Source organism: Dendropsophus ebraccatus, chromosome 6 (genome assembly GCF_027789765.1).
Source record: "Dendropsophus ebraccatus isolate aDenEbr1 chromosome 6, aDenEbr1.pat, whole genome shotgun sequence".
Lineage (NCBI taxonomy): Eukaryota > Metazoa > Chordata > Amphibia > Anura > Hylidae > Dendropsophus > Dendropsophus ebraccatus.
In genome coordinates this window covers 88,449,103-88,517,985 of record NC_091459.1, presented here as the reverse complement: position 1 = coordinate 88,517,985, position 68,883 = coordinate 88,449,103, and the positions used below count along the sequence as shown (strand labels likewise).

General features: G+C 43.7%; 1 protein-coding gene and 1 pseudogene across 3 annotated transcripts; both read left to right on the top strand.

Moving 5' to 3' along the window:
- The first annotated feature begins 3,211 nt into the window (after positions 1–3,211).
- On the top strand, positions 3,212–3,338 carry LOC138796093 (U2 spliceosomal RNA; annotated as a pseudogene).
- Positions 3,339–10,252: 6,914 nt separating this feature from the next.
- ACSL3 (acyl-CoA synthetase long chain family member 3) lies at positions 10,253–62,092 on the top strand. Of its 3 annotated transcripts, none has more exons than XM_069975349.1 (15): positions 10,253–10,333; positions 29,761–30,153; positions 32,804–32,981; positions 43,900–44,009; positions 49,280–49,412; positions 50,989–51,139; positions 51,345–51,468; positions 52,149–52,220; positions 52,977–53,116; positions 54,686–54,858; positions 55,190–55,264; positions 56,605–56,796; positions 58,856–58,970; positions 61,219–61,376; positions 61,896–62,092. In XM_069975349.1, exons 2-15 carry the CDS (start codon positions 29,803–29,805, stop codon positions 62,051–62,053), a joined length of 2,130 nt encoding a protein of 709 aa, XP_069831450.1. In that variant the 5' UTR covers positions 10,253–10,333; positions 29,761–29,802; the 3' UTR covers positions 62,054–62,092. The 3 variants fall into 3 exon arrangements, with proteins under 3 accessions (XP_069831450.1, XP_069831449.1, XP_069831451.1); XM_069975348.1 differs by lacking the exon at positions 10,253–10,333 and adding an exon at positions 10,732–10,879; XM_069975350.1 differs by lacking the exon at positions 10,253–10,333 and adding an exon at positions 10,916–10,963.
- The last annotated feature ends 6,791 nt before the right edge of the window (positions 62,093–68,883 follow it).

Below are 68,883 nucleotides of genomic sequence, written 5' to 3'. Positions count from 1 at the left end.
GCTTTACCTGTCCAGTCATGATGGGATTTGTAGTTTTGTAACAACTGGAGGGACAGAGTTTGACAACTGTGCTCTATTGTCTGTGTTCTTATACCTGAGATAGATAAATAGATAGATAGATAGGAGATAGGCAGGTAGATAGATATCAAGTAGGAAATAGCTATCTAGCAGCTCATTATGTATCTTCGATTACACATGAGATCACGACCAGCTGACACATTTTAATAATGAGAACCTTCTATGGGGATGATTCTGGTACTTGTACAGTGGATGTTAGTTAGTAATGGCAGTGGTGAAGGGGTTGTGATATTTGTTTCTTTCATACTGGTATTATTGGTCTGGGTATACTGGATCTCAATTATGGTTTGGTGGTATTAGTTAGTATAGGGTGGTAATGGTTGTGGTCACAGTGATAATATATGTTTCTTATATACTGGTGTATTTGATTTGGTCAGTAACGGTATATAACGGTATCAGTTCTGTTCCTGGGGTCTCATCCACATACTGAGCCCCCACAGAACTATGTATTCTGATCTCCCACAAAGCCTCCAGTAAACAATACACCAAGAATCCTCCAAGTACAACAGCTGCAAACACTACAACTTCCAGCATTTACTTACAGTCTGCAGCCCTCAGGATATGCTGGAAGTTGTAGTACCTCATCTGATAACAGCTGGTGCTGTAGAGATTCAGGGCTGATGGTTGTAACATGATAAGAGAACCAGAAGGGCAATGTAAATGATTACAGCACTGATAACAGGGTCACCAGGAACACAGCATGGTACCTTCAGGGTGCATTCACACAGACAGATTTAGCTGACAGATTTTTGAAGCCAAAGCCAGGAATGGAGTTGAAAAGAGGAGAAATCTCAGTTTTTCCTTTATTACCTGTTCTCTGCTTATAGTCTGTTCCTGGCTTTGGCTTCAAACATCTGTCAGATAAATCTCTCTGTGTAAAGGCTCCCTAAGGTACTATGCTGTGCACCTGAGCTAGGTTCCCTTTAATCCAATAGATATATATCCTGGGATAGCTCTCATTACATACTATATAGCATGTGAGAGACCACTAGGGTTAAAGAAGTACTCAGGGGCTTGAGACATTTCATCCGGAGGTAAGACAATAACAAGGGCTTTTCGTGGCTGGGAACACCGGCCACAATACTATAATTCTGTGGCGCATGTGGTATCTTCCTTTCCCGCACTTATTTGGGGAGAGTAATACCAGGTAAGGGCCAGAGTGGTCCTTGAAGGATGGGCCGCTAGCCTGACACTCAAGGGACAGTGCCGTGTTCTTGCCCCCCAGGCTAAAATCTGCCAGCCAGCCCCTGAACTTAGGGTCCTATTCCACGGGACGATTATTGTTCAGATTATCGTTAAACGTTCGAATCTAAATGATAATCGTTTGTTTGAATAGCAGTTAACGATTAACAACCGAACGAGAAATCGTTGATCGTTTAATAAGACCTGGAATTTATTTTGCTCGTTTGCAAATTGTTCGCATTGAATAACATGTTGTTCGGTTGTTCGCAGTAGTGACGAACGCAATAGCGACAACAAGACGACCACAAGAACGATCATAAGTAACGACTATCGTTCCATGTAAATGGGTGAACGTTTTCAGATCCTTTATTGTTAACGATTATGCGAACGATAATCGTCCCGTGGAATAGGGCCCTTACCCTCCAGTCTTCTCCCAGTCTTTACTGATTCAATCAGGGGCTAAAGAGGGACCTAGCTGCATCTGCTGACTGGCTGAGCAGAACCTTGTGAAGCCTCAGTTCAGCCAGTTAGCGGTTGCAGCGATGCCCAACCTCAGACGCTGATTGGCTGATCAGAGATTTGATGAGCCAGAGCCCACCACACTTCAAGCTCATTCTACTTGGCTCTGGTAAAGAGAGAAGACGTCGTAGGGGAGTTTGGTTGCTCCCCCCGCACCACACCCAACAAGGAAGAGGGGCACTTAATCCCCTTACTTGCTGCTATGGGTGCAGTGTGAGATCAGTTTGGCCCCCAAAGGGTTAAGTGGGGATGCAATGCCCTTGTGTGCCAGACTGTAAGCAGCTATCTGTAAAGATGCCACATCCTGTAAGAAGCAGAACACCTGTCAAAATGATGGTGTTCTGCTCCTGCCTTTTTTGTGTCCTTGTTTTTCAGATATCGGTATCCAGTGTCGGATTTGCTGGACTATGTTGGTGACCAGCTTTTTTTTTTTTTTTTGTTATAAAATGTTATTTTTGGAATAAAAATTTTTCAATGGTGTCGTCTTTAAATTATTTAATTTGAAAAAGAAGCATTGGTGTGGGAGAAGGTAGAGACAGCCCACGGACCACATGGAAAACATTGATACAGCCTACGGATCTCCACCAGACGGCAGGATTCAAACACCAATACTTCGGACTAATTTAAGCGAATCACGCTTTGCTCTAGGCCTTGACCAGTAGCTCAGGGCTTGTGAGCCCCTGCTGTTTGCTTCATCATAATATTTCTAAGCTCTGACTATATGCATTGGAAATGTATATGCTCACTGATGTATCCTGACAAATAATGACAATTACTATTAATATAATAATTGCATTTCATATTTTGGAGAGTACAATGATAAACTAAAAACTAGAGATGAGCGAATTTACAGTAATAACGAACTGACACGCCTTTTTATCTCTGAAATCTGCTCATCAGCCTGCTGCCTTCTTAGGGCCAGTTCACACGGAGTAAAACTGGCAGAATTCCGCTGTGGAGAATCCCGCCAGCCTCCGTCATACTGGCAGTGCATGGGGGGCTCGCATGCCTCCTCTCTCCGCACGCAAGAATGGACATGTCTATTCTTCTGAGCGGACAGAGGAGGCGCGCAAGCCCCCCATAGACTGCCAGTAGGACACAGAGGCTGCTGGAATTCCTCTAGTTTTACTCTGTGTGAACTCAGCCCAACTGACTGCTGCTCCTCCCCGGGTACTGGGAAAAGCTGTATGCAGTCCTGGGAAACTGGAGGAATTGTGTATAAGCTGCTGGGGCCTCTTGTCCATGAAATAGGTGTAGGTCCCACTGCTGTGACCTGCACCAATCAAAAACATTTGAGAAGGATATACCCCAAAACTTTCCCATGCATTCCAGGAGCCTAATGTTTTATTTTTATGTTGAAGTAGCCATATGAAGGCCAGATTTATTGCAGAAGGGATCATATATATATATATATATATATATATATATATATATCGCTTCTCAGCCTTTGGCTAAGATCAAGTGTAGTATCTGTTCGTATAGGAACCAATCACTTAAAAAATGCATGTAAAGCTATGGGAATGTGCTGTAGCAGCACCCAGCACACTTCCCAAACATGCTTTTATACCCCCATCCCTGCAATGTACAAGCCAAAAACGTACTTTATAAACTCGGCGCCCTGTATGTAAATTACCCCCAAGTAGTCCTCTGGGCGGGGAGCTGCGGGCAAGTAGTCACGGTCCCTGGGCGTTCTGCAGTGCTAATCACGCCCCTCTGGGCGTGATTAGCCTGCATAATTGTGGCGGCGTCATCGGAGGCGCGCTGTCTCTAACGTTAGCACGCCTACGTTCTTGCTCATGCGCAATACAGCGGGTCCGGTCTGAGCCATACTGCGCACGTGCAGAAAGCCTCAAACTCATTGCTGGAGATCCGGCAATGAGTTCGAGGCTATTTTGCACCTGCGCAGTACAGCGCAGACCGGACCCGCTATACTGCGCATGAGCGGCACAGCAAGAACGTAGGCGTGCTAACGTTAGAGACAGCGCGCCTCCGATGACACCGCCACAATTATGCAGGCTAATCACGCCCAGAGGGGCGTGATTAGCACTGCAGAACGCCCAGGGACCGTGACTACTTGCCCGCAGCTCCCCGCCCAGAGGACTACTTGGGGGTAATTTACATACAGGGCGCCGAGTTTATAAAGTACGTTTTTAGCTTGTACATTGCAGGGACGGGGGTATAAAAGCATGTTTGGGAAGTGTGCTGGGTGCTGCTACAGCACATTCCCATAGCTTTACATGCGTTTTTTAAGTGATTGGTTCCCTTTAATATCTGATACATCCCCTATCTGGCGACCATATATTAAATAGCTTGCTCTGTCCTCTCCAGGCATTGATCTGGTATTGCAGTGCTTCCAGGTTCAGTTCACCAAAAGAAAACAAAAGGGATCATATAACTTTTCTAAATGTTTTTTTTTTCTGCAGCTCATTACAATGATACATTTTTTATATACTTTTATGAGAGTTTGTGTTTTGCAGGTTTTTTTTTTTTAATCTTGGGCTTTTTTTTCTTTCCAAATTTAGTTTAAAATAGTGTTCAAGGGTACATTCACGTTTTTTTGCTATGAATTTTCACCTTTTTATTTATATTAAATCAGCAGTGGATGAAGTTCATGTAAACATATCTTTAAGCTGTTAAGATGGCTATACAGCTTTAATAGATTTTTCCCTAAGGGTCCATTTACACAGAAAGATTATCTGACAGATTATCTGTCAAAGATTTGAAGCCAAAGCCAGAAACAGACTATAAACCGAGATCAGGTCATAAAGGAAAGCCTGAGATTTTTCCTCTTTTCAGATCCATTCCTGGCTTTGGCTTCAAATCTTTCTGTGTAAATGGACATTTGGCCCCCATACTCCCTATATTCATGTATGTCTGTTTTGGACAAGTGTGCATGTGTTCTCAATGCAGAGAGGGGAATAAGCCACCGCCAAAGTTTAGCTCATTTTAAAAAGATTTAAGAAAGGGTTAAAAAGGTCAGAGATCTGTAGTTTAATTATGTTTCTTGTCCTCCCACCCACTGACTTATCTTGTTCATCAGCTTCTAGTTGGCAGGCGGGTGTCACAGGCAGGGACGGCACAGGTTTCTCAATTTACTTTGTCTGCATTATACCTCTGTATAAATTATAGGGCCCTGATCACACAATGCCAACTATACACATACTCACCCTGAGCAAATAGACATAGGAAAGGTAACTAAAGATCCCAGGGCTACAGAATAGAAACATTTGGTGACACTGCAAGCCCAAAGTCTAATACATAGATAAATACATTCTGTGTATCTTCTTTCAAATGGATCTTGTAAAGACCCTGATAAGACTACAAATATTTCTCAAATGGTGAATAAACCGCCAAGAAAAATAAGTCCATGTTTATCTAAGTGTTTAAGACAAGAGATGGAATGTGCATGGAGCGACATTGGGCTGTGATGAAAGGATAACTGTATTTTACTGGGAAAAAAGGCCACAACCATGTGATGCAAAGAGCTTTATGGTGCAGTTTATGCCTGTGTTACATCCATGCTTCACTCTGATTGGCTGCTGGGCAGTTCTGCTCCCTACATGGACCATGAGCAGCCATAGAGAAGCTCATGTACTGCTGCAGTGGATGGGGGAGGGGAGGATGCCTAGCAGGGAAAAGGAATAGAAGTCTATGACTGCACAAAGAGAGTGTAGGGGAGGTGATCTGTGCTGATGACATGTCCCTTTAAAGCCTCACACTGCACCTTCTGCAAAAACAAAATGTGGATGTGCATGAGGCCTTTGGTCCTTATGCAAGGGTATGTTCACACTGAGGAATCCGCAAGGAATTGTAGAGGAAAGTTTTCTGTTTGAAATTCCTCACCTATTCAGCCCACTCAGAATAGGAGCAGAATTTGGGCGGGTTCAGACTATGGAATTCGCACGGATAAAATCCCCATCGCCCCTTTGACTTCTATAGGGTTGCCCTAGCGGAATCCGCCCAAAGAATTGACATGTCAGTTCTTGAGGTGAAACACGGATCTGCCACGGAATGAGGACAAATGAGTGGAAAGCCCATTATACACAATGGAAAATAGAAATGTTAATATTTTACTGGGGAATTTCATGTGGATTCTGCATGCATATTGACGCAGAATCTGCTTAAGATTAGATTCCATTCCTCAGTGTGAACATAGCCACTGAGATTGGGGGAAGGGGGTTACATGATAGGATGTGTCAGTTTTTTAAATAAATCCAACGGAGGGTATTTGAGACACCACCTCTAGTGGACAAGTGATTTTTATTCACAACTGCATGAGACGTTTTGAGACATCAGAGCCTTTCTTTAATTTTTGGGTCCAGTGATCAGTTCTGTTGCCTGCTGTCTGCATTGTATAAGCCCAGAAATAAGGTCTCACAGACCCAGAAAGCAGTGGCGGCTAAATCTTGGAGCAGGAGGGTGTGTCTCCTCTAAGGATATATGCACACTACGGAAATCACACAGATAACTTCCAGCGGATTCCATGCGTGCTCCCGCTTGTTCCGCCAGTCCCATAGGTACCATTCTATGTTCAGGCAGATTCTGCCGTCCACCCAAAGAATTGACATGACAATTCTTTGGGCGGAATCTGACTGCGCATAGAATGGAGCCTATGGTACGGGCGGAAATTAAAGTGGAAGTGCTGGAAGTTATCCGCATGATTTCCGTAGTGTGCATATACTCTAAGGATCCATAGTGGAGTATGATGTGACTCTCTTGTTGACTTCTTTAATAATTTTATCATGAGGGTATGTCCACACTGAGGAATAGGTGGGGAATTTCAAGCTGAATCCGTGCATATATTCTACTTGAAATTCCATCTATAAAATATGTACAGAACAATGTCCTATCATTTTCAATGGGATGTTCGCTCTATTGTTCACACGCGCAATTTATGTGCAGAACACTCCGCCCGAATTGACATCTCAATTCTTTGGGTGGATTCTGCTAGAGAAATCTCTTAGAAGTCCTTGGGGACTTGAATTTCCGCTTTTTGCTCAAATTGTGCACTAATTCCGCCAGTGCTAAAAAAGAGGAAATTTGAAGTAGAAAACTTTCCTCTTCAAGCCCACTCATGGCAGTGGACTTGGAGGGTCCCCTGTAGGGAATCAGTGCATGAAGTACCATCACAGGAAACATAAAGTCATTACCGGATCCGCAGCTGATTTTCATGCAGCGCGTTTGCAGCTGCGGATCCTTTAACCCCTGCGCCGCTGCCGCCGGCCGGCCGCAGCTTACAGCCCCAGCCCCCTTAAACCCCTGCATGCCGCCCCGGCCCCCCCGATCACCGCCCCGGCCACCCTGCACGCCCGATCGCAGCCCCGGCCCCGAGCATACATCACCTGCTCGGGCCGTGGCTGTGTGATGCTCCCGGCTCCCCTCGCTGCCCATCAGCAGGGGAGCCGGGAGCATCACACAGCCACGGCCCGAGCAGGTGATGTATGCTCGGGGCCGGGGCTGCGATCGGGCGTGCGGGGGGGCCGGGCCTGCGATCGGGCGTGTGGGGGGACCGGGGTGGCAATCGGGCGTGCGGGTGGTGCGGGGGTTTAAGGGGGCCGGGGGTGTAAGCTACGGGCGGCCGGCGGCGCAGGGGTTAAAGGGGCCGGGTCCCATGCAGGCAGCGGATCCGCTACGTGTATAGGACCCATTGAGATTCACAGTAGAGGATCCACAGCTGATTTCGCTGCAAACTCGCAGCATGAAAATCAGCTGCGGATCCGGTAGGTGTGAACGCACCCTTAAAGAACAAATAGTGACATCACAGGCGTGGGCATGGCACACAGTGATGTCACAAGGAGAACTAAACTGAACTGCTAGAGGCCTGGTGCTTCCACTTTAAGGCTATGTTCACACTACGTAAAAAACACGGCCTTATTTTAATAACAACGGCCGTGTTACAAAATACGGCTGTTTTTTATGTAGTGTAAACATAGCCTAAGGCTCCATTAGTGGGAAATTAAATCAATATATAATAACGGAGCACTTCTACTTATCCCCCCACCCTTCACCAGATTATACCACCGGTGACACAGTCAGGCTTTTTTAATATCGATACAATAAAACAGTTTGTGGTTTGCATAGAATTGATTCTGAAATATTTATAGAGACACCCACAAAGCAAATAGGAAACAATAACTAACAGAAAAAACGTTTGTAAATTGAGAGGAGTGTCCCTTATTCATGGGATGCATACAGGATCACAGCTCAGTCCTATTCTATTCCATTCAACTGCTGGCCAGTGGCTGCAGCCGTGTCACTTATTACTCTTATACTCCGGCTGCCTTTAATCTCTGTCCCACTCCACCCTGGGTGCCTGAAAAAGCTGAGTCCAGTCCTGGGAGAAGTTTCCTCGGACTAGATCCAGCTTTTCCCAGCCCCCAGGGAGGAGCATCATGGAGACCAAAGGCAGCCGGAGTAAATAGTGAAAAGTAGAGATGAGCGAACCGGGTTCGGGTTTGAGTCCATCCGAACCTGAATGATCGGCATTTGATTAGCGGTGGCTGCTGAACCCAAGTTAAAGCTCTAAGGTTGTCTGGAAAACATGGATACAGCCAATGACTATATCCATGTTTTCCACATAGCCTTAGGGCTTTATCCAACTTCAGCAGCCACCGCTAATCAAATGCCGAAAGTTTGGGTTCGGATGGACTCGAGCATGCTCAAGGTTTGCTCATCTCTAGTGCCAAGCAAATGAAGCACTTCCCTATGTTTGTAACAGGGCTTTAAAAAAAATCTTAACAATTAACAAAAAAAATTAAGAACTGAGTTTGATATAAATTTTGCTCATCAATATATTTTATGAGCAACATTCTAATAGGACACTGGCCCTATTAGATAAGGGGGGGTCGGGGAGAGGTTGGTGGTCACTATTTGGCAGTTTGTTTCTAAGCTAAAACGGTCCATTGTGTGGGGGGAGATATGTGCTGTTCTCTTTCTGGATGCTGGATGACTGTATATGAGCAGCAGTGTTACTATGAAGATATCATGTGTAATAGAGAGAAGACATAAGTGGTGTAGCAGTAACCTCTGTCCTCAGTGTGGTATTTTCTCTCTGGGAGAAGATTGTGTGTTTTTCTTTATGAGTGTTCTATGGCTGCAGCTGTGTGAGTGTGTATGTGTGCTATGGATGCAGCAGGCTGTGTGTGTGTGTATGCTATGGCTGCAGCAGGATGTGTGTGTGTGCGCTATGGCTGCAACATTCTGTGTGTGTGTGTGTGTGTGTGTGTATGCTATGGCTGCAGCAGCCTGTGTGTGTGTGTGTGTGTGTGTGTGTGTGCGCTATGGCTGCAACATTCTGTGTGTGTGTGTGTATGCTATGGCTGCAGCAGCCTGTGTGTGTGTGTGTGCGCGCTATGGCTGTAACATTCTGTGTGTGTGTATGCTATGGCTGCAGCAGCCTGTGTGTGTGTGTGTGTGTGTGTGCGCTATGGCTGCAACATTCTGTGTGTGTGTATGCTATGGCTGCAGCAGCCTGTGTGTGTGTGTGTGTGTGTGCGTGCTATGGATGCAGCAGGCTGTGTGTGTGCGCTATGGCTGCAACATTCTGTGTGTGTGTATGCTATGGCTGCAGCAGCCTGTGTGTGTATGCTGTGGATGCAACAGGCTGTGTGAGTGTATCACTATGTGTGACCTCTCTATATTACTATGGCTGACCTCTCTATATTACTATGTGTGACCCCTCTATATCACGTCTGATCCTTCTATATCACTATGTGTGACCCCCCTCTATATCACTATGTGTGACCCCTCTCTATATTACTATGTGTGACCCCTCTCTATATCACTACGGCTGACCTCTATATTACAGGGATCTGGCATTGTTAGCAGTGTTTCTGTGTGTGTGGTGAATAGTTAAAAACATAGAAGATTGTCAGCAGGAAAAGATCACCTGCTGCATCTAGTCTAGTTGTGAGTAGTTCAGGACATGGAGGCTGGAGACTGGCTGCATCCACTGCACACACAGGAGAAGCTGCTTTATGTTTCCTTATTCCCTCAGAAGTGGCCCAGGATGATGTAGGACATTAGGGAGAAGCTACTGAGCCAGTGTGATAATAACTCCCCTGGTATATGACCGGCCATTTATGAAGGCGCAGGAGTCGGGAGTCGGGTCAGTCCTGATAAAATCCAGGAGTGGAGCTGGTTTGTGATGTACGTTCGCTCCTCTCCAATAGTGATCCCTCATATCGGGGACATCTGGTACTAGGGAATCTTATAAAGGCCAGGGACACCTGGGAACTTATTATTTAGCTTTGTACTTGGAAACTATTTAGAAAGTGAACTTGGATAAGATTTGCTCTCTCTATAAATGTGCTTCTCTAATAACACAGGGGTCCGCAGGCTCCAGTGTGGCCAATGCATCTACTGTCTCCAGGATGACAGGCTGGTATGACGTAGGCATGACTGGCGGCTAGGTGTGACGTCACGGCTTGGTGAGCATTAACCAGCATACAAGAGTTTCCTGAGACCAGCGCCACTCCTGTCCATGGTTGTGTATGGTATTGCAGTTGCAGTGATCCTAATGTGTTTATAGGAAAGCCTCGGTGGCTGGTGGCCGGTAAGCATGGCGCAGTGTCTGGTGGGAAGCAGCTATACATACAGCTCGTGCTAGTTTTATCAGCCAGTACAGACAGTTAATAATTCCCTGTAACGTGGTCATGTGACAGCCCGAGCCTCTGGCACCTATGGTACAGGAAGGTGTAGCACCCCGATCACACCCTCCCTAGTCTCAGGATAACGTGGATGATCGTTACACATTTACATATTACTTCACATTCCGGCTCCATTCTGACCTCTAATAACCTCCGCCCCGCGTGACGTCACATCTCCAGGCCCCCACAACGCGCCACTTTCTCACAGCCAATCAGCGCATGGCTTTCAGTGTCCTCAATGGTACTAAAGGAAGGATGTGAGGGGGCGGGGCATTACGTATGGGGCGCACCCCCGGCCGCTGATTGGCTGCTGGAGACGTGGTTGCGGCGGCGCTGGCTTGCTGTGCGTGTTCACGGCGGGGACACCGGCTGCGGCGAGCACCTTGTACGTGTGTCGTTTACGTACAGCAGCGTCCATCAGCGGCCGGCAGGGCCGGTGCTCCATCACCGGGGTGAGTTACTATCTCCCTACCCTCTCCTCCTCATTACCACAGCGCTTGTTACCAAGGAAACCAATTACACATGGCGCTCGCGAGGTAACTGGCGGTCACTGCTGCTCGGCGGCGGAGACGTCTGATCCCATTCTGCATTATTCATGCGGCGGCCGCTCGCCATTGTTCCTGCCGCTTCTCAATGACAGCGCCGTGTATCTTATGTCTATGGGAGATTCTATATTCTACAGCTACGTAGCCTTAGGAGGATATAGAAGTGTGTGTGGAGAGATCTATTTCTATACACGCAGTAGTATGATTTCTTAGCAGAAGTCTTGTCATTTCCCTGTGCGGTTATCACTGAGCTGTCATGTCCTCCTCCTCTCTGCTATACAGGCAGTGTGGTGCTGGGTACACGGAGCGGACATCCCTGCCTGATCGCCTCTGTGAGGTCACACCTGCTCTCTTCTTCTCCTGTGAGGTCACCCCCTCGCTCTCTTCTTCTCCTGTGAGGTCACCCCCTCGCTCTCTTCCTCCTCTTCCTCTGTGAGGTCACCCCCTCGCTCTCTTCCTCTGTGAGGTCATCCCAGCTTCCAGCAGCAGGTGAACAGCAATAGGGACTGTGCTTGTGATCTCTGTAAGAGCTCCAGTATTTCCTATCAGTGTATAGCACATCTGACCTATGCCCCCATTACTGCTAGGGGTTTTCTAATATGGAAGGACTGGGTGATCCCTATTATGAGACCTGTAAGACTTGCTTGTGAATTCTCCATATGTAACACAGATTTGCTCTGCGACAGACATTGACGTACTGCAGATTTAGGGTACAAACCCACACACCGTATACGCAGCAGATACGCAACAAATACGCAGCAGATTTGATGGTTTAGATTTGATGCTGTGTTCAGTTATTTAGATCTAATCTGCTGCGTATTTGTTGCGTATTTGCTGCGTATTTGCTGCGTATCGCAGCAGTAAATACGCTGCATATACGGTGTGTGGGTTTATACCCTAAAAGATCATCATATGGGTGTAAATTGTACAATCTCTTCCATTCACTGTATATTCTGCTGTGTATTTTCGGGCCTATTCACATCCTATCTGTCACAAAATGTAATTGTATGTCAGAAGGGTATTCCGGTGTATACCGCAGCGAGATCATTGCGTTTAATGGAGCGGACGTACCCTATTAGTGACATACTGTTTTGTTGTCGAAATTGAAAGCGCAGCAGAGCAGAAACAGTATACCGGCCCTTGTAGTGTATTGGGGACAATGCTGCATCTCTCCATAGGGTCACCTTACAGCTTTGCTACATTATAGTCAGGAATGTTCAGGTCATTGTATTGGTAACGGTAGAAAATTGTTTTTAAGGGACATAGACTCCTTCATAAGGTTGTATTCACATGTAGGGTGTATTTACTAAGCGTTACCTTGCTTCATCATCTCCCTATATAGGGTCACTGTCATCACTAACCCGTCCTTCATGGGCCTCACAATATATGGCCATCTGTATAGATATCAACCCTGCCCCACTATGAACTCTCACTTCTACAATAGGACTCAGTTTATTTGTATCTCTTCAGATGCAAATACAGTCAATATCCTATGTCTGTGGCATGGTGGGCTTCACTGTAATAGGAAGGGGCTGATATTTGCAGCAGAAGTCTGACTTCATCATAGAGAATAGCCTGAATGTCCTTGTGCATAGTCACCATGGACACCACAGTGGGGCCACCACCCGGCCTTCTCTGTTACTGAGGTCTCTATAAGTTAGTGCTGTATCTGTTATCAGGAAACATAAGAGTCATATGATGATCGGAGAGGACAAGGCTCTATGCCTCACCTATAAATAGAAGCCTGTGCACATGGCAGATGAGATGGAAACATGGATGTATATAGCAGTTATCTCCAGATGCCTTTTGTGTATCTGTAATATCACACCTGGTATTATTGCATTGATAGTTAGCAGTAAGGATGAAATTACACATGTGACTTTATTCCCTCAGCAAGGTACATGTAATGTAATCCCCCCCCCCCCCCCCCACACCATCAGTCGCCGCCTGCAGTGGGATCCGCTATCTCGTGTAATGATGGAGAAAACTGCCTTTTGTATATATCCCACCTATCTGTAGATTCTCCAAGAAAGGAAGCACCCAAACCCACACAAGTCCAAAGAGAACGTCCAACCTGGCCGGATGAACACAGGACCAATTGCAGCTCCGCTTTCATTTCTCAAAATGAGTTGTGAGTGGCTATCGGAGACAGAATTTTGAAGCCAAAGCCAGGAATGGCCGGTGTGACTATATCCCCTCTGATTCTAATGAAGCTGCGTCACAGAGAGGAGGATATTTCAACACACTTGGGGCCAGTGGCCCCGCCTCAAGTGCTCCAGCATCCCCACGCCAGTGTTGGTCTGTTAATGTAAAAAGCCCAAAGTGATGTACCTGGTGGTACATCACAACATGACAACGGTGTGTTGTCACCTTGGAGCATTGCTATTAGAGATATATATGATACATTACAGGCACCCTATAGGATGGCATTGCATATGCTTTTGGAGTTGCAGTAGTTGTAATTTATTAGGGTACGTTTACATGTATAGGATCTGCAGCAGATTTGATGCTGTGTTCAGTTATTTAGTTACATTGATATCTGCTGCGGATCCTCTACATGTGAATGCACCCTAACAGATAAAGGCGCTGCTATGTTAGTCACATAACGTAATGCTTTTATTAGCGGTATCATTGTGTAGTCTTCTGTGTGCAGGCCGCATGTATTATGCTCGCTCCCCACCCCCATTCTTCTGTCTGATGAGCTGCTTCTTCAGAATCCTGGAGCTATTTGTCTGCTTAGCATCTCATCTAAGGGACTTTTTGTTTAGACTGCATTCACACAGTCAGGCTATCACAATGGGGGGCAGTTTTTTGCTGTTGTAATAACAGGGAGACAATTGATGGTATCACCTTTCATTGTTAAAGAGAATATACTGATCCTAAAACCCATGAGCAGTCACAAGGCAAGCCACCTCTGTGACATTCTGTGTACCCCTTTACTGTGATATGCTCAGACATGATGGACTCCATTACACCTCTGAAGCCAAACTGTACTTTTAAAAAGATTTTATTTTTACATATTAACAGGCTATTCATACCTTTCCATGCTCCCCCAGTGTTCTTGTACATCCTATTCCATTCTCTGGCTGAATGATCCTGTTTCATCTTGGCAGTGACAGCCCGCTCAGCCAATCACTGACTGAGGCCCCATTCACACGTCCATGTCAGTTTTTACTGTCAGGAAATCCTGATCAGGAGACCTCAAATGTCATCAGGAAAGTATCAGGATTTCCTGACAGTAATCCGTTTTTACCATCAGGAAACCATCAGGAAAAACCTTCAGGATTTCCTGATGAGATAATATGGTCTAGTATGCCAACATAAATCACAGGTACCCACACAGCCCCTAGTGTACCTGGATGGCCACAGGCTGCAGAACTACAACTCCCATCATAGCCTGTCAGCAAGGCATGATGGGAGTTATACTTCTGCAACCTGGATGGCCATAGGCTGCAGAACTACAACTCCCATCATGGCCTACCAGCAGAGCCATGATGGGAGTTGTACTTCTGCAACCTGGATGGCCACAGGCTGCAGAACTACAACTCCCATCATGGCCTGTCAGCAGAGCCATGATGGGAGTTGTACTTCTGCAACCTGTATGGCCACAGGCTGCAGAACTACAACTCCCATCATGGCCTGCCAGCAGAGCCATGATGGGAGTTGTACTTCTGCAACCTGTATGGCCACAGGCTGCAGAACTACAACTCCCATCATGGCCTGTCAGCAAGGCATGATGGGAGTTATACTTCTGCAACCTGGATGGCCACAGGCTGCAGAACTACAACTCCCATCATGACCTGCCAGCAGAGCCATGATGGGAGTTCTACTTCTGCAACCTGGATGGCCACAGGCTGCAGAACTACAACTCCCATCATGGCCTGTCAGCAAGGCATGATGGGAGTTATACTTCTACAACCTGGATGGCCATATGCTGCAGAACTACAACTCCCATCATGGCCTGCCAGCAGAGCCATGATGGGAGTTGTACTTCTGCAACCTGGATGGCCATAGGCTGCAGAACTACAACTCCCATCATGGCCTACCAGCAGAACGTGGTGGGAGTAGTAGTCCTAAGGGGTAATCTCACCTGTCCTGGAGGTCCGGGTCCGGGTCAGCCCTGTGGTGAAGTACGGGCAGAGTGCTGTGCAGAGGTCTGGGCGGTGGTCGGAGGTGCGGAGCATGCGGCGGGCGGCCCGGTCGGTGAGTTCCCGTGGGGGGGGGGATGATGCAGGGCGGCAGAGGGTCCGATGATGGAGAGAAGGTGGGGGCCAGTAGTGAGTTCCGGGGGGGGGCGGGGGGGTGGGCGGCTGCACTGCACTGCACTCTGGCCGGCCAGCCCTGTAGTACCGGGCACAGTGTGCTGTGCAGCGGCCCGGGAGGGGGGGGGGGGGGGGGGGTAGTGCGGTTGATCGGCCGGCGCCTAGTCCCCTGGTGAGGTCCGGGCTCCGGCCAGAGTGCAGGTACGGGTCCGGGGCTGGCTCTCTATCCGGAATCGCGGGCACTTTCCTGATATACATCAGGAAAATGCCCGTGATTCCGGCGCTCCCATAGGCTTCTATGGGGGCGTCTGTGCCGGATTTCCGGACGAAAATAGGACAGGATCTAAAAAATCCGGTCCTATTTTCCGGAACGGACACCCTTCCGGAAAAATCCGGAAGGGTGTCCGGGTCTAATGTTAGCCTGTGAGTCCGGAAATCCGTCCGGATTTCCTGATAGGAAATCCGGACAGATTTTCCGGACGTGTGAAGGGGGCCTGAGATGGGACAGTGCTGCGGACAGTGATTGGCTGAGCGGGCTGTCACCCCTAAAATGAGGACCCAAAGAGAATGCAAGATCACACTGGAGGATCACAGAAAGGTAAGAATACCTGATTATTATGTTCTGCACCAAACGTTTAATTTCATCACAATACCCCTTTAATAATTAAAGGGAACCATTCACCCCGTGGCCCCCGTTAGAAACAGACATACAGTGACATAAAGGTCAATATACTTACCATATCGCTCCCGGTCCCGTCCCGGATCCCGTTGTTGACACGGAGAAATCGCCGATTCTTCTTCTCGCGCCCATTATGGTAATGAGCGCCGCCGGCCCGAAGTCCTGCCTTCTCCCCGCCTCCGACACTTGATTGACGCCGGATCTTCTTCCTCCTCGTCTTCTATCTTCTCGCCGGATCCCGCGCAGGCGCCGTGACAGTCGTTTTCGGCGCATGCGCAGTTCACAATTGAAGCCGCTCCGCAGCTTCACTGTTTACTGCGCGTGCGCCGATTGGCTCGAACACGTATCCTGTTTACCGCGCAGGCGCAGAAGAGGTGACGAGACCATCGCAACGGCGCCTGCGCGGGAATTCGGCAGAAGACTGAAGACTGAAGACGTCAATCAAGTTCCAGGAGGCGTGGATGGGCGGCGACGAGAAGAGGACCTCATGAATAAGTTGGACTCGTCCGTCGTTTCCTATGGACGTTGGACTCATCTCAGCTCATTACCATAATGGGCGGGAGAAGAAGAATCGGCGATTTCTCCGTGTCAACAACGGGATCCGGGACGGGACCGGGAGCGATGTGGTAAGTATATTGACCTTTATGTCACTGTATGTCTGTTTCTAACGGGGGCCACGGGGTGAATGGTTCCCTTTAAAAATAAAAAGCTTGAAAGCACTATGGAGATTAAAAATGAAATATTGTGGATGAGAAGCCCTAGTCGTGGGCTGGTCAGGTCCCCTTTGTTGCTGGATGTGCTGAGTATAGTCAGATACATCAGATTTCAGCCCTTTGGATAACATGTATCACACATTATGAGCACATCATCTCCTATAATTCACAATTCATAACAGAGCAACAAGCTGGATATGTGGAAGCTGCCAAGTTTCCAAACCCCTCTTGTGCTGTATTAGTCAGGGTCATGTGTTAGCTGTACACGTACTACCAGGAATAACTCTGCCTGTTTGGGCAGTGTATTGTAAATGGATGAATACTCTCAGATTAAAGAGGTAATGGATGCCTTGAAAAACATGGCTGCTTTCTTTCAGAAACAGTGCCACCCCTGTCCTCAGTTTGGGTGTGGTTTTGCAGTTTAATTAAATTGAAGTGAATGGAGCTGAATTGTAATACTACACACAACCTGGAGGTTTACTGTAAAGGAACATGTATAGTGTAACAGTTTATAAGCATTCAGGAAGATTTATCACACTGATAGGAAGATTATTTTTTGTAAACCATAGCGACCAATCAGATCATTTTTCATTTTACCATATCAATATGAGAAATAAAAGGTGATCTTTGATTGGTTGCTTTAAGCGGCACAATGACCTTTACTATAAAACAGCTTGATGAATCCCTCCTATTGTTTGTAAAGCTGAGTGGATAGATGTTACAGGTTCTTTCAGCCTATGACCCTATAGTGTTGATCCAGAGGAAGGGAAAAAAATAACCCCTATGAGGTGGAAGCCAGTGTTCCTCATTTTAGGAGAAATAAATCCTTCCAGACAAGTCGAAGACTGAATCAATGACCCTTCTCCATGATCTAGTGACTATAGCTTGAAATATTAATATACTCCAGAAATTAAAGTAGAACTCCATCGAAAACCAAAAATACTGTGCAGGAACATTATAAAGAATGTCCCTGTGGCCCGGCAGCGCTGCCTCAGCTGGTCACTGACAGCCGCCAGACATTGTTTTCTCCCTCCTTCCTGGTTCGTATCCTACTGACTGGCTGAACTGGCATTCCATCAGCTGGGGATGTGACATTGCAGGAGGCCGGTGGGGGCACGGGGACGGGTAAGTATACATTCTTTATTATGTTCCCAGATCCCCATGACTGCACTGTATTTTTTTTGTGTGTGTTCACTGGAGCTTTCCTTTAATTGAAATCCAAGCAAAGAATCCCTTCTGTTTATGTAGGGATGAGAGAATTTACAGTGCTAGTGTAGCACTTTGCTAGGCTCAGCGGTCAGCTTGTCAGCCGGCTGCCTTAGAATTTGGTGCTGCTCCTTTCTGGGTCCAGGGAAAATTCGGGTCCAGTCCTGGGGAAACTTGGAGAAGTTTCCCAGGACTGGATCCAGTTTTCCAGGCACATGGAGCCGCATGGACTTCAAAGGCAGCCGGCTGACAAGCTGACCGCTGGGCCTAGCAAAGTGCTACGCTAGCACTGTAAATTTGCTCATCCCTATTCATATGACAAAAGAAAAAGTTTTAATCCCAACAGTGTACCTGTAATTTTAATTTGTAGAAAGCTTCAATAATAGGTTATTTAACCAGAGATTCTCTATTTACTCCTGACTACCTTACTAATAGGGAAAGCTGTGCCGAGCCTGAATTGTAGGATTACATGGCAGCTATTTAACTGAATGGCCATCTATGTAAGGCTGGTTCACCTCTGCATTGGGGGCTCCTTTCAGGGCCTCAGTTGCAGAATATATTGAGTGGTAGATGTTGCCGAATAGTCCATTGCACAATAGACACAGGGGGAGATTTATCAAGCTGGTGTAATGCAGAATTATCTTAGTTGCCCCTAGCAACCAATCAGATTCCACTTTTCATTCCTCACAGATTCTTATAAAAATGAAAGGTGGAATCTGATTGGTTTCTAGGGGCAACTAAGACAATTCTACTTTACACCAGTTTGATAAATCTCCCACACAGTGTTTATTGGGTATCCAACTGGTGCCCGTGATCTTGCTGGATTCTAACTGGCTAAAAAACACAGCATGCTCCATTGCTTTCTTTGGTTAGTTCAGCGGCTTCTATAAGGCCCTAATCTAATAGATGGTTGGCTCGTAGAAGGGGGCCCTGAGCAGAGAATCCCCTGTATAACATCTGTATGCCCTAATAGTGTATATACAGGGTTATTTTTTTTATTCCTGAGACCTCTGTGACTTATTATTCTTCTGGGGGCGAGTTCTGATACTGTTGTATCCTCTAAGGTACTAAGCATCAGAGATTTCTGACAATACCATAGAAATTATATGAACGATCATTTATAAGTAATACCACACCCAACCTGAGGCCAGTTGCTGTGCTGTTTTTAGAAGAGGGCAGCCATCCTGCATAACAGCTAACATGCTTCAGGTCTGCTCTGCTGGATCTGTATGTATATAAGAGGCCTCAGTGACTGATATAATAGTAGCACTCCATATAGAAGCACAGGTGAGTGGGTCTGGTGGGAGTCCTGGCTTCATGATGAATGTTGCATGAATGCTTTTGTTTCCTGTATGGAGAAGGCTTGATACAGCGATATCTACTCTCGCAGACAGCCATCTGCTGTGGACGATGAATTCTTGGCCTCGCCACAGTACAAATTCAATTTTCCAGATTCACATGGAAGGTTAGTGTATTACTGTGTGCTACGTTTCCAGATTCTTCCAGGCTGCAGTCAGGATTTGGATGCTGTAACTATTCTAGGCCTGGGAGAAGTCTGCTCTGGTGCAAGAATGAATATATATTATACAGTATGGTAATAGTGTGTGTACAGACTCCTAAAGAGAGTATACTGTAACATCGAGAAAACAGGGCAACTACAGCAAAACATTTTGTTGCAGTAAAGTGAGTACTTATACTGTATTCATTTCTGGCTTTGGCCCAAAATTGCATCAAACAGTGCGGTAGCTTTTTTGCTTCCCTAAAATATGTCCATACGACCCCCAGCAGTACTCTGGATAGGGAACAACAAGAAGCGCATACGGCTTTTTGATTAATAAGTAAACTATGGAAAAGTACAAAATATTTTTTAGGTAAATATTATTCATGAACCAAAACACCTTAAGGGTCCAGTTACACATGCTATTCTCTGCTGCCTGATTTTATTTATTTTTTTTGCCTTTTTTTTTGAGTCTGCAGCCTGGAAACAAGCAGATGCTATAACCATACAGCTGAAATACTAGACTGTCTTCCGCTCCCTTGAAAACCCCTTGTAAATAGAATGTGAAAGTGAAATCACCCTTAGATCTCATGAGTTTTTGTAAGCTAAAAAGCCAGGAGTGGGTTTAAAGCACAGAAGAGGTGCAAGTCTTCTTGTGATACTTTTCCTCCTCCTTTTCCACCCTGTTTGGCTTACATTACTGGTGAATCAGTGTGAGTGGAGAACAGGTATGAGAGGTGTATCTGCAACGTCCTGGTATAACGTCATTTGGAGCCAGCCTTAGGCACAACCATTAAAGAGGGCGCTGCCACTAGGCCTGACTGAGGTTTACAAAGCACTAATAGAATACTGTAAAACAATAGTGGCAGCTGTATTTCATACCGACACTATCCTATCAATGACACTTTAGTATGTGTGCAATTGGCTTCTAGTCTAGTCTTATTTGCTGTAGTGGTACCTCTATAGGGTATATATAAGAGGTGTTTCATCCTGCCATAAGAACTGTACATGTCTCATTGGCTCGCCTGCAGCACACTGGTCACATGACTATTAGCCGGCAAATATCTGTCTACATTTTGTGCTTGTTTTAGGATGATTAAATGGGGTTTAAGTTGCCATCTGGCCCAAATTTGAGCCTGCTTGTACATGGCATGGATTAATAGCAGCTAAAAATAATGCCTGCTTGTCTTCACACAATTGCTTACTTTCAGTTTTACTAGTCTTCAGTATTCCCTTCCTATAGATTATAAGGGTATTATACTGCAGGAGGGTTTATCCCCCAGACCTAATACTTTCTTGGATCTGCTTGTATTGGGTCCTCAGTATGTTCATGTGTTTCCCACAATCCTTTACCTTCACTGAGTCGCTGCTGGCACTGTTCTTGGTGCCAGACTCAGCCCCTGGTAAGATATTGGCGTGTTCTTGTAGGATATCGGTCTTGATGCGCCTCATATCTGTACCAGTATCTGTACCATAGATGTGTGTAGTACATGGCTCTCTATGGCTGCAGTTATTAGGAGACATAATAAAGGGACTCTGTCACCTCCAACTCAACCTCCTCAAAACCCTAAACTAAAGTCATCTGTATGTAGGATAAAGGATGCTGATCTCAATCTGTAATTTGTAGCTTTCTACTCCCTTGTATTTCCCCGCTGTAAGCCTACACACTGGGCATGCTGATGCATAGAGAGGACTACTTAGCTGGAGAATATAATGGACAGGACTTCATTTGTGGCTTATAGCAAAAGAATGCAAGAACATGGACAGATAAAAATTGCAGATAAAGAGTCCCTTTAAGCGGTCCCACAGTATGACTGTCCTTTGTTGCCCATAGTAACCAATCACAGCTTGGCTTTCTTTTTGCCAGGGCTAATGCATGAATATGTGAGTGCTGAGCTGTGATTGGTTACTATGGACTACAAATGACATTGTTACTACAGTAGTGATTGATAACACTCCCCCATTGTTCTTGCGGCACTTGAGGAGCAGGGCTTGCGGCCTTCAGGCTGGTCTTGGTTGAGATCACTGTTAGATCCCAGTGAGCATGTCATTAAAGAACTCACATGGGTTGTGCAGAGAAATATTTGAGCTATTACATAATGATTCTGATGTCAGACACTCCCTTTTCCTATTCCCTGACTTGGATGTAATGGATCCTTAGAGATCTGTCACATGGATGGGGTTTGGGAGAATTACAGAGGTTGGGTAAAAGTGCATAATGCGAGTTGTCTTATGCTGCGTTTACACGAAACGATAATTGGCCCGATCGTACGATTAACGATGTCTGAGTAACGATTTTTTTTCATAACAATCAGTGTTTAGACGGTACGATATATCATACGGAAAATTCGTTTTGCGATCGTGTTGCGATTGCTTAAGCCTATCTCACACATTGGTTAAATCAACAAACGACTGTTCACACGAAACGATTGCGAATTTTTTGCGAACAATCAACAATGATTTAAGAACATGTTCAAAGATCAAAAAAAACGATTTCTCGCTCGTCGTTTGATCGTTCGCTGCGTTTACACGTGCGATTATCGTTCAAATTCATTCGTTATCACGCAAATTTGCACAATAATCGTACCGTGTAAACGCAGCATTAGCAGTATGTGATACCTTATAAATGATTACATCAGTTGTTGCACATAGCTGGTAATACATGGAGTGGCTGAATGCAGTGTCCAGAACTTTGGGACAAGTTCTATACCCGGTGGACCACCACGCTACAACAGTAGCCTCTTTAGGGCATTAATTACTGTGCATAAGCTTTAGGCTACTACTGTAGTCATATACCTTCATAATGTGTTGCCAATTGGCTTCACATATATAGTGACTCACACATAGAGGAGGGTATGAAGACAAGGCACACATAGAGGAGAGAGTATGAAGACGTGACACGTAGAGGTGGGTAAGAAGATGTGGCACACACAGGAGGGTATGAAGACTTGGCACACACAGAGGAGGGTATGAAGTACATTGTGTGGTACTAAAATCTTTCTTCCTAGAAGATGCGATGCAATAGGGATTTCCAGGGGAAGGTTGGTGTCAGTCATCTGTTCTTGGCTCTGGATTCACAAGCTGCATAAAACCTGGTGAGGGTGAGAACGCGCCCTTACACAGGGGTCATACTGTCTCCACTCCCATACATGTGTCATGTGGGCAGGGGCAGGCATATACCTGTCAAGGACATTATACCTGCTCTATGCATAATTTACAGAGGTGAGGAGAATATGAGCCCATGGTGTATGAGTTGCTAGGATTGTACTGTGGCAGTCTACTGTACTGTATATCAGGGATCAGTGACATTGACTGATATGTCATGTTGTATACCCGAGGCAGTAAACCTCACTTATACTGGAGCGGAACGGAACATGCAAGACATGTAAATAAAACTACTCACTCTTACCAGTTCCTGTTAGTTTTTCTGTCATTTAGACTAAGGCAGGGTTGTGTCCTCTGTAATAGATACGTTGGCAAAGTGTCAAAATGCCATGCTGTATCGGAGCATGACCCTGGTTGATTCCAGCGGCCTAGACATGGTTAGTGCACAGGTTCAGGTGATTTGCTGAGCATGTATGAGCTTTGCCTTGTACCCAACCATGAGTAAAGCTCATACATGCTTGGAAGAATGACTGGACCATCTCAGGGACCTGTGTCCATGGTCTGATACATTGGCATCACATTTTCCCATTCCTCTGTGGTATCCATGCCGCTGAGGTGAGGAAAGAGCCCTTATAGTTTATGGCCCTTATGATGGAGAGCAGAGGGCCTTGGCTGTCAGACATTGATTTCCCTTCCCAATAAATGAATCTTTCATGGCTGTACAGACTCCTTCCTATTTTTAGATACAAGCGGCGCATTTCCTGCTGATGTCTGCTTGATTTACAAGGAACGTGATGCCAGAATCATCCATATTCATGTCCTCCACATCTGAAGGGGACTCACACCGAGCAGACTGTGACAGAACACCACTGATGAAGTATCACCACTGATGGAAGCGTCACACGTTTTAACATTTCTTGCTCTAATACGTTCTAAAGGCCTCCTCCACATAGAATAAGAAATAAAGCAATCTCCGTGTGTTTCTGGTGATGCTCAACTGCTGTAGAGAAGCCTATGGGAAAAAACCAATGTACCCGGTGCACCTTTTGTTAAAAATAATTGTTGTTCGTGTAGACATTTAATACAAAAGCTGTAGATCTTACAGTGACTTCTGGCTGCAAATAGAGAAATATTCTATTAAAAATCTAAATGTAAGACTGCATTATGAATTAGGGATTATGGCCCTATCTATCAGAATCCTAGCAGTGCCAGTCACAATAAATTTACAATATCCTGTTGGCCATATTCTGACATTGCGGCTAACAAACTCCCCCCCCCCCCCCCCAATTGTTACAGTGACACCCCCTTTAATTTACATATTTTTATCAACAACAAAAATAGGTTGTGAGAATGCCACCAGTAATGATGCTGTAAGGGGGAGGGGCACTCTCATTGGGGGTCTATATGAGTTTATGTATGTTGGTGCAGTCCCTGTAAGCAGCAGTAAAGGCCGTCACTGTGGCTGACGTGTGGATGGTGCGGTGTCTGGCAGTCCGCAGGGAGCAGCACATACGGCCTATAATAAGTCAGTGTGTAATCTGCTCAGGGTCATATCAGGCCGCTGCTCTGCACCTTACTGTATTTAGAGGGTCATCCAGGAAAGCGTTCTGGGGGTGGGGCGACTGTGTAAGCCCTGTGTGGCTGCTTTGCTGTGAAATCCTGTGCACATTAGTGTTCTATAAATCTCCTCAGTAGGACAGCTCAGCTACCAGCTCTTTTATTTCTTCCTGTTTATTAGGTGATGATGTTGGCCTGACGCCAGCCATATGAGTGCCCTTCATACTTATGTAAATAGAGGTGGTTATGCCTCATTCATAGCTCAGCGTCTAATATGCATCTATAGCTGGCTGATGGACAGACTGTTTTATATTGCACGTCACATAAGAGCTATGTATTGTAAAACATGTAGAATTACGGTGTTCTTATGGGGATCCTTTCAGCTTTCTGAAGACGCTCCTTCACTACCACAGAGAGGCCTTTAGGCTCTGCATACATGTGTACTGTGCAGGTCTCTTCAGGACTTTTGACAGCCAAAATAGCGTACACCGCAGGACTGTACATGTAGTCAATAATTTCTAACCTCTTTGCCACTAACCTTGGTTTTATAGGCAATATTGTGTATTGCTCACCAGTGCTGTGTATCCCTGTAAAAGTGTCAGCGATCACAAGCAGGTGCCAATCGGCATTCACTTGCATCCTTGCACAGCCCCATATTGGCCTCTGTAAAAGGACCCTTAGTGGTCCTCATACACGTGCTGATCTTTGGTCTGCTGCAGCCTTTGCAGGGCACGATTGATCTTGCGGCCAGGCTGCATGAACATTCCCTGCATTGTTCATGCAGCCATTTAAATACATTACTATCGACCACACATCTCCTGTGTATGCTAGTGATAATTTTTTTTTTAGCGCCACACAAAAGATGCCATCAGCTAATGAGCAGCTGTTTCCCTGTTCCTCGGCTGATCTCTGTTGCCTTTACACAGGCCGATTATTGGTAAAATGAGCGTCTCTCTGCTGATAATCCGCCAGTGTAAAAGGCTACAGTAGTATAGGTCCCTTGACAGTGAGATAATCACAAGGACTGTCCAAATCACAAAACTGCCATGAGCTGTTGGCCGCGGGTCTGATGAACTGAGCTGAGCGCATTACACTAGAGCAGTGCTTCTCAAACCCTATCTACTGCAGCCTCACCAGACTGACCAAGAGGTTACCTGGGCCTCACCATCTGTGGTGGAAGTAGATTTAAAAGCTGAAAATAATGCCAGGGCTAGCTTTCACCCATCTCCCAAGTACAAAATAAATTAATATTGTTGCTAAAATGGAGTTTTTTGCAAACAGCAAAAGGACTGTGCAGATCATAGTCACTTTTATGAATACTGCCTCCCACCAACAATTGGGCCTCCCCAACAATTAGGGGGCGCCTCACAGTTTGAGAAGCACTGCACTAGAGTAATCTATGTCGGTTAGAACCACGGTCAGGCCAGGCCTTGTGGATGTAAAAGTGGGAAATGTATGAATCCGGTTGAGCTGGGAACACCGCCTGTTACCGTGAGGATCTGTGATCTGGAGATCATTTCTCTGTTATTCACCAGAACTAGGAAGAAATCCCAACAAAGGGGAGAAGATAACTTTTCCTGAACATTCCCCAGTGATGTTTCCCCTATGGTAGCCTCGACATAAGGGTAAAATCCCTCTGTCTTCCCATATTTACACGACTCTACCTCAGACTTGGTTTCACATTTATTGTGCTTGCATTTCCATAAATGCAATGCTCGTAAAATCCAGGATTACCACATGGCCTTGCTGACTGGGAACCACATCACTGCTGGTTGTAATCCAGTCTCTGTAACCCAACTCCTTGTGACATGGAGGGAATTGAACACCATCATTGCTCAGTCCACTTTGTGGATTAATAGTCTGCCACGTATGCAGCACTGCAGAGCGTCTCCCTGATACATGTACAGTGCTTCTGTCTGCTATAGGAGGAGCGAGGCCATGTTATGAAGTCATTGCCTGTATACAGAGACCTATCAGGATCTATACACAGAGGCTGCGGCTTCCTGTGTGGACGCTCACGCTCATTGTGCTGCAGTGACAGATCGCTTCCTCATCTCTATGATAATACCAGCTTGGGTAGTCTGAGATTTCTGCTATGGTTGGATGGTATCTAATACATCCCATATAAGACATTGTACTCTATACTGTAACATATATGTACTACGAATGTTCTACTACTCAGAAATGACCTCCTGAAATTCCCCCCATTGACTATGTTTGGAGCTATGTCCGATACATGAAAATACTTTTAACATCATACATTTGCATGATTCACTTTTAGTCAAAAACTTGACTATGCTTTCCAATACAGTAAAAAGAGGAAAAAAAAATCTCCCTTACTGATATGTGAAGTCTGCCCTTTTAGATTATGCATAACTGCATCCCCCAACCTGTGTCTCTCACAACTGTTGCAAAACTACAACTCCCATCATGCCTCATCAGCCTGCCTGTATACACACAGCGGTGTAGTAGAAAAAGATGCCCATATTCAATCTCATTAAATTTAGTTTCCTGGTTCACTCTTGGTATCTTTTGCTCTACTGCCACCTGATGGTTGATTTTCAGAATGCATCAAAGGAAACATTTCAGATGATTTGGAAACATTGCGTAAAGACGGTTTTTCCATTAAAGGAAAGCATCCACCAGTAAATTTTAGGAGGGGGGGGGGGGTTACTAAGACTGGCCTCATTCACCAGTGTACGATCTTCCAGAATTTTCTAGAGACATGTACCTCTCAATAATCTGGGTCCCCCTGCACCCAGAAGCTAGCGTAGAAACCAGTTACAACGTACCCTAGTTCTGTGGTGTACATTGTAATAAATCTAGTGGGCAGCTATGCTTCCTATAATTCCGATCTTCGCCTACTTTTCAAAAAAGAACAGTGGCTGGCATAAAAAAAGGAAAAAGTCTTCATTTTTGGTACAAAACGGGTTTGTTAAAAAAAAAATGCCAAAAAGAGGTGCAAGGAATTTTTCTCTCAGCTATGGGACATTGGCATCTGCCTCATTAGCGTTTCTTTCCTTCCTCTGGATCAACATTGCAGGCATATAGGAGGAGCATTAAAGGGAATGTACCACCAGGCCCGGGCTGAAGCACTGGAGGCAGGCCGACCCACCCCCAGTGGAAGGAATCCCCGCCCCTCTATGATGCAGCTCCATTGGGGGTGGGTCGGCCTGCCTTCAGTGCTTCAGCCCGGGCCTGATGGTACATTCTCTTTAACTATGTACTTGATAATTCCCCTATAGAGCCTTTAGGTGGTCCTCTTTCAGGATATTTTAAAGGGGTTTTCTCACCTGGTGTAATTATCCCCTAGCTATGTAATCACAGGAGAGCTGGCTGCTGGAACCCTCTGCAATAGCGAGAACTGGAACCCAAGTCTCTCAATAGAAAGGAACCACCTCTGCTCTATTCTTTATGGGAGCTGCTGGAGATCGCACAGTAGTGTTCTGTCCTGTGGGTAGGGAATGATTGTGCCAGGGAAACCCCTTTAACATTTCTGGTCAGTCCTTTATATCTGTGGTAAACTTGTTTCTGAATTTTTAGCAACTTCCTCTGGATGGGTCTTGCAGAATCCATACATGTGCAGCACATGCAGCCCAATTCTAGTTTTCATTTGCATAAATTTATGCAACAAAATTTGAGTATTCCGCCAAAGAACTAAAAGATTAAATGCCACCAAACCTTATTCACCAAGTCCCCCTGAGTATTTTGAGCCCCCCCCCCCCGTCATTCTAGCTGCTGTCGTTCCTGAATTACAAGTTTTTCTAAAAGGTAATCAATATCCAAGATGGCGCCAGCCAGGAAACTACATTCTCTCCGATTGGACCCTTCACCTTAGTTTTCTTTGCTGCCTGCTGCTGGTCATTACTACCTTAAGTAATAGTAAGGGCCCTATTCCACGGGCCGATCAATAATGTAAACGAGCCCCGATCTGCTAGATTGGCGCTCGTTTACTGGGCCTTTTCCATGGCCCGATGATCATTTAGCGAGAGATGCAGGGACATTGTTACTGATGTCCTTGCAGCATACATTACCTAGCAGGGCGCGTGGGACCGAGATAAAGACTGAGCGGAGGAGAAGCCCTGCTAGGTAATGGATGCTGCTTAAATCGTCGGTCGCCCGCCGCGCAACGCTATTCCACGCAGCGATGCTCGGTGGTTTGGGCCCAAATAAACGATCAGCCGATGACATGATCATCGGCTGATCGTTTTCTCTGTTCCACCGAGCATTAATCGGCTGAATTGGGCTGATTCGGCCGATTATCGCTCCGTGGAATAGGCCCCTAACACAGGACTGTTTTCTGTGCAACTGAAGTAGAGCAGCCCAATCCCTGACAATAGTAATTGGTGACATCATTATAATACACAGTACTATGTTCCTTCAAACACCTCCTGGCATTATACTGCCGCAATACCTCTGGGCATTATTAATTTTTTACAGTTCATACATAGTGGGCTTGTAATTACTATTGACCAAGCTCACTATAATAAAAATTGGTAATGATTGGTGCTTTACCAGGGAGGGGGAATGGGTGCTTTGGCTCACTGCTAAGTGTGGTGGGGGTGAGAGATCACTGCTGAGTGATGGAGAAAGAAAATAAAGATCCACAGAAACCTAACCTGCCCAATACTTTTGCCACTTTGGTGGAGAGCATGATAAGGCTGTGTGCATACTGTGTTCAGGCAATACTTGGTCACAGCTGCAGGACTGTACGCTGCTCTTACTAAGCTACAAGGTAACCTGAATCTCTGGGCAGCTTACAGGAATGATGGGTGAAGAGAGGTGAGTCACTCAGTCAGCGCGGGAGACAGACAGACGCTGAGGTGGACACTATGATGCAGCTGGGGAGGCGGGGCATCAGGCAGGGCTGGATCGGGGCCTGCACAGAAGAGGGGCACTGTGATGCAGCTGGGGAGACAGGGGCATCAGGCAGGGCTGGATCGTTGCCTGCACAGGAGGGAGCCAGCGGCTTAGGGAATACTCTGTGATGCAGTGATGGCGGCAAGAAGAGGCTGCGGCATTGATGTGTAGAGGTCTGGGGGGCTGCCCCCTAAGGTGACTGGGGCATCAGGCGGGCTGCAGGGTCTTCTGTACATCAGGATGGAAGGAGCGTGTCAGAGTGGACTCTGTTTAGCTCATTGCTTGTATATAGAAGGGGTGAGTTGGGCAAAATAACCCCAAAGGACTCAGAACAGGTAATTACTTGCTTTGAGCAAAACATGGAGCTATGTGAGGGCTATTTAACAATACAAAAAAAGATTTGGGGTGAAATACCTCTTTATCGAATGGTGCCCAGTATGGCTAGTATTGCTCACTTGGGGACAGCCACCTTTACAGATGGCTGAAAACCCATATAGTGACATGGCAGAATAGACCGCTTTACACCAAGGTCACTGACAACTGGGTTGACAGCCCTGGTAGCAGCATGGATATCTTACTCTATTACCCTATTGCAGTCAGCTCTGTAAAGCTGAATTATACTCAGATGGGGATGGAAGCCATTGTAGTTGTCTTTTATAGAAACTGTGTTTTATGGATATATGCTGAATTTTATCATATAAAAGTTTGATTTTTATCTGGGAGAGAAACCAGTCCCAGCTGGGCTTTCCTTCACAGTGAGCTGTCATTGGTTACAGACACATGTATAAATCTGGACCATTGTGTTGGATCTTGTATAGGTTTGGTCTCTGGGATCCTGTGCCTTGTCTTCCAGTGTTTGCCATGTATCATTTACTTTACACTTCTAATTATATGTATGTGTTTTGCAGGTAAATTTCTTCTGTTCTGAGGTTCCCCTCCATCTATTTAAAATGCACATAAAAGAGGACATAAATCCTGTGTTGCGGTACATCCTCCATTTCTTTATGTGGTTATATGGCGTGATCACATTTGTGCCGTGGTTCTTACTTTCTGGTGCTCGGGAGAGGCAAAGTAGAGCAGAACGGGTAAAAGCAAAGCCTGTGAGTGATGATCCAGGCAGCCCATACCGATCAGTGGACAGCTTCAGCAGCCTGGCATCTACCCTGTACCCGGGCTGTGATACCCTGGACAAAGTCTTCAGACATGCCACAGAGCTGTTCAAGACCAAGGGATGCCTTGGAACTAGAGAGGTGCTAAGTGAGGAAGATGAGATCCAGCCCAACGGCAAGGTCTTCAAAAAGGTCAGTATACATTGTTTGATTGGTTTGTTTAAATTGATACTGAAGTATCTTTTTTAATGTGTTGCTGTCATTTAAAAAAAAATGACTTGCTTAGAGACATGTTAAATGTTAAATCTGCAGCATGCCATTTGTGGAAATGGCAAGAATTTCACCACAGATTTTGCAAAGCATTGAGTGAGATTTGTGGCAAAATTCTGCACCAAAATCAATGACAATATGTGACCCATACAGATGTCGTGGTAATATTTTTAATGATCCCACAACCCCGGGATTTCACCATATTGTCTGTTTGGTTTCCCATTCTTGAATACCCTTCTGGAGGGTAAGGGTTAATCTAGCCAGAAAGACAGACACATGGCTCCTTTCAGCATGTGAAGGTCCTCTCTCTATGACCTCCCAAATCAGCTTTATTTATAGGTCGGAGCTCTAGAAAGTGTCTTTACATTTAAAGTTACAAATCATCCAGTAGGGTTCAGCCTTTAGGATATTGCTTCCAATCAGAGCTGCCCATTGTATATGACGTACACCTACATTAACATAGGTAATATGAGGACACAAAGAAAGTACAAGTAATATGGAAACAAACTTTAAAATACGAGGGAAAACACAGATAGGGTCATGTGCAAATGTATGCAACCCCCCCATAGGGGATGAGACCATCTGGTACCCATTAGCTGCTGGACAGGGGAAGAGAAATTATGCTTAACCATAGATAGATAGATAGATACGCCTATATAAAAATGTATACACATACACACATAATTTTAAAATTGCCACCTCACAGATATCATTGCTGGTTTTGGTTTCAAATGTTTAGGCCCATTGTCATTTTTACTTGGTCTATGAACAAAGCCTAATCGTAGATAAATGTTGCGTGACTGTCAATGTCATCTAAAGCCAGAAAAAGGTGTGCCATTCTAGTGCCTGCAGTACTGTTCTAGTAGCTTTACCAGTGATTGCCAGCAGAGGGCAGGATCACTCTATATATACAGTGTCGCATAGCTCAGCTGTGGATTGTGACACATTATTGGGCTTTGTGCATACAGTGGCCCAGAGTTATCAGTTCTTGTTGTATATAGGGGTCATATTACTGTGTGCACATTGTGTGTAGGTAAGCATTGCACTTTCATGGCTCTTGAGTTGTGTGTCTGTACATTTAGGCCCAGATTTATCAAAGGGTGTAAACTGTCCACAGCAACCAATCGAAGCTCAGCTTTTATTTTACCAGAGCTGAAGGCTGAGCTGTGATTGGTTGCTGTGGACAGTTTACACCAGTGTATATTTTCACAGCCTTTGATAAATCTCTTGTGTTAGGATAAAGTGAAGGCGTTTTAGGTGTTTCCCCCTTTGGTAGGCCACAATATCTAGTGATAACGTTTTATCTCTCCCTGATCATTCTACATAGTAAATTGAGCTCGGCGTAAGCCCAACTTTATCACCCAGTAGTCCCCATTGGTGGGCAGGGTCTTCATTGTGCATTTTATTAAGCATGCTGCAATGATGCCTACATTACAGTATATATATATCAATAAAAATGTGCTGTAAACCTGACAAGCATGAAGTATTATGCCCATGGCTGGCTAGCAAGCCTCATGTCGCTAAGTAACGCTGTAATTAAAAACATTTGGTGCACAGCTGTCCTTTACACCCAGCATAAAGCAACCATCCACAGGCTTTTGAGGCATGCTGAGAGCTGTAGTTCTGCAGCAGCTGGAGAGTCAGAGCTTTCAGACCACTTTTGCGCAGTTGCTATTTTAGCTTCACAGACGGCTCAGCCACGTGACCACCACTGACGTGCAGTGAGACAACTCCTCAGAGAATAGACAGCGCTGGAGACTGAGCTCATCCACTTCTCCGGTCTTTGGGGAACCTCCCTTTATGTGAGTTACAGAGGGACAGTCGTGTTCACTGAATAAATAATCGTACATGAGGAATTCTGTGCACGTGCTGCTTACTTACACCACCAGCGTCACAGCTTGTTACTGTGCACATGGAAAGGCTCTTGGAAAGGTTACTTAAAGGAAATGTCGCCTAGATTTCTTTTTTTTCTGATTAGATACTGAATCATGTTTATTTTTTCCCATTGTAATTGTTTTATTTAGTTTTTCTTTTCTTGGGGGCAGCCATATTGGCTCAGCTTTCTTCACAGCATACACATAGGAACAGTAGACTGGAGCTTCAGTGGGGGAGTTTACTAGGCATGCTCTGTGACCTGTGCAGAGGTCAGGGAGTGAATGGCCTCCTCCCTAAAACTGAGAGCTGCTCTCCCTGACTTGTTACTGCAAACAGTCTCCATAGACTTGTTATAAAATCTTCTTCTGCAGGGAGGGGTGAGCTGGGGTAGAAGATTGTAATGTAAAGTATTCTCAGAAAGATTATTCGTCCTTCGCACAATGTCCTTTGTGATGTGTGGGCAATTTTAACAACTTTAATGGCCAATATGGACTAAAATATTTATGGCTTTGTCTACAAAAAGCATGATTGGTTGTTCAGCCTACTTTTATCTTGTGTATGGCCCCCTTACCCCTACTAGTATAGGTGACAGGAGACCCTTTAAGTGCTCTTTATATAGCACAGGTAGGTGAGTGTCTACTTCGCTTGACTTCTCTACTAATACTGTACATGCTTTGTCATTTTCTGTCATTACCAGGTAATCTTGGGAAAGTACAACTGGATGTCATATGAGGAGACCTGTTTGGCAGCATCTAACTTTGGAGCTGGGCTTTCTGCACTAGGCCAAAAACCCAGGTCTAATATCGCCATATTTTGTGAGACCCGAGCGGAGTGGATCATTTCGGCACAGGCCTGCTTCATGTACAATTTCCCACGTGAGTAATACTCTGCACTCTTGGGGGAATAGATTGCTTGTCTGGGAATGTAATCCTTGTCCTGTAATATGGACAAACTGCACCAGGAACTTACTTGTGATGCTGCCAGAAGCTTTTCCATGCTGGAATATGTTGTCCTCTGCCTTCAGTACATCTTCTCTATGTTATAGTCTTGTCTCTATACTGGACAATATGTAATGCTACAGATTGGACACAGATCTCTCCCCACCCCATACAGCAGCATTCCCTATACACTCCCTATAAATGGAGCAGGTAATTCATGACTTTTTACAAGTAGAAAATTCATTTACATTCAATCCTATGAAGCAGCATGGGTCTATCCAGGGCTGTATTTTAGTTTGACACTCCTAGTACAGTAATACCTCTGTTCTCGAACTTAATTGGTTCCGGAAGGCAGTTTGAGAACCGAGCAGTGTCTTTCCATAGGAAATAATGTAAATGTGTTTAATTGGTTCCAGCACCCACCAATAATTACTACAGTACCCATATATTACATTGAAAAGTGCCTAGTTTAATCACTATAGTACAGAACAGCACTATACTGTACATTTTAAACAAAAAACATTCAACAGAACCAGAAATTATAGTACAGTAGTCTCTAACGCCTCACTCATCCTTTACTGTATAACTGCACAGTAACGGATGGGAGATGGTGCTCTGACTGTACTACTACTGCACTGTGTATGCACTCCAGCAGTCTTATACAGTACAGGATGGGAGATGGTGGTGCACTGACTGTACTACTACTGTACTGTATATGCACTCCAGCAATCTTATACAGTACTGTACAGGATGCGAGATGGTGGTGCACTGACTGTACTACTACTGCACTGTATATGCACTCCAGCAGTCTTATACAGTACAGGATGGGAGATGGTGGTGCACTGACTGTACTACTACTGTACTGTATATGCACTCCAGCAATTTTATACAGTACTGTACAGGATGGGAGATGGTGGTGCACTGACTGTACTACTACTGTACTGTGTATGCACTCCAGCAATCTTATACAGTACTGTACAGGATGGGAGATGGTGGTGTACTGACTGTACTACTACTGTACTGTATATGCACTCCAGCAATTTTATACAGTACTGTACAGGATGGGAGATGGTGGTGCACTGACTGTACTACTACTGTACTGTGTATGCACTCCAGCAATCTTATACAGTACTGTACAGGATGGGAGATGGTGGTGTACTGACTGTACTACTACTGTACTGTATATGCACTCCAGCAATTTTATACAGTACTGTACTGTATGTGAAGCCTCACCAGTGCTAAACTCACCAGGTACAACCCACCATCCACGCTCACAAATCTTAGTTCAGATACCAAGGAAAGTTTGAATTCTGAACGTTACTTCCAAGTAAATTTTTGTATGAATACCGCGGTATTACTGTACTTCAAGAATGGGTGTCCGAAAATGGTTTGAGAACCAAAGCAAACTTTCCTTGAAAATACTGATTAAGGTCCGAGCAGTTTGAGAACCGAAGCACCACTGTATAGACTCTCAGCATTAGATTAGTGGGTTACTGGCTGGCTCTCTGCCCCCTTCATTATTCACCATACTTCTAGCTGTGCCTGGTTTTACAACTCACTAAAGCATTATCCTATTAAAATGAATGGAGCTGATCTGTAATACACAGCTGTAAATCGAGGGGATGCCGCACTCGCTTGAGAAACGCGGCCTCTTTAAACAGCTCACTGACAGGGTTACTACAGATCTAATAATAATAGTCTGGGGAAAACCCCTTTATTGCTCAGCAATTTAGTGGGGATGTAGCAGAGACCTATTAAGAGTTGACCAGCTGTCATTTTTCAAGGGCTAATTTATTTTTATTGGAATCTACAATATGATTGGTCACTATTAACAACAGATCTATTTTTCCTTTGCACACATTAAATTATTTGCTATTATTGGCTGTCATCATTCATAACACACAAGCAGATGGAGGTGTACTCTAAGGAGCTGCTCAGTGATTCATTTTCAGGGTGCCGTGGACAGGTCTGCCATGCCACACCGGCCTCCATCTACCCATCCTCACATATTTTGGGTAGAGGCGTGCATCGGGGGGACAGTGCCGTACAAGATCATTACCTCTATAACCAGGAGCTTTATAAATGCTGAATATTGGATCTGTATTATTACAACATGCAGTCACAGTCCGCGTGTGACCTCCAGCGGCTTTCCATGCTCTATTGTTACCCATATCTACCTAAACAAAACACAACAGAGCCAAGGCATACCAACTCCTAATGATATAGTAACGTAAGCGGCTCCCATTGTCTACGTCAGTCATTTAGATGTTGACAGAATAATAATACAATATGTCACTGACATTGTGCAAACGTGGCAGGTCTGTTATAGTTTAAACCTCAGGGTTTCCAAGCTGGTACCTTCTATAGACTTATAGCAAGTGCTTGGATCAGGCTCTGGCTGTCAGGTGGTTTCTGTCACTGTTCACATGGTACATAACACAATACTTTGTTTTGCATGCAGGTTCTCATTGTTATTATTAAGACAATGCTAAGATAAGAATTCATTTTTTCCATGCCGCCGTCATTTACAGTAAGCTGTGAAGTAAGCTGTTCATGGAGTTTCCGATCCCTTTTATGATTTTCCACAAATCAATGTCATAGAATTTTTTTGTAATAACATTTTTGTAGGCAGTTATCTCTTACCATAGCGCTGTTGGGAAAGCGCTTATCTGAAGCCTCTGCCATTTATTTGCACAATGTTTTATAGTTCCCAACTCCTTTTCCCTGAATCCATGCAATTCAGTACTTTCCCTCGATGTTCATGACATATACACTAAGCAGACTTGTGGAGGATGATGTGCTGTCACATCCAGTGGATGTCATCTATCTTCCCCTTATCATGGATCCTTGTACAGTTTCCTACCTTCTGCTTTCAGTGTCTTAATAATCACTATACTACTCAAGTCATCTTAAAGAAACCCGGACTATCCCATCATCCACCCCCCTATGACATATGCACTTCATATAACGTAAATAACCTTAGCCCCCTTGTCACCCCAGCTCAAGCTTTCCCACCATGTTGGACAGGATTACAAGGGCCTTGCAGCAGGATGTGAGGGGGAGAGCGCTGTGCTCAGGGTCTGTAAGCCAGGACTGAGTTCATGGAACGTGCTCTCTCTCACTCCTGGCTTCTTCCCCTAACACGGCAGCTGTCTGTGTATAAAACATGGTTGAGGCTGTGATATTATAGCGTGTCAGTAAAGTTTCTGAGGTAAGCTTGTGAGTGCAGTGGTTACAGTAATCAACTAAAATCTGAGTATTAAAATATATACAATGTTTCATCAAAGCAATATTTCCAGCTAAAATGGAAGAGAAAAGCTCTAGAACATTCTTAAAGGGGTTTTCTGGGTAAAATGACCAATGAGCGGATTATTTTGCCCAAAGAAAACCATAAGGCTGGGGCTACATTGAGATTTAGCTACAACAGATGTGGCAGTGACCGAGACCAATCGCTGAGACCTGGCAGTCTCAAGAAATACAACTGAAATGGGTTTCATGAGACTGCTGAGTTGTGGCCCCTTGTGGGTTGCAGTGCACTGATGCAGCACGATCCACGCAGTGCGCAACTGCTGTGGTGGCCAAAATGGCCGTATAGCTCCATCCTTACTGTCTTTCTATTGGTTTCATGTGGTGTACTCCATTTGTATACTTGGCTTCTTTAATACCTTCTTTGACTACCCCCATAAATGCTAAGAATGGAGTTCAATTATCTTCCAAATCAATGGAACAGCTCGGTTTATTCTCCTTGGGGTCCGAACATTGCCACACTCAGTGCTGTGGTGTGTTCACACTCTACAGCATTGTAGTGTTTGATGCGTTTTTGCTGCGGTTTTCATGGCAAAAATTGTGCTATTTTAATGCAGTTGCGCAATTAGAAATGCCATGTGTGAACACAACCTTAAGATCCAGCTGGTGTATGGAGTCTTACAGGCAAGGCTTTCTAGCAAAAAGTGTTCCACTTTGTTCTCTTGCAGAAGGAAGTAAACTGTCTCTGAAGCATAGAATTTACAAAGTATGTTTTTGGGCCTAGATGTAATTGCTCCATAGCCTTTACTTACATGCCTGGACCCAGTGCTAGGGGCCATATAGGAAGGTGTTTATAGCTTTATATTGGTTTCCCTTGAATGTTCCCACCATGGTATTGATCCTGAGGCAGGAGAGAGGGTTGTAGTACCAAATCCTCCATTGAACCCATACCAATGGTGCAGCCTGCTCCTCCATGGTAGATACACCACTGCGGACCATGGTTATTTAGAGATGCTTTTGGATGTCTCATTATGTTTTTAATAAAATTATAATGTAATGATAATTGTTTGGAAAGTTTACTAACCTCACACAAATTCTACATTGTATACTACGTGTCAGAATGTGAAGCCGCACATGTGCCATTGTGGCATGTATTACTTCCTGCAGGGCAAGAAGACCATGTTCTCTTCTGAGTAATCCAGAATTACTTGACATTGTTATGAGTATATAGCAAAGTGCTGTTATCTGTGTATCACAGTCTCCATGAACTCCAGCAGGACTGTCAGCCTCGAGTGCATGAAAGCTCTCCGCACTTGGACGGAGAAGTGAAGGCTCTACAGAGTGCAGCTCTGGCTTCTTCCAGCTGCTTCCTCTTCCCCCTTGTGACGTCAGTGTGGGGTTTTGGCAAGTCTACAGGATTCTCATATGATTTAACCTCACCGGGCCAGGGCAGGCTTCTCTAATCAGTCAGAAGTACTTCTCTTGGCCATTGTTAAGGTTTGGAGCTTCAGTTCTCTAAGTATTTATATAATGATACATCTTTCAGGCGTGTTTCTAGTCATGAAATCTTCAGGCGGTCACATGCTGTCTACCATTTAACATGTCATAGTACTCTGGAGAAGAAAATAATTGTTTTCAAATAAGCTGGTGTTATTAAAAAACTTAAAGGGGTTATCCAGCGCTACAAAAACATGGCCACTTTTCCCCCTACTGTTGTCTCCAGTTCAGGTGTGGTTTGCAATTAAGCTCCATTTACTTCAATGGAACTGACTTTAAAAACCCCACCCAAACTGGAGACAACAGTAGTGGGAAAGGGCCATGTTTTTGTAGCGCTGGATAACCCCTTTAAGTCTTCCAGTACTTTAAGTGGCTGTATGTCCTGCAGGAAGTGCTGCCACCTCTGTTCATGTCAGGAACTGTCCAGAGCAGTAGCAAAGCTCCATAGAAAACCTCTTGCTGAGGTGGCAGCAGAGACCCCTCTATCAGACTAGAAAGAAACCTCATATTAAGAGTTTTCCAATCTGTGTTGTTTTAGCCAACATTTTACACCACACTAGATGTACTCTTTGTTACACAATTCACACATAGCTACCACTCGTACGGTACCGCTATGTAAGTTCGTACTGTATCACATGTGCCATGTCACTACCACCAACCTTCTCCACTAGAGAAAGGAGGGTGAATCTTTTGAAACATGTCAAGGTCTTCTGTCCCTCTTCGGCTTCTGTAGTTGTGAAGTCCATTGCAAGAAGCAACTCTATAAATCTACATCATTTGGAGTATATTACCAGAAGCATATCACTAACTGCACTGAGCGCTGTGGATCTCCACATACATGGACTGCTGACATCTACTGTTACCAGCGGCATTGGAGTCTGTCTGGGACACAGGTTAGTGGTGACGTGATACAGTCTGAACTTATGGAGCTGTACAGTATTAGTGGTACTTATGTCTGAATTGAGTCACACTGAGCAATCTCGTGAGTTGTGTTACATCTGGTGTGCTGTGAACTGTTGGCTAAAACAGCGCAAAACGGGAGCACTTACTATTAGTTCACTTACCTAACTGGGATATACAGGCGATCCCTTGTCATCCCTAGTACGCTGTATATACAGCTGGCAGCGCTTGAGTACACATAACTAGATTACTAAAAAGAATACACCACTTCCTGCAGGACATACAGCAGCTGATTCAGCTCGGCACTTTTGCGTCCTAGCCTCATTCCCCCTTTCCCCCCAAGCCAAACCAGGAAATTGGAAGGGATGCAGCAGTGTTGAGCCCTGTGCCACAGAATGCCGCCAGCCTCCATGTCATAATGACACTATGGGAGGATCGCGCAGCTCCTCTCTCCACGCTGAAGAATGAATATGTTCATTCTTCAGCGCCGAGAGATGCAGCGTGCGAGTCTCCCATAGAGTGTCATTACGACATGGAGGCTGGCGGCATTCCGTGACAGACAATTCCGCCACAGAATTCCACCGCTCTTACTCTGTGTGCACAGGGCCTTGAACTGAGTCAGGGGAGATGTGAAAACACCCTTTCGGCTATGCTCACACGTCGTAATACAATGGCCTTTGTTTGACACTGAAATCAACGGGTTTGTCAAACTACGGCCATTGTATTACGACGTGTGAGTATAGCTGTACTACGTGTTCCTCCAACCGATAATGCATTATCGCCCTGTAGGAACATTATTTTCCAGCCATAGAAGTTTGTTGGCCGTATGGATGTGAATGAAAACCCATTAAGCATTGACCTTTATCCACACCACGGCCGGCAGGGCGGCCACACAGTGTGTGAACAGTCTATTTTCTACGGCCGTTATTTGTGAACTGAGGCCATAGAAAATAGACATGTTCATTATTTTTTACAGCCGCAGTGAACAAAGGCCATTGTTCTAGTGAAATCAATAGAATATAATGAATTCGGAAACCTACGGCCGTTGTTTTCAACAACCACTATGGACATGTTTCTGAATTTATTACACTCTGTGAATGTAGCCTTAGAGTCCATTTACACAGAAAGATTATCTGACAGATTATGTGCCAAAGATTTGAAGCCAAAGCCAGAAACAGACTATAAACAGAGATCAGGTTATACAGGAAAGCCTGAGAGTTTTCCTCTTTTCAAATGCATTCCTGGCTTTGGCTTCAAATCTTTGGCAGATAATCGTTCTTTGTAAATGGACCCTTAAAGTACAATAAACTTCCAGTAACCAGGTAGTAATAAGTCTTCATTAGTTCTATGGACGCCATCCATATGGGAGCTAGAACAGCGGTCACCCAGACCAAAGGCTTGAAGGAAGTTTGAACGAATTGACAGAATTTTCAAATGTTGAAAGAAAAATTAAATGTAAACTACACAGCAGCAAGTGACTACGAGTGTCCAACAGAGTGCCTGTCATGTACAGTATATGCAAATTCCTTTAGCACTGCAAAGTTTCCCAGAATTGCCTTATGACAGCAGTTTTGCTGTTTATATAACTTTATAATGTGCGAATGACTTGTGGATTACAGGATTTCATACAATTTATCGATGGACTGACAAGTAGGCTGGTGAGGATATGTCTGACCGCGCTGAACTCCATTCACACGCACATCCATAAAGCAGCAATACAGTCTGTGACATATACTGGGGAATTTCCACCTAAACTTTACCACTACCAACCTTTACTAGTCACCATTGTGGTTGTATCTACATTATCAGCATGTGACTCCGGAGATTGGTTGGTTTGAAATGGGAGAAGCATTGACAAACCTTTGACAGTCCAGGGTGTAAAGGGTGCAGGACATGAACCCAGCACATTTGCTTAGCCATGGACGAAGGCTTTCCCTGCCATTCATTGTTTATGTAACTGGGGTCACTGGAGTGAGTTAAGACAGCTTGTGGGAACCTTCCCATTTTTTGCTTTGTCCCACTAGTTCGGATGGAGGCAGGAAGAGCTCCGTCCATGTGCTCTCGCCTTTGCTTCTCATCTGGTAATGGACATGAAAATAAATATTAGTGAAGTGTGTGTGTGTGTGCATGGGCTGTGTGAGTCACTTATATATCCCGACGAGGTGCTTAGAGCCTCACAGCCTATGTACTGTTACACTCATGTATACAGAATCTCTGCACATTATGGACTCTTATGATACACTCTACTACTGTATTCCCCACCTTGTGTATGCATGTCATCAGAATCTTGTATTATCAGTCCTAGTCTTCTGAGGCTCCTCTAGTATAAATGGGATTTTCTAGCTTTGTCATGTCATTAATATACAGAGAACTTAAGAGGCATTGGTGGCTGCCTTGCCGGGATCTATTGTAACTTGAGGAATGGCAGGTTTGTAATGTGTTTCTGTGTAGAACAGGCTTGGGCCTGGGCACGACAATTTGGCAAGCCATAGACAGATGGTAAGTGAGTTACTCTATGACCTGTTATGGTAAAGTCTTGTGTGATCTGTGACGATGACAGTCTTTATGTGTAATATCACAGTGCAACTTTATAAGAGCAAACAGTCTCTAGCCAGCTCGCTTAATCCCATAAAATTAGTTACATTTGCAAACTGACTCCAAAACTTAAGTGGATAATATCCTCAGGGTATGTTCACACTTACCAGATCCGCAGCGTATTTTCTGCTGCAGATCCGCAGCAGATTTCATTAAAATAACTGAACACAGCATCAATTCTGCAGCATCAAATCTGCTGCAGATCTGCTGCGGATCCTGTAGGTGTGAACGCACCCTTAATCTATGTTGCACCATATTACAATAAGAAAAACTCAGAAATTACAGGAAAAAAAAACATTTTACTGACCCATTTCAGACCATCGTCTTCATTCATAGTCTCAGTAAACACCAAGGTATTCATCAGAACATGCATTTTTCCCCTCTCATTCCTGATGTTATATATACTATGTCTATTTTTAACAGGGTGCAATAAGTCCCAACAATTTTGTCTTTTTAGGGTGGGTTCAAATGTACAGGATCTGCAGCAAATTTAATGGCCCAGATTTGATTTGCTTTGAATTTGCAACTTCAAATCTGCGCTATCAAATCTGCTGCAGATCCTGTACGTGTGAACACACCCTTAAGAAGTGTGCTGGATTCCCTTTGCAACTTTGGTCGAGTGAGATTTTCATGCAGTATTGTCATGGTGTAGCCCTTATCAAAAACGTACAATGTCAAACGTTTAGTGGGTGAGCAGGGAATCTGTGCTGTGTATTTCAGGAAAGCTTTTTCCTTTTCTGCTTTTAAGTCTTTTGATAAAAGGATGGCTCTTCTCTCAGAGTTGAAAGGCTTTTATTAATCAGAAACATTGAAGGAAAAAAAGTCCAGAAGGTCATCCATAATCCATTTTCCCATGGCTCATCTCTTCTTCCATTGAGTTAGTTGCAGACGTACAATGCTTCATCACGTGCCCTGAAGTCTAATAATAATAATAATGCATTGCGATGTGGGTTTGTGCACCATTAAAAGTACATTTCCCTTCATCTGGACTGCTTTTGACCCAGTGATTCACATGAATTAAACATGGCCGCCATTAGTCTCCTTAGTTATGGACTACTGCTCCCCTGTACAGGTGGTTAATAGACATGCCATAAGTTTTCATTGAGGAGGGTCTGTGTGCTGAGACCCTTACAGATCACTAGAACAAAAGGGGAGAAGGCCTCAGGTAAGTGCTTGTTCTCCCTGCCTGCTCCTTACTTTAGCACACTGGTTCTATAGGTCCCTTTTTTTTTTTTTTTAGGCAAATATACCTATATACCATATATACCTTTATCTGCATTCAAAAAGATTCCCCCCCCCCTCTTATTCACTGCTCATCATCAGGAGATCTCGACTTTTTTACATCAGTCGAGCCCTATCTAACCTATGGAGAGGGAAGGGGGGAGGAGGAAGATTAGTTGCCAGCAGAGAACAGAGAACAAAGGATTACATAGCGGGGCCTGTGTGAAAGCCGGTATTTAGAGGTCAGAGAGGTCAGTGCTGACTTCAGAGGAGATAGCCGTAGCTGTAGCTATAAATTAACTCTTTGTTGTCCTGTTTTGGTGCCTTATCTCCCTCCACCCCTAGAAAACTATGAAGACAGGGGGAGAGATTCAAACTGCTTTTTCATGATTAAAAATGCATTTTTCAGCTAATTAACCCAATTACAATGTTTCTTAAAATTGCCTGTACTATTGATTTCTGCAAAAAACAGTGGCACTTTAATGTTTCTAAGAACTGCTATGTGGTCATCCCTGGATCTGATCGCATATGGCATGCAGTTTTTGCATTTCTAATAGAAGATGGAGCCTTGCTCTATTAGTTCCAGAAGTTTAACACCAGAAAGAGGACTGTGTGTACATTAGCGGCTTGATACTCTCCCACACCATTCTGTAGCTCCCAGGCAGAAGTGCAGCTGCTGTCCCCTTGTGCCTTCCTCTCGGTGGGGGAGAAGGAACAGATTCAGAAGAGTTCTGCATTCAGATGGGGAAAGGGCGCACACAAGGCCCTCAGCTCTTCCTCCATGCTAGAGATTCCAGCAGCTGGTCTGCATTAGCTTAAATATGTTCCAGCACAGCGCTTAGACCATGGCCTGACGCTTCATTCCCAAGGTTTTATAAGAAAAGGTTAAAATAGAGCACTTTTCAATGGAAAACCGTTAACCACAAGAATCACAAGCCTTCCTAGTTAGTCGCGTATGTTTTTGCTTTTTACCTTTTGATTTTATGCTTTTGCTGGCAAATAAAAGAGCCTTACATATGCCAACTCATAAAACAAACACTTTCATCATACAATGTCACCCAAACCGCATGGATACATCTATAAATGACATCTCAATAAAACTTAAGTCCGCTCCAAGTGAAATTGCCTTCTGCTGGGTTTTTGGTCTCCATTAACCTGTAATAAAGGGTTGTAAAAAAACATAATGACTTGGTGGGAGCGGGCACTATGGTGGCCCTCTGGGTCACACTTCTGTTTTTTCTATATAACTTGTAAGACTTTGTTCACATGTGCTGAGATGACACTACACAGTTTTACGTTTTTTTTCCCTAAGAAAATGTGCCCCCTTAAGAGGAAAAAGTAAGACTTTAGAGACTTCTTACAACATGTCACAGTCTTGATTTATTTATTATTTCAGTGGTTACTTTGTATGCAACCCTTGGTGGCCCCGCAATCGCGCATGGACTGAATGAAACTGAAGTCACCCACATTATTACCAGCAAGGAACTTCTGCAGACCAAACTGAAGGTAAGGATTTTAGTTGCAGATGTTACTCCACTTATAGAAACACCTACAGACTTATGGTGAATTCTGTCTACATAACTGTCTGCTTTTACCTACTCGCAGATGCAACTTCTGCAGAGACTACACTGAAGCATGGTCAAACAAAGATGAGCGACACTGCAGTAGGAACAAAGTGAATTGCTTCGTTCCTATCAGTATTCTGCATATCAGGCTGCAGGCTTTGAAGCTTTGAAGTCTGCTCCGCTCTGTACCTCTCCACCCCGCTTGCTGGGAAAGATGGATCCAGTCCTGGGAAACTTCTTCCAGTTTCCCAGGACTGGATCTATATTTTCCAAGCATCTGGGGACGAGTGTCAGGGAGCGGAGCAGACTTCAAAGCCCGCAGCCTGATGTGCAGAATGCCGATAGGAACGAAGCATTTAGTTCCTGCTGTAGATTCGCTAATCTCTAATGGTAACCCCTGATTTCCTGTTTCATCTTGGTGTAATAATTTTCCTTCTGCATATTTAGAATTTGCACAGTATGGCAGCATTTAATTTAGACAGGAGCTTTATCTGTGTCCTGAACGCCCAGGTCTGCAGGTGCTTCTTTGTGTATCCTGACTGTTTGCCAGTTCTGGCAGCCCATCTATACACATCCATCTTCCACTGATACCTCTCACTCCGGCCAGGATACTCTCAGCCTACTGCTTTGTATATTGTATCTATATTTTGGCAGCTCACCAGTGCAAACATCATTTTGTGTAAGAACAACTAGATAACTTTTATATTAAAAGGCTTAAAGAGTCACTGTCGTATTTTTTTTTTTTGCAGAAATCAATAGTCCAGGCGATTTTAAGAAACTTTGTAATTGGGTCTATTAGCCAAATCTGCCATTATCTGCATGTAAAAAGCCTTTTCCCAGGTCCCCCCCTCCTTCCTCTTTTTCATCCACTCTGAAAAATCTGAAAATTGGGACTTGTTGCAGGAGTCGTACCCTGTCTGCTCTAGGGAGAGGGGAGGGGGGAGGAGGAAGGAGGGAGTTAGCCGGCAGCAGAAAGCAGATAACAGGATTACAGGCACAGAGCTGGGTGACAGCTGTAATCTGAGCTCAGACAGGTCACTGGTGACTGTCCAATAAGATAATGGGTGAGATATTTGTAGATTAACTCTTTGTTGTCCTGTTTTGGTCTTTTCTTTAGCTCTCTCCATAGGAGAACAATGAAGACAGGGGGGAGAGCTTCAAACTGCTTTTTCATGATAAAAATGCATTTTTCGGATAATAAACCCAATTACAAAGTTTCTTAAAATCGCCTGGACTATTGATTTCTGCAAAAAAAAAATTCACGACAGTGACACTTTAACAACAATTTCTGTATTGGAAACATAGCCTTTTTAAAGGATACGGTACCAATATTAACCCTTTAAGGACCGTGCTAACTTTCGTTTTTGCTTTCTCGTTTTTTCCTCCATGTGCTTAAAAGGCCATAGCACTTGCATTTTACACCTACAGACCCACATGAGCCCTTATTTTTTGCGTCACTAATTGTACTTCGCAATGACAGGCTGAATTTTTCCATAAAATATGCTGCCGTGTGTCCTATGGAAAAACTTAGTTGTTATATATGTTCCTCAAGTCATTACGATTAAAACGATATGTAACATGTATAACTTTTATTGTATCTGATGGCCTGTAAAAAATTAAAACCATTGTTAACAAATATACGTTCCTTAAAATCGCTCTATTCCCAGGCTTATAGCACTTTTATCCTTTGGTCTATGGGGCTGTGTCAGGTGTCATTTTTTGCGCCATGATGTGTTCTTTCTATCGGTACCTTGATTGCGCATATTCGACTTTTTGATCGCTTTATATTAAATTTTTTCTGGATTTGATGCGACCAAAAATGCGCAATTTTGCACTTTAGGATTTTTTTGCGCTTACACCGTTTACCGTACGAGATCAGGAATGTGATTAATAGTTCGGGCGATTACGCACGCGGCGATAGCAAACATGTTTATTTATTTATTTTTATTTGTAAAATTGGAAAAGGGGGGTGATTCAGACTTTTATTAGTGGAGGGGATTTTTTATTAATAAAAACACTTTTTTTCACTTTCACTCACAGTAATATGAAGCCCCCTGGGGGTTTTCTATATACACAGAACTGATCTCCCATTGAGATCAATCCTGTGTATATAATAGAGCAATGATCCATCAGATCGGTGCTCTATTATAATGGTCTGCTGCAGACCATCTGAATAGATTGCCGAGCCGGGATCAGCGTCATTCCGACGCTGAGCCCCGGCCGGCTCATTAGAACGGATCTCCCCTCCCCGATCGCATCGCGGGGGGGAGATCCCCCACTGGACACCAGGGAGAGGGGGCACAGCTGCTATTCAAATGCAGCTGTCAGCTTTGACAGCGGCATTTGAATAGTTAATTAACCGGCCGCGGCGATCGGCCGCGCCGGCTAATACACGCGGTCCCTGGCTGCACTTAGCAACCGGGTACCGCGCGCTGCAGAGAGGGCTCACGCCGGGAGAACTCTCTGTTTACTCTTAACGGCCGCATGAACGGTATACCCGTCATGCGTTGTTAAGAGGTTAACCCTTTAAGGACATGGCCCATTTTCGTTTTTACGTTTTCGGTTTTTCCTCCTTGTGTTTAAAAGGTCATAGCACTTGCATTTTTCCACCTAGAAACCCACATGACCCCTTATTTCTTGCGTCACTAATTGTACTTTGCAATTACAGGCTGAATTTTTGCATAAAGTACACTGCGAAACCAGAAAAAAATTCAAAGTGTGGTGAAATTGAAAAAAAAAACGCATTTCTTTTATTTGGGGGAAATGTGTTTTTACGCCATTCGCCCTGAGGTAAAACTGACTTGTTATGCATGTTCCTCAAGTCGTTACGATTAAAACGATATGTAACATGTATAACTTATATTGTATCTGATGGCCTGTAAAAAATTCAAACCGTTGTTAACCAATATACATTCCTTAAAATCGCTCCATTCCCAGGCTTATAGCGCTTTTATCCTTTGGTCTATGGGGCTGTGCGAGGTGTCATTTTTTGCGCCATGATGTGATCTTTCTATCGGTACCTTGATTGCGCATATACGACTTTTTGATCGCTTTTTATTACATTTTTTCTGGATTTGATGCGACCAAAAATGCGCAATTTTGCACTTTGGGATTTTTTTGCGCTGACGCCGTTTACCGTACGAGATCAGGAATGTGATTAATTAATAGTTCGGGCGATTACGCACGCGGCGATACCAAACATGTTTATTTATTTATTTATTTGTTTACTTTTATTTAAAACCTGGGAAAGGGGGGTGATCAGACTTTTATTAGGGGAGGGGGATTTTTACTATTAACAACACGTTTTGTTTTTTTTTACACATATACTAGAAGCCCCCCTGGGGGACTTCTAGTATATACACTTTGATCTCTCATAGAGATCTCTGCAGCATAGATATGCTGCAGAGATCCATGAGATCGGCACTCGTTTGCTTTCGGCTGCTGCAGCCGGAAACAAACGAGTGCCGAGCCGAGGACGGCGCCATCTTGGAGCGGTCCCCGGCCGGCATCAGTAACGGAGATCGCTCCTCCGGGACAAGGTCCCGGAGGAGCGATCTCCCCCACTAGACACCAGGGAAACGTTGCCTCCGGTAATCGGAGGCAGCTGTCAACTTTGACAGCTGCCTCCGATTAGCTAATTAGCGGGCACGGCGATCGGACCGTGCCCGCTAATAGCGGCGGTCCCGGGCTACACGCGGCACCCGGGATCGCGGCACTTCAAAGCGGGGCCGCCGCGCGGCCCCGCTTTGAAGTGCTAATGAGGACATAGGACGTACCGGTACGTCCTATGTCCTTAAGAGGTTAAAATGTCACTGTCGTCAAAAAAAAGTTTTGCAGAAATTAATAGTACAGGTGATTTTAAGAAACTTTATAATTGGGTTTATTAGACAAAAAATTAATTTTTATCATAAAAATGTAGTTTGAAGCTCTCCCCCTGTCTTCATGGTTTTCCTATGGAGAGAGGGAAATGAGGCACCAAAACAGGACAACAAAGAGTTAATTCACAGCAACATCACTGACTCTCTCCTCTGACAGTCACCACTGACCTCTCTGACCTCTGAATAGCACTCAGAATAGCCCCCTTTGTTCTCTGCTCTCAGCTGTCCACTAATCTTGCTCCTCCCTCCTTCCCCCTCCCCTTTCCATAGCTCAGACAGGATCCGACTTGGAGAAAAACAGTTGAGATTTCTTGATTCTGAGCAGTGGATGACAAAGGAGAGGAGGGGGGGACCTGGGAAAAGGCTTTTTAAATGCAGATAATGGCATATTTGCCTAATAAACCCAATTACAAAGTTTCCTAAAATCGCCTGGACTATTGATTTGTGCAAAAAAATTTTTTAACAACTGACTCTTTGTTTTACTAAAACAAAGGCCCAGAAGCACTCTACTGAGCACTGTGCCCCTATGTTTTTGCCCACAGTCCTCCGCTTTCCTTAGAGAGACCAGCAGTGTTTTTAGCAAGCATGGAAGGCTTAGCATTCAGACCCCACCAATTTAAAACTTCTGATGCCTTTCTAGGTTTGTAGAAGTGATGCATATCCTTTTAAAAGGGAATGGGAACTTAAGGTTGTCCATGTATTCATACACTTTCCAGACAGAACAAGAAAATAAAAAAATTTGGGGGGAGTACAAGTATTAACCAAACTTGACTTTGGTGATGACTGGTGCTTTGTAAATGATTACTGAATGTAAGAAACTTTGTTATTTCTTATCATACAAAATCACTTCTGTCTCCTCTTGTTAAACTTCTTTTCTTTCACCCTCACTAAACTGGCGTTCAATCTGAAAAAGCAGCTCAGTTCTGTCTGACTTTACAAGGCAGACCTGGAGCTCACTGTGAGATCATATTACAAGCTGCCAATACAACTGTATGGAAAGGGGAGGGGTAAGGAGGGAGATGGGAGGAGGAGGGAGTGGAAAGACCAGAAGTGCAGAGACTGATGAGCTACTCTTAGTATAGGTTATCACAATAAGGCTTGATTTACAGCTTCGACTGTTTATTAAAATTGGTGAAATGCCATATACTAGTTATATAATGGCTAAAAATAGTGTTACTCCTTGTGTACACACAGAGCACAGTTTATCCTAAGGTCACATAAAACAGCTCCTAGTGTATAAGTGTTATCTTGAGCCTGACCACTGTGCACCAGATTAATGTATTCTATTGTCCAGCCGCTAATTCATTGAATGTGATTTCTCTTTCTTTTATAGAACATCCTTCCTCAGGTCCCCTTGCTAAGGCATATTATCCTTGTGGATGGCAATAGTACACAGCAGACTGCTTACCCCAACAATACCACTGTACACAGCATGGCATCCGTGCAGGCTCTGGGAGCTAGCCAGGGTAAGTGAGTAATACTGATGCACCTATTTCTAAAACCTGTAAGTCTGAAAAGAGGAGGTGTGGCTGTAATGGAAACTTCCATTGTCCCATAGGTGTGTATATATAAGAGGTGAAGCCGATCTTGCTCTTGCCCGGAATGCAAACTAAAACTGGGATGGAGTTTTGGAAGCACAAATAGTTAAGAGCTAGGCTCTTACCTTCTGTCATCCCTCCTCCGTTAGTCTCTGAAATATATTTGCAGTTCAATATTGTGTTTTGTGTTTACCAAATCATCTCCCATGTATATAAGGCCTTAGTGCTGTCTAATATCTTAGTAATTTTTCTATGTAGAAATTACATGGATTTCTTAAGTTTAAGTCTTTTTTGTGTGAATGTTGTTTTTTTTACAGAAAATATGTTCTAGAAACCTGCAGTCCTAAGATTTAGACATCAGGACATCCCAGGGCTAGGCTTCGTCACCCACAGCAGGAAATCGAGAATCCTACAATGTATGATTAACTGGGTACATCCCACCCATCCCCCTCTATATTATGGTGATAGAGGATTCTCTTTCCATGTGAACAGATGCTGCACTCTCAGGACCCAAACATCTGGTACACATTATATAAACAGGATCAAGTCATTTGCGACTTGTTCCCAGCACCAACTGGTGCCTGACACACTCCCAGCACATGTGCACTTGGTGGTTCTGAGGTTTTGGACGTTGTATTGGTATTCTCATCATCTCTCTGATCCTCTACACCCAGTGAACCTTGTAGTTATAGTCAGAATTTCAGTATGTTAAATAAAACTCAGGAACATCATTACTGCTGGGGATGTAGCTATGTTCTGGGATGTTTGGTTTTTTTTCTAGCAGGCTGATATGTGTCTCTGTTTTGTGCCTTAAGTAATTTTTCATGACTTGCTAATGGCTGGGTTCCTAGACTAACAATATTAGTTTGTCTGAATTAGTTCTCCTATTTGCCATACTCCCTGCAGTAATAAATCATCAGTGTATCATATTAAAGATGCCCTTCATAGCTACAGTGACTGCATTAAAGCCAATCATTTCCAACCATTTACCCCAAGTCATATATGCAAACATTTGGGAGAAGGCCCACTCCCACATGCGCTGTGATCCCATCTATTTTATGTCCTAGACCAGGGATGAGGAACCTTTTGGCTCTCCAGCTGTTGCAAAGCTACAACTCCCATCATGCCTGGATGGCTAAAGCTTTGGCTGTCCAGGCATAATGGAAATTGTAGTTTTGCAACAGCTGGAGTAGCCGACAGCTGTTCCTCCTGATTCCTGCTCATGTAGCCGACAGCTGTTTCATCTGATTTTTCCATACACGCATGGTTTAATAGGGCATAACTTTTCTGCTTAGTAGTTAATTGCTCATTCTAAACCCTTCATAAAGAATTCCTGTAGACAAAGATTAGAAAATTATGATTATCTTATGTAATTTGATTATAATAACCTTCTGCATAATGTCACAAATTTATATAACCACACCCTGTATGGGTATTTTAAGTAGATTTTGGCATATAAACACTACAGACCTGAGCATTGTTTTCATAATGGTTTCTTCCACAGCAAACAAGCAACCGCCATCCCCGCTACCGCATGATATAGCAGTCATCATGTACACAAGTGGATCCACTGGACTGCCCAAAGGAGTGATGATCTCACACAGTAACATAATAGCTGGCATAACTGGGATGGCACAGAGGATACCAAATCTGGGGTATGTTCTGATGATAGTAATTTTAATAAATTCTGTGTTGCTTCTTAGTATGGAGTTGTGTGCACCGTTGTGGCATTTTACCAATCAGTGCTTATCCTTTATATTGCATTTACTTGTTATGTAGCTGATTTAAAGAATCTTATGTGGTATAGTTTTTCAGGAAAGCTTTGTACTTGTGCATTAAACCCATTGCACTCTTTTACAGAGAGGAAGACACCTACATTGGCTACTTACCACTGGCCCATGTGCTGGAGTTAAGTGCAGAGTTGGTCTGTCTGTCACGCGGCAGCCGTGTTGGCTATTCTTCACCACAGACTCTTTCCGATCAAGTGAGTAATTGCGGTATAAATAGCTGCTAAATGCAGATTGTCCAAGCAGTCCACCAATCACTAAAGATCCGGCTACTAAATCCCTGCCTCATGGAGTCTCTGGCAAAAATTGTGAAGTCGCCTCACTTTTACTTCATAGCCTACAAACCTATAAGTACCTATTTAAGTACTGCTGTATCAGATGAAAAAAAATTGAAATCAATGTTCAAGCAGCATTTATAAAATTAACTTGTAGTTTGCCTATAAAGAGAAATTGCTTACAGACCAATGAGTGATTTCCTTCCTGATTCTGAAATGCCTATGTTTTCATTTTACTCAGCCTTCGCTGCATAGATGAACATTGGGGACTTGCATTTGTTCTTGTCTCTAGTATTTAATGTGCAACATTTTAAATGGAGCGTATTATATAATTCATCTGTGTCATAACTGTGCAGTAATGCATAGAATATAGGCATGTGTGTATACTGTTCATGTAGGATAGACGGGGGAGAAGTATATTAACATGAACAGCATGTATGGCTTCTCTATTTAGGTTGCAGAGCACATTGGAATGACGCAAACCATGTACTTTCTCTCTGTGTATATTTTCTTTCTCCTTGGCACCTGTCAGCCTTGTATATACGTCTGAACCTGTAATGCTGTAACTTCTAAAAAGAGAACTTTTTTTTTATATCTTACAGTCCACTAAGATCAAGAAGGGAAGCAAAGGGGATGCATCAGAACTTCAGCCCACCCTGATGGCCGCTGTCCCTGTAAGTTACTAGAAAAAAAAAAAAGAAGTGTCCTCTCTTGTGCTCATTCCTGTAAGTAAACTAGCCGCCCTGACGTTAGGCTGACTCAGAGCTGCAGGACGTTGTGTGAAGACGTCCAGGTACAAATATTTATTCAGATTTTCTGCAAGCTTCTGAGATGAGCAAGTGATCTGGAGAGAGTGCTCGGAGGTGTCTTATGACCCCTCCACGTCACACATTGTCAGATTTTATTAGAACATGGAGTATGGCGTCCAGAACTTAACGTTATGTTCTCTCTGCTACCACTGGTGGTATACAGTGACATGATGCTGAAAATCGAGGAGAGCCTGCAAAATTAGTGAAAGCTTAAAAAAGTCACATACAGAGACTAGGAAAGAAGGAACAGGGATAATAAGTAAGTCCATCTCTGGATTTCCAAGTGCAATGGGATAATTCCTCCCTTTAGGAGTCAATCAGGAATTGACATGTTGTTTTTTGAAGAGAAATTTAAATCTGTTGGAAAACCCTGTATGGAAAATGGCATGTGTGCACATGGCTGCAGACTTCTTATAGATATCAGTGGGGTCCAGATTCCATGCAGGTTTCACATGGATTTCAATGCAGAATCAGACTCCAGTAACTCTGTGTACCTAACCCCATACAATCGTAGCTCTGTAATAAGATCGGTTTGCTGTAGGTCTTCCTCTTTGTCTTAATTGGTAATGTATGATTAAAAACCATTTGGATGTCCCTGAATAACACACTGCATCTTTTTAGGAAATCATGGATCGCATTTATAAGAACGTCATGAGTAAAGTAGCAACTATGAGTCCTGTTCAGAAAGGCCTCTTCTCTCTTGCATACAACTACAAGATGAAGCAGATCTCCAGAGGTTACAGCACACCGCTGTGTGACAGGTAATACTTTTGCAGATATGAAATGTGCTCATTAAAAGTTCATCCTCTCATATTATGTTACTGTATTCCTTTCCTCTTGTTATGATAGAATCCACATAGAAATGACAAAAGAGCTAGTACTCCAAGTTACACTTGAGCTACAAGCTATGTGCTTGATATCTGAATTGTGCACTTTGGAGACATCATTGCATGCATACATACCTGGCCTGATTTTTTTGGTAATTCTCTGTAAGGGCAGTTCACACTACAGTTGTGCCTTTAGAGACATATGTATGTCTGCATCCCGTCAGAATGCCATATTGACGTATCTGAGTATGGATGGCACAATTCTAATCTACTGGATTCCTGCCTAATAAGCAGTAACTTAGTGCATTGCTATCTTCAGGGTTGCTTTGACATCCCATCCAAATACAGAGCATAGCAACAAAAAGGAGTTTAAAGAAGATTGAAGTGTGACTACCATTTTGAAAAACTTCTGACATGTAGAAGTGTTTATTGGTCAGGGTCCGGCTACTAAGAACCCCACCAATGGCTAGAAAGAAGGGGCTGCCGCGCATGGGCATACGCGTGCTCTGCCCTTTCATCTCTACTTCAGGGAGCTGAATTCTGTAGACTGCTAATATACACTTCTGACATTTCGCTATGACATGTCAGAAGTTTTTTAAAATGGTACTTACACTTTAACTGGTTTGATAATATCAGCAGGCCATAGCTTTGGATAGAGAACCTATAATGCAGAGAATACATAATAAGGGGTTAGTAAGGCCATCATAGCTTAGCCATGAAAAATGAGGCCACAGAGAGGTAAAGTATGGCGTGACTTAGATTGTAAGCAAAGATCTTGGCTTAAAAGTCATCCTTTGCATTCTAGGGAAGTGGGATGACTTAGCATGGATCTACAGTTCACAAGATGGGCAATGTGTAGTCATCTTCCTTAAGTGTTTTCCTCATTCTTCTAGGACTCTACTAGGCAATGGCCTCTTCCAGCTGTTGTCTGGCAGAATATCATTGTTCAGAGCCTGAGTGACCCTGATGGATAAATAAAGTGTCTCCAGCATTAGGGTCTGCAGAATCCACCATCATTTATCTCTCTATATAAATCCAAACAGTTTAGTCATTTCCAGCTCTGTATAATGTATAAACTCTGTAACCTGCCTGTGATAAAGGATTTCTGATCCAACTAAACCCTGTAGTTTAGTTCTAGTACAGGGCCCTACTTCTTTCTTTCAGGGTATGTGCACTCTGAGGAAAACATGCGGAGAACTTGCGGCGGATTCTGTTGCTCGTCCCCGCGCACTCCTCCCGCTTAACTCTCTGCCTGTGCCTTAGGCTCCATTCTGTAGTCAGGCAGATTCCGCCCTCCGCCAAAAGAAGGAACCTGTCCATTCTTTGGGCGGAGGGCATAATCTGCCTGACCATAGAATGGAGCCACAGGAGGAGAGTAAAGTGGGAAGGGCGGCAGAATCCACAGCAAGCCCTCCACGTGTTTTCCTCAGTGTGCACATAGCCTAATAAAGATTCTGAGTTATCCTCTTATATTGACCTTTTGTAACTTCCCTTTGTTTCCAGGATTGTGTTTCGGAAAGTGAGAAAGTTATTAGGGGGAAAGATGAGAGTCCTGCTTTCTGGTGGAGCACCCCTTTCAGCTGCCACCCAACGCTTCATGAACATCTGCTTCTGCTGCCCAGTTGGTCAAGGGTATGGCCTTACCGAAACCTGTGGTGCCGGCACAATCACAGAACGTGAGTGTGGATTTGCTAGTATTCGTTATATAGTACTAGATTTACTTCTGCTTTCAGGAATACTCTTACTTTCAGTTATTAGTAAAAAAGTGTAATCTACAATCTATCTCCTGAGTGTTATAGTAGTGCATTAGAGGTGTTGTGAGGAACAAAACTGAACAGGTAAAGCAGTAAATAGAGACAACAATCGGTTAACCTCTGATAAGTCAACAGTAGTATCCCGCTGATGAGCAGGTTCATATTTGTAGGTACAACTGTTGGCCGGCAGTTTATGCTACAAAAAAAATAAATCGCTAGTGCTTTGACCAATTTTCTATTGCTTATTTTTCAGTTTGGGACTACAGTACGGGCAGAGTGGGCGCTCCTCTGGTCTGCAGCGAGATCAAACTTAAGAACTGGGAGGAAGGTAATTTCAAGCCATCTATAATTTTTGTAAAAAAAGTAACCTTAAAGGTTTTAATTTTCTCATGTGTGAATAACTATGAGCTGCTTTTTGTTTGGTTTAATGACTTCTGTTTACCCACTTGTACTATTCCAAGAATGTTTTTCCCAAAGAGCTTTAACAACTGGTAGCTGTGGGCAAAAGACCCAATACCATTTGCTCTTCAGTGTAATTTCTGTTTTCATTTCAGTCCTATAAAAAAAATTAAAAATACCCAGGTCCGTCTCCTAGATGCAGTTCTCAAATCTTGAACCCACACCAGTCTCTAGATGGAGGCAAAAATTTGTCTTTTGTACCCCAAAAAACTGCACACATGCCATAATAATTTAATCTCCATTGGTAGCTGCTTACAAACAAAGGCTCAGTGTGTTCCTTCAGCCTGCCCAATCCTTCGTTCTCCAAGTGGATATCAGGGAATGCTGACAATTTAGAATTAAGTTATTAGGTTACACATCTGAGAGCTGAAGGGTGCTGTTCTTACCAGGTAGAGGTCATGTGCCCTACAGTTTCCACATCATATTAGTCTTTCATATTATTTTTGAACATGACAGGCTTTACATAGATTTTCACTGTGCAATAATAAGGCTGGGTTCACACTACGTATATTTCAGTCAGTATTGTGGTCCTCATATTGCAACCAAAACCAGGAGTGGATTGAAAACACAGAAAGGATCTGTTCACACAATGTTGAAATTGAGTGGATAGCCGCCATTTAATGGCAAATATTTGCTGTTTTTTTAAAACAACGGCTGTTATATTGAAATAATGGCAGTTATTTACTGTTATATGACGGCCATCCACTCAATTTCAACATTGTGTGGACAGAGCCTTTCTGTGTTTTTAATCCACTCCTGGTTTTGGTTGCAATATGAGGACCACAATACTGACTGAAATATACGTATTGTGAACCCAGCCTAAAAGTGGAATTGTGATCTGATATGGTTCAAATTACTGTTCAAGGATGCAAATGACACAGGCCTGGATGAACAGCCCTGCATTATTCTTGTTGTGGCTGATATCATTCATCCCGAATCCCACAAACACAACTTACCAGGTTTGCCTGAACTCAGCATGACTTTTTTTCTCTTTTGTCATGAGACTTTCTCGTCTTATTGTTCTTATTGCAGTTTCCCATGATAGAATCTGCTAAGTGTAAGATTGAACAGAATAATCTCAGTGAGAGCTATTAAATTCATTCCCATTACAGTCATTTTTCTTATTGTCTTCCTCTGCTGTGTACCAAAGTTAAAGGTCATACTAGTAATGCCATACCATTCTAATGTATAACTCCATTTATTACTTAGGCGGCTACTTCAACACCGACAAACCTTGTCCCAGGGGAGAGATTCTGATCGGTGGCCCCAATGTGACCATGGGATACTACAAAAATGAGCTTAAGACCAAGGAAGACTTTTTAGTTGATAAAAATGGCCAGCGCTGGTTCTGTACTGGGGATATTGGAGAATTTCACTCTGATGGATGCTTAAAAATAATTGGTGAGTGTTACCCTATGAGCAAAACATTCTACATTCTGCCTAACATGAACCATGCAAGTATAGTCACATGTTCTATCAAGTGGAATAGAACATAAGTGTAATACTTAAGAATCATTACTTTTTAGGTTTAGGCATCTCAAATTCACTAATAACTAGGTGTATATATATATATATATATATATATATATATATATATATATATATATATATATATATATCCGTGTGTGTGTGTATATTTGTATATATATTTTGATTTACCTACACCACTTATTACTACCAAACGAGTACTATTCCCATCTAAGATGAGATTTGATGGCATTGCACCATCCCTTGCCTATCCCTATATTCCATAGATGGCTACTTGAGGAATTGTATTGGCTACTCTAACTAACTAGATCAACAGGGATTTCTGCAGCCAGGCGTCTAGTGATCAGTTTTTACAGGCCGGTCTTTTTATGAAACATATGATTTGGCAACAATCTCACTAGAAAATAAGAGGCTAAAGCGCCTCTTTTTTTTTTTTTTTTTTAAATTCTCAATTTTATAAAATTTTCTAATTTTCGTAAAACCAACAGTATAAACCACACCCCAAAAGGGGTGAAACAGTACATTTACAAGGCACTCATGTGGTGTCACAGGAAGAACTTCAAAACCATCAGGTAATTGTACTAAAACTAACAAGTATACTTCACAACTCCCAGTGGGAGATAGAATTGTAAGGGCATGTAAAGGTGGGGAGTGGGCTACCACTCGGACAGAGACGGCTAAAGCGACTTTTTATCCAGCAACTCACCCCACCAAACCGCTGGCACCTTCCGTTTGGTAAGAGTAAATCCTTACCGGTTCTGTCTTTTAAAATGCGCCTGGTGCCTTAGAGCAAAACATAATCTTTTCATCTGTAGCAGGCGACTCAAACTAGTGTGGCCTAGAGTGTCCTTGCCCCAGTCTGTGACATCTCTCCTTTCATCCACCCCACCCTCCTCATTATTAGGAACGCCCCTAGGCAGGATTTCTCCAATTCATCACTTCTAAATGGTGCACATGTGCTATAGTGACACAGGTGCAGTTTAGACGAGAAATTAATAGAAATCCTGCCTGGGGGGGTTCCTAATGATGAGGAGGGTGGGGCGGATGAAAGGAGAGGCGTCGCAGACCTGGGGCAAAGACACTCTGTGCCACACCAGTTTGACACGCCTGCTACAGATTAAAATATAATTTTTTGCTCTAACCAAGGTACTGGGCATATTTTAAAAGACAAGACTAGTAAGGTTTTACTCTCATCAAACGGATAGTACTTGCGGTTTGGTGGGGTGGGTTGGTGGATACAGAGTCACTTTAACACCAAAGAGATATTTAGTGTTGCAAGTGATGTGCAATGTATGATCTCTTACTCACTATGTCGTTTTACTCAATAAGGTGATTCTCTCTTGTTTTTAGCATGAAATGTTAAACCCAAATAAATATATATTCGAATATACGTTGAAACTTTAAGGTACCAGTTTCCAAAGTTACTATCCAATGCCTTTTAACAACTCAAGTTTTCCGGTAGTCTGTGTACTACTAAAATAAGCCAATCGTAGATTCCCTGTAATCTCCTCTTAGCTGTCTATTTAATTGTAGTGCTCCGTACTGAGAAGATGACAGTCACTACTAACAGAGCGCTCCATTTAACACACTGACCTGTTCCCCAATTCTCAGCCTCCTCTCTGGGGCCTATTCTTTCTATGACAACTAGGGATTTTCCTAAAACTCTGGCTCTTGATAAAGCAGTGGCATTTTTTTCTTAGATTCAATTAATTTTTTCTCTTGTCTTTTTCCAAATGTTTTTTTTAGCATTAGAGACAATATTGGGGTGTATGTGTTTCAGAATGGTGCTCCTAACTTGGTCTATGGTTATCATAATAGTCTCTGTCCATATCTACACTGGTGACTCCATTTGGAGCCTGTTTTACTGATCATCAGATAATAAAGTGAAGCCACCACGCATGGGCCACAGTATACCTGATTCAGGAGCAAGGCTTGTAGATGTAGCTCTAATATTCTCTTATATGATTTCCAGACAGGAAAAAAGACCTGGTAAAGCTTCAGGCAGGAGAATACGTTTCCCTTGGCAAAGTTGAGGCGGCATTGAAGAATCTGCCTATTGTGGACAACATTTGTGCATATGCAAACAGGTGAGAGGACCTAAAATGTAAAGGTACAAACTTATATAGTTATTCTTGTACTACAAGTTTAACTATATTAGTTGAGATGGAAACACCCCTTGAGAGACATGACAACAAATATGGTCCATATAATGACAAGTGTCATAGAATTCTATTGGCCTCATGTCCGTGATTGTGGGCAGCCCACAGGGCTAAGGCTGCATTCAGAATTTGGGATGTGTAACATTTTAGCATCTTTGTTACAGTAGAGAACTGTAGTATGCCATGCAGGGTCTAACCATTACCATACTTGTGAACTTTAAGCCAGGAATGGCCTCCAGGGGAATTATTACTTTTTCTGGTCATATTGATCCCCCTTTTGCTAATATAGTTTAGTAAAAGTATATATTACCTAGTTTCTTTCGCGATGAACTTGTAATCCTTTTCATCAGGATGATTGATGCAGACACACATTTTGCGTCATGAAAATCAAAGCCTTAAGTGTCTCGACAGATTATATGGATTTACCATTTAAACCACTGCATGGTTCTTTGACTTCTTCTCTGTTTTCTCCTCCCCATCATCCTTCCTGGTGGGAGAGTCATCGTTTCCATTGACTTAATAGCTTCTGGAACATTTCCCAGTGGTAATGATCTAGAATCGTCTTCTGAATGTCATCCTCCAGTATTGAACCATGTTTTGCTTCTCTTGCGTACAGATGAGTAATTGAATAGATTGCTTACACGGTATTTATGGCTACAGATATTCATTTTGTAGCGGTATGTGATGAATGACTGTAAAGTATTATTCTGAGCAGTCTCTTTGTTTTTTGGTCTTTTTTGTGGCTTAGCACACTGGCCCAGACCAACTTTGATTTTGAAAGATGTTGCCCAAAGTCTGGTGCAGTGTGTCACTTTGCTTTTATTATGTTCCCAGCAACAATTGTTTTATTTCTTGTTTAATGGACCACGTATAGATCTTTTTTATTTGCCCAGGCAGCTTAACAGTGCCTCTAGGATCAGCAATGTGTTCTACATAAAGAACCCTTTACCTCAATTTTCTTACAATTGTCAATACATATTACATCTGGCTCCATATATAGTGTGTATTGGGGTCATTCTCACTTCCCCTTCATATCGGCTCCTGTGACAAAAAACAGAAACCTGCAGGTGCAAGTGCTTACCATATATATCCCCCCCCTATTTGATCAGAGTGTACCATGTCACCACATTAAGGTGTCCTCAGAGGCATGGTCCCTACTCTAGCGTTTTCACACTAGGAATGGCCTCTCCTGGGCTGAACAAGCCTACAAGTGGGCAAATAGGAGGCAAATATCTACTTGCAAGACATGGGTGGAGTGCAAGCAAACAGGAAGAATCCACACCCCCCACATACAATGGAAAAAAAGGAAAATTGGCCGCACCCCTATGCCTCTGTTCACACTGCATACACAAGATAAAAACCTGCTCTATAGATTAGCAAACTATTTGATCAAACAGAATGTACCATGTCACCACGTTAAGGTGTCCTCAGAGACATGGTCCTACTCTAGTATATTAACACTAGTGTTGTGGTAAAGAAGTGCCAGGCTTTGAATTTTCTTTGATATTTTACTGCAGCTGTTGGTGTAACCTACAAAGCATTGTCTTTTCTCTCGCTCTTGTTTTAGTCAGTGCTTCTTTGGGGCCAGTTCACACTGAGCAAAAACGGCAGAATTACCCCGCCGTGCTCAGTGTCCTGCAGAGTCTGAACGGGAGGGCGCACACGCCTCCACTTCCTTCCCTCTCCGCTCAAAGAATTGACATGTCAATTCTTAGAGTGGAGAGCGGCCAGAGGGAAGGAAGTGGAGGCGTGTGCGCCCTCCCGTTCAGACTCTGCAGGACACTGAGCCCAGTGGGATTCCACAGCGGAGAGCACAGCCGCGGACTTCCTCCGTTTTTGCTCAGTGTGAACTGGCCCTTGGGGTGTGTTCACATGTTGCAGCATTTACGGATTAACAGCCACAGTAAACTGTGGGTGTAATGGGGGTCAGAGAGTTTGGGGGAGATTTATCAAACATGGTGTAAAGTGAAACTGGCTCAGTTGCCCCTAGCAACCAATCAGATTCCACCTTTCACTTCTCACAGACTCTTTGGAAAATGAAAGGTGGAATCTAAATGGTTGCTAGGGGCAACTGAGACAGTTTCACGTTACACCATGTTTGTTAAATCTCCCCCTTTATGTTAAAACTGTCCATTTAACAACTTTCTAATACCTTTTAATACTCTTTCTGTTCCAGCGATCAGTCATATGTGATTGGCTTTGTGGTGCCAAGCCAAAAGGAGCTACTGAAGCTAGCAGAGAAGAAAGGGCTACAAGGAAGCTTTGAGTCTCTGTGCAATAATCCAATAATGGAGAAGGAAGTGCTTAGAGTCTTGGCAGAATCTCCAGCTGCAGGTATCTGGCTGATATTTAGGAAACTACCAAGAAAAAATAATTCTGATTCTTTGTTCTTTAAACTAGGTAAGCTGACAGTATCACAAAGGCGGGTCTGTGACTCTGTCAACTACCACCCTGCTCTCTGGCCGCTGCTGTGTCTTTAAGAATGATTGACAGCCGGAGGAGGCAAACAGTGGCCTAAAGATACAGCAGCAGCCGGACGGAAGCTGGCTGTCACAGATCCGTCTCTGTGACATTGTCAGCCCAGAGTAAAGTAAGTTGCCGGATCACACAGCATCGTTAAAAGGTATGTGTGGGGTGCTTGTGTGACAGGCATCTGGAAACTGTCAGCTTGAATATATGCATATCCCTGCTATTAGCTTCCCTTTAAAGGGCTTGTTCAAGGCATAGAAAAACATGGTCGCTTTCTTCCAGAAATGCCATTGACGGAAATAGACTGTAATACCACACACAACCTGGGGACAGGGGTGGTGCTGTGTTTTTTTCTAATTCTTTTCTAATTTTTTTTTTTCATAGGAACCCTTGAGAAGTTTGAGATCCCTGCTAAAATCCGCCTCGTTGCTGAGCCTTGGACTCCAGAGACCGGGTTGGTGACCGATGCCTTTAAGCTGAAACGCAAGGAGCTCAAGAGTCATTACCAGGAAGATATTGAGAGGATGTATGGGGGGAAATAAAGCCTTCAGGAGCCTTTCAGCAACAGCCCCTCACAATCACTTCCTTTTTTTTTTTTTTCTTTGCTCTCTTTTTTTTTTTTTCTTTTTCCTCTGGAACAAACAGTTACTTCTAGACCTTGCTGCAGTAGATTAGACTGAAAGCCTGTCTGCAACAAGACCTGGGATCAATGGAAAAGCTTGAAACCCCCTATATCAAAATGTATCTACGAAACACAGGATAATATTTTTTGTAGTCCATAGATCTAGTATTGAAGTACATAGGAGATCTAAATCTCCATCCAGTGGTTGGGCCATGCAGTTGGAATGAATGTTTTTATTTTTTGGGAGAATACATGAGCTAACGCGGCCTATGCCCATGACACCAGGATTCCTACACGATCATAAGTCTCCATGCTGTAAACTTTTGACATGCCCATGCTTATAGTATATGGTGTGGGAGATGTCCTAAGTGTATGTGGGTGTGTATATAATATATATATAGAGAGAGAGAGATATGTTGTTGTTTTTTTGTTTAAGGTGAATTATTTAAAGCGGCAGGCCAATATGATAATATATTTTTATGGTATATTTCTCTGTAAAGTTTTTTTTGTGGGTTCTTGGGTCAGCAGACTTGAAGGTACTTGAATCTGACAGAGTGGAGATGGTGTGTTTTTTTATTTTTAGTGCCACTGACTGATTTTTATCTACCTAGTGATAGCTGCCGTTCATGAAAAAACATACTACTCTGAGGACTGCAGCTTTACCTCGATAGTCAGAATTCAGTCAGTAGCTCTTCAAGTCTTGGTGTAGTCTTAGCCTATAGGATGGTTGCTTCACTGAACTGGTCACAAAAAAACTTAAAACCCCATTGAGGTCAGTTTTTAATATGTTAATAATTTAATAATTTTAAACCCAAACTTACTAAAGAATTTTTTGTGCAATATTTTTCTAAGCAGAAACTCTTCTGTAAGTGATCAGCTTCAGTATTAAGGCCTCTTTGCACAGGTCCACCAAGTGCTGATAGGGATGTTCATTCTCCATTAACGTCCGTTGTGAAAGAGCTAGTGATCAGCCGACAGACAAGATGATGCTTGTTCATTGACTGATCATCTGTGCAGGCCTAAAAAGCATAGTTATGGGCTGCACACCTTCCCATGTAAACAAGGGATGCGTAGCTGACAGTGATAAAATAAAAGGGCCACCTGAATGATCCAGCGATGATTTTCGCAGCTCAAACTTCAATTGATTGAGCCAAATTAAGGCTTATTGAACAAGGGACCTACTCGACCTATGTATATTTTTCCGTGTAAACGGGAATTTGCGGACTACTATCATGTAGTTAATGGACCAGACGAACAATGCAGCGATCAATTTATTGCTGTATGATAGAGCCTTGTAAAGCCCTGCAAGTGATTGTCGATCTCTCTGATAGGTGCTCATTTGCTGCACACATCAGGCCTTGTAAAAGTTCTTATATATTGTTGTGTTAGTATTAGAGATGAGCCAACCTCGCATGCTCCATCCGAACCATCCATCCGAACCCGATCGTTAGGCATTTGATTAGCGGTGGCTGCTGAAGTTGGATAAGGGTCCTATTCCACTGGCCGAGCAGGGCTCGATAAACGATGTAAATGAGTGCTGATTTGCTAGATTGGCGCTCGTTTACTGGGCCTATTCCACGGCCCCGATGATCGTTAAGCGAGGGCTGCAGGGACATCATTACCGATGTCCTTGCAGCCCTTGTTTCATACATTACCTGTCTGGGCTGCAGGTCTTCTCCTTCTTCCTCCCGGTCCCGCGCCGCAGCAGCTTCGGAGCGGGGCTGTCTGAACTGACAGACCGCTCAGCCAATCACTGTTCGCGGCGGTTCCGGACAGTGATTGGCTAAATGGTCTGGCAGTTCAGACAGCCCCACTCCGAAGCTGCTGCGGCGCGGGAGAAGGAGAAGACCTGCAGCCTGGACAGGTAGTGTATGATGCTGAAGTCGTCGGTTGCCGCAGCGCACAGCTATTCCACCATAGCAATTTGCTGGTGGCGAACGATGATTTTAGGTCTGAACCTAAATGAACGATCAGCCAATGACACGATCATCGGCTGATCGTTCGCTATATTCCACGGAGTGATAATTGTCCGAATCGGGCCGATTATCGCTCCGTGGAATAGGCCCCTAAAGCTCTAAGGTTGTCTGGAAAACATGGATACAGCCAATGACTATATCCATGTTTTCCACATAGCCTTAGGGCTTTATCCAACTTCAGCAGCCACCGCTAATCAAATGCCGAACGATCGGGTTTGGATGGACTCGAGCATGCTCAAGGTTCGCTCATCTCTAGTTAGTATCTGTTCTGTCGACCATGCCCAACCAGGAGCAAACAGTGTACCTATTACCTAAAGCTAATTTCCAGTGACCATCTTAAGGATATGCACTTTATTGTGTTAATTCACATCTCTACGCCAGTCCTCTTGTCCTTAGTTTAAGTGTCGTTTTGCAGCTCTGTTCCATTAAAGTGAATGGTGCTGAATTGTATTACCACACAAAACCTGGGAAAAGGGTTGGCGTGTATTTGCAAGAAAGTAGCTGTGCTTTTTCTAATCCTGGATAACCCCTTTAAGAAGTAAAGTCTTTACATGAGACACTGTCTATGAGGATCTGAGGCCACGGTGAAGTTTATGTTTCCCACTGGAGGTATGCTTTTAACATCAATAATTGTTGCAGAAAAGGAGTACTAGCATTGCATAGCATGACATCCTTCCTTCATTACACTGGATGTTTGGTTGAATGACCTTCCAGCCCGCTGTTATATAAGCTGTTAGTATGTGATGCTTCTACAAGTCTAACATACTAATGGCCCCCTGTTTATTTCTTTTGTTAGGTTCTATGGTTACACTACATATAATATATGTTTGGCCTTTTCTTCTTTGGCTTCCGCTTTAAATAATTCTGATTTTTGTTGTTGTCCAAACCTGTTTTGTATATGACTTGTAAAGTGTGTGAAATGAACCTTGTACCAGAATCGTTGAAAAAGTTTCCTAAAGTTTTCTAATTTATTAAACCCGCTAAGGGTAGTAGGTCATTTCCTTCAGGCCTGTGTGAACAAGGGTTAAGTACTGTATAGTGTGTGTAACTGCATTGATTGTGTACTAAATAGTTCTTTGTCAGGTGGGTATTAAAACAACCCGTCCAAATAAGGGTATGTGCACACTACGGAATACACACAGAGACTCCAAGTGGATTCCAACCACAGTCTCTACTTGAAGTTCCGCCCGTCCTAAAAACTCAGTGATATTCGCCGGCGAATTCTGTCTTCCACCCAAAGAATTGACATGTCAGTTCTTTGGGCGGAAGGCAGAATTCGCCGGCAAATATCTTTGAGTCTATGTGAAGGGCAGAACTTCAAGCGGAGGCTGCTCAGCGGAGTCCGCTTGAAGTCTCCACACATATTCCGTAGTGTGCACATACCCCAATGCTTTTTCACCAAATCTTCCCTTAATATAGAACGCTGCCTTGTTACCCTGTATTTTCAGTGCTGCAGGATTTTATATGGCTGGACTGTAAGCAAGCAACATATTATCTCTTATCTAATGTGCTCTGCCATTGTCATTGGTTTGTAGCATGTCTCTGGAAACCGACCATCTACATGGTGAGCAGATCGGCTTGCTTGATACAATAGCTAAACCAATGATACTAGAGTTTGCTGTTAATGTTACGCTCCACTGATGTCATTAGTTCCTTTTAGCTGTATAGTGCCTGTTGTGTCCAGTGTGTATTCGTGGCAGATACAATTTCAGTAATCTAGAGATAAGAAAACACTTTCCCAGTGAGACAACTCTCAACGACTTAATTTCTCTCAGCTCGGCTGTGGGTCATCTCCATCTGGATCATTCCCTTCTACAAGTATATCCGTGCTGACAGCGATTACTCACTCTTTACATTGTGTAGTATTAGGCCACAAAATAGTTGCATTAAGTTGAGAGTTGAGCCATAACCAGTGCATAGGTTTTCACAAGCAAAACCACTGTTTTTATAAGACCTTCCTCCCCCCCCATATGTTTTCTATGTGTAGTCTTCTGTAATATGCTTTTCTTAGCAATTACTGTGACTGATATCTGATTTTCACACACTCCAGAAGCGCTTGCAGTGAGCTTTGCTTGATTTTTGGAAATGCTTCCTGTGACTTGATCTTGTAGTATGATAAAGTACATTTAAGCACTTTAGGGGGGTCCGATTTAATAACAAATAATAATAATAAAACGTGTAAAATAATAGTATACACCATGCGCGGACTTGCCTCTACACCAGTCTCTCTGCTTACTTTCCCAGCGGACTTGCTCTCCCTGCTTTGCTAATTGAACAGTCTAGCCACAGTGACTGGCTGCATCTCTGCCTGATGCCTAATAGCTTATGACATGAGGCTGCAGAATAAAGTTTTCTTGGATTTGTAGTATAGGATTGAAACTCTGCATCCCTGAAAGAGAAGCTGGTTTTATTGCCTATAACATGGTTTAATATGCTGGCTGCATAACATAATGTGGGGCTGCAGGAGAGCACATCCCCAGGGAAACAGAGGCTGTCTGTTTTTTAATTAAATCAGAGACCCCCTTTAAGCTGGAGAGAGATGTAGAGCCAGTCAGTGAAAGCTGAGTTTACATATGGGCTTTTCATCATCTGCTACGAAGGGGTCACTGAGCAGAAACAGACACAAGTGCACCCATATTCAGTCAACTGATTTCAGGGGGGCCAGATGACTCTTATGGATATGGACGAGATCTGACTCAGAGAAAAAGGATTGGGGATGTTGAATTTTAACACACAATCCTTTAGTTTTCAGGTAACATAACCAGTTGCCATCTGACAGCAGTCCACCCCCTGTTTCTATTGAGAACACATTTACTTTGGCCAAATTGAGCAGCATCATATAGGATGGATAGTAGCGTTCTTCTGATAGCCATTGAAGAGAGGTAGAAAACAAAGATGTATAATGCATGCATGTAAACAGGACAAGGCTATGTTCACACTGCGTACGAATCCGTACGCAGTTCTTACGCTGCCGTACCAGTTTTGTCTAGAGCCATTATGCAAAGCTGTATGTCTCCATGGTACAGACTACAGATAAACCCTGTGTAGCCAGATTCTACAGTCCTGATGTTTCTATTATTCCTTCTGGCTAGCTAATGGTTAGTAATGGCCCTATTCCACGGGCCGTTTAGAGGCTCCTCGTTCCCTGCTCGCTGCCGCCGCTATTCATCGCGACTGCAGCGAGCGGGTGAGTGCGGGAGGGGCGGCGGGGAGTCTGCTGCCGATGCTCCTATTCAACGGAGCGACGGCAGCAGATCGTTGCTGTATCAGTCGCTTGTTTTTTAACACGTTGAAAAACAAGCGACTGCAACGATCAGCTGACATAAACGATGTCCACTGATCGTTGCACTCTATTCCACGGGACGATTATCGTCCGTAGCGGCCGACATCGGCCGAATACGGACGATAATCGTTCCGTGGAATAGGGCCTTAAGTTATCAAGACATAGGGGTGAATGGAGGGGAGTATAACACAGGGCTTGTTTTGTAGTCTGGAACCAGTTGTAACCAGACAACTACTAAGGGTAAACCCTTGATTTATCTTTTGTCCTTTCATCCAGCGAGGTAATAATTCCTGGCATGACAGCTTATATTTGAACATCTTGAACATATTTGACATCGCTCTCAAACCTGTAGAGAACCCAATCTTTTTGTTAAATCTGTATACCAGGTTATATGATGCTAGTGGTGTCTGATTAGTTGTATGCTGTGAATGGTAGAAAATTTGCTTCTATTCCTCTTTATGTGTTGATGATGTATATTGCTATTGTATTTTGTGTCATAAGCAATCCAAGGGACATCCATGATGAAATGAAACTAGAGTAGTTTAGAGAATCCTTTGATGCCAAATGTGAATGTTCAGCCAGTACAGACCAAGTCTATTATAACAATATGGCCATAATACTATATCTGTAAGACACCAATCATTTCTGTGGATGTATGGAGGGAATAGTAGCATGTGGGAAATTGCAATTAAAAGGCTTGTTTAAAAAAACATCTGCTTATTTTCCAGAGAAGCCACGCTTTTTTTCATGGGCTGTATCTGGTATTGTGGCTCAGCCCTGTCAACCTGTCATGGGGATAAGCTGCAGTACCAGATACAATTTAGGGAGTACAGTGGCAATGTATCTGGATTCTAGAAAATAACCTATTCTTTTCTAATTCTTTAAAATTTTTAAATATTTAACTCCTTAAATCAATCCTTAGCAGATTGTGGACCTATGTTTGGTGCGCTGCAATTGAATCCCGGGAACATTTACAATTCCCCGATCTCCATATTGATGAGAATCCTACCTCTCCATGGATCAGAACTTCCCTTGTTCAGTGCCTCTCCTTTTTAGAGCAAACTATTTTGCCAGTGCACCCGTATAAATAAATATATATATATATATACAGTATATATTCTTGGTTCTGTATATTCTATTATGATTATCTTATGCTTCTATGAAGCAGATCCATTATCCTGGCTGATAAATGACATTCAGGGTGGCGTTTTTATAAGACAAGGGTCATGGTGTGGTGTCTCTTTCTATGAAACCAATAAATCTTTTTATATAAAACATCTTCTTCCTAATATTTGTGTACTACATAACTGTGATCCGTTTTAACCCTTTGATCTTTGTATGTGGTCTCTTGTTTTTAGTTGAGCCCCATCGCTGCCTGATTTCAGAGCTTTTGTTACAACAGGGATATGAAGGTGTTGGCTCTGCTAGGAATGGAGGCAAATGTCATTTTTAGATTAAGTTATTTATTGGTTAATCTAAATGGTTTGCGGT

Excerpts from the sequence above, each read along its gene's own strand:
- ACSL3 (XM_069975349.1), top strand. The coding sequence starts at position 29,803 with ATGCACATAAAAGAGGACATAAATCCTGTGTTGCGGTACATCCTCCAT. Across the intron at positions 51,140-51,344 it reads CAGAGGATACCAAATCTGGG|AGAGGAAGACACCTACATTG; the intron begins GTATGTTCTGAT and ends ACTCTTTTACAG. Across the intron at positions 61,377-61,895 it reads GGCAGAATCTCCAGCTGCAG|GAACCCTTGAGAAGTTTGAG; the intron begins GTATCTGGCTGA and ends TTTTTTTCATAG.